Source organism: Protopterus annectens, chromosome 7.part0, assembly GCF_019279795.1.
Source record: "Protopterus annectens isolate FY-2018-M chromosome 7.part0, PAN1.0, whole genome shotgun sequence".
NCBI lineage: Eukaryota > Metazoa > Chordata > Ceratodontiformes > Protopteridae > Protopterus > Protopterus annectens.
Genome location: NC_056739.1, coordinates 1,121,837,620 through 1,121,909,708, shown reverse-complemented (window position 1 = coordinate 1,121,909,708; position 72,089 = coordinate 1,121,837,620).

The following is a 72,089-nucleotide window of genomic DNA, read 5'->3' as shown; positions in this document are numbered from 1 at the left end:
ATTCCCCAGAAAGAATACCTAGGTATGGCCAATAAGCTGTGTGACAGTGCACCATGACAAAGGTGGTACACTTCAGTTACACATCACTGGAAGCCGTGTAGGGAGGTACATGAAGAAGGGTGCATTGTACACAGTTATTAGTGTGATGAAGTCTGGGAACCATGAAGGTATTATGGCATCTGATGTGCATGTTCTTCACATACCCAGTACTTGTGTTACATTCAAGGGAATAGTCAGCACTGTGACCACATGCTGATGAATGTACCACTTGCCCTCTATCCCAGGACACAGGTCACATACCTATAGGTCTGATTATAGGGTGTGATGTCTGCATCATTCTTGAGTGATGTGTCTGTTTCCTGATTTAACAAATCCCTCCATGTGTCTTGTCAATGCAGGTGTTGTCATGCCTGTGGCAGCAGTCTCTGGTATGTGTTGATACTGTCTGTATTATACTAATATCACAGTTGAAGTCAATGGAGTCAACGATTGCAGACAAGCTGTAGTCCTTCAGGCAAGCTGTAGTCCGTCAGGCAGCTTTTTGGACATAGCATATGTATGCCATCTGTGATTGTCCATCACTGAACTAATGGGCAAGAAAGGGCCTATCAGCCACCTCTGATGTACCTGTCTGATCAATGGACCTGAGATATATGTCATGTCACACATTTCAACATAGTGAGATGCCATGTATTTGATACACTGGTCTACCTATTTGATGATAGAGCTGTCTATGGCCATATATGACAATGTTGATGAAAAACCTCAGTGTGGATTTTTGTCAAATGCCTTGACCGGTTCAAGTTCCATACAATGGTGCTGTTGTCATCATGCATGCCCTCAATTACCTCTTTGACGACGTCTATAAGATGTAACAGACCTGATGTAGCAGTAACAATTCACACAGGTCTGTTGCACACAGCTGGAATATTTCTAGTGTACATGTAGAGGAGGTCCATGATGACATGTTGGTCTACCTCACAGTTGAGGAGTGTCAGGATGTCTATATACATGCATGCATCAGTTGTTGTCCCCCTAACTCAGGTGGATGCATGTTGATATACATCCTTGTATGGAAACATAGGCCATGTGGAGGGTGTGTTGAACTGTGTATTCAACTATATCAGGAAGGTGTATGTTGTAGGTCATGCTATAGGTGATCTGTGATGTTGTCACAGCACACTGATTCCAAATGATAGGCCTGGATGAAAGTAAGACAGTGCATACTCTCTATTGTGATGTGGCCTAGGGTTTTGGCACAATCACATATGCAGGTATCATTGAAAAAAAAACCTGTCTGGGGATTAAACCTTACATCAGTTGATGGGTAAACAACTGGCTGACTGACAAAACACATCATGTGAAAGTTGGTGAATTGACCTGTACCAATAGAGCTGTCACCATTGGCAAACCCCAGGGATCTGTGCTTGGCTGTTCACTATCTGAATTGTATTTCTTGACAGTTCAGGCTAAAGTATATGGCCTTTGCCTTACCAAGTTTACTGATTCTTGCATATTGTATTAATCATTGAGTCCACCAATGATAATAACATAGCACAGGAGGAGCTAACACACACACACAACTGAATGGTGACAAAGGCACATGATATACAAATAAATGCAGAAATGTGTGTTTCTAATGTTGTCTGAAAAGTAGAGTTCCATGTTAATCACAGCATTGACAGCAGTCCAGTTATGCAGAAAAGTACAGTTGTGTACATTTACCATAAATGTAGATGTTCAAGTGTATTCACTGTTGTAGTCATCACCTGTGGGTTATCCCTGTTGTGGTAGCCCTCGGCTGGCCTGAATACCAGAGTCAATGTTTTTCTGCGTCAGCTGCTCTCGCTTACTGGCTGGCGTCAGGTCGTCGGTGCTATAAAGGAAGGCAGCCGATGCCATTACATCAGTTTTTCTTGTCCTAACCCATCAAAGGCCCAAGTAAATATAGAGAAGTAGTCCTGGTGGCTAAAAGCCACCATTAGAAATGTATGTCTCCCTAAAGTAAGAAGATATGATATAAGGGGGAAGGAGGGTGGGAAACCAGGACTGCAACAGTGAATACACTCGAACATCTACATTTATGGTAAGTGTACACAACCGTACTATGTTCTTTGTGTTTCACTGTTGCAGTCATCAGCTGTGGGAAGATTGCCAAAGCTGAGGAGAGGGGTGGTAGGATTAGTAAGAGACCTAGGAATGAGTCAGCATACCCTGCAGAACTGCAGAGGCAAACCCTGTCCTAGCCTTAGAAAATAGAGGTAGGTGGTAATGCTTGGTAAAGGTATGGACAAAAGTCCAGGTGGCAGCTTCCAGGATTTCCCTGGTGGGAACTCCTCTAAGAAATGTTGTGGAAGTGGAGACTGCCCTAGTGGAATGGGTTTGGATAGACTTAGGGGGGGTTCCCATGCAAACTGTAGCAGAAATGGATACAGTGTAATATCCATTTGGAAATGGTTTGCTTGGAGACAGGCTTCCCCTCTGCCCCCGCTGATAAGAAGTTGGTCTGTTTCCTGAATGTCTCAGTACGGTCCAGATAGTATCTGAGCTGTCTGTGCACATCTAGTGAGTGCAGTATTCTTTCCCTCTTGTTTTGAGGGTTAGGAAAGAAGGTGGGTAGCTGTATGGCCTGGTTGAGAGTTACATTAGATACCACCTTGGGCATAAAGGAGGGATTAGTCCTCAGGAAGACCCTGTCTGCATGGAAGCTGATGAAGGGCTCAATGGCCATCAAGGCCTGAAGTTCTGAAACCCTTCTGGCTGAGGTGATAGCTAGGAGAAAAGCAGTCTTCCAGGAGAGGTATATCTTAGTTCTGCTGAAGCAGCAGGTTCGAAGAGTGGTACAGTTAGTTTTTCCAAAACATAATTCAGGTCCCAGGCTGGAGTGGGTGGCCTTCAGGAAGGTCTGGTATTAGAAGCCCCTCTGAGGAATTGTTTAATCAAAGGATGGGAAAACAGGAGCTGTTCTGTATCAAAATGAGCTAAAATGGCTGAGGCATGAATTTTGATAGAGGAGAAAGACAGGCCACTATTAAGTAGCTCCGCTAGGGAGTCCAGGATGACAGCAATAGAAGTTGTGAGGGATTGCCCCCTCTGGACTGGCTCCAGAAGCAGAATCTTTTCCATTTTCCTTCATAAGATTTTCTGGTGCTGGGCCTTCTGGCCTCTGTGATAATGTCTAGGACCTGTTTGCTTAACAGAGGCCCTTTGTTTGCCTTTAGAGTATTAGCCATGCTGATAGTTTGAGAGTCTGCAAGTCTGGGTGCAGCATTCCCCCCTCCCTGAGTTAAGAGGTATGAGATCAGGGGAAGCTGCCTGGGAGGCTGTAATGTCAGGCTGTGCAGTAAGGGGTACCAATTTTGTCTGGGCCAATCTGGAGCAACGAGGATGACCATTGTTCTCTCCTCCCTTATTTTGATCAGCGACCTGGGGATAAGGGGCAAAGGAGGGAATCCGTATACAAAAAGGTTGTTCCAGGGAAAGATCAAGACATTCACCTTCCACTCTAGGTGGTGATACTCCCTGGTACAGAATTTTTTCAGCTGATGGTTGGGATGCAAAGCAAAGAGATCCATCTCTGGAGTGCCCCATGCCTGAGTGATTTGTAAAAATATTTTTCTGTGGAGCTGCCATTCATGGGGGTCTAGTAATTTCTGCTTACGTGGTCTGCCAGGGTGTTGTTGATCCCTGGTAGGTATTGTGCTATCAGATGTAGTCTCATGGACAAGGCTGCCAGCCAGAGGTTCATGGCTAGCCTGCACAGAGGATAAGATTGGGTATCTCCCTGTTTGTTGATGTACCACATTACTGTGGTGTTGTCTGTTTTGATAAGGAGAACCCCTGGCTTGAGATGGGGTTTGAAGGATGTTAGAGCCTTTTGTATTGCCATCATTTTCTTCTGGTTGATGTGTAAGGGAAGGTGCTGTGCATCCCAAAGGACTTGAGTGCACCTGCCTTCTAGGTGAGCGCCCCAAGCTATGTCTGAGGTGTCAGTGGTAATGCTCTGCCCAGTTGGGCGGAGCATGAAGGGAAGTCCCTTGTTCTAGGCACAGGCCTCTGCCCACCAGAAAAACTCAGCCCTTATGCAAGGGATCAGAGGTAGAGAGGTCTCTAGAGGCTGAAAGTGCTGACACCAGAGGTTCTTTAGATACCACTGAATTTTTCTAATCTGAAGCCTGGCCAGAGGGATTAGAAGGATGCAAGATGCCATGTACCCTAAGGCTTGCAGGAACTTCCTCGCAGTGAGGTGACTTCTGGAAGCCAGCTGGGTAAAGAAGAGAGGCAGGAAGCTCTGTTTTTCTGGGGACAAGAAGGCCATTTGCGATGCTGTGTCCAGCAGTGCCTCCAAGAAAATGATCTTCCTGGAGGGTGTTTGCCTTGATTTCTTCTCATTAATGGTGTATCCTAAGGAGGTTAGGAGGTCATTGAGGAGCTTTTCTTTGCAATCTGCTTGAATGAGGCAGTCATCCAGATAAGGGTAAATATTTATATTTTTCTGTCTGCAAAAGGCTTTGACCAAGGCTAAGCATTTGATGAATACCCTGGGAGCAGTAGATAAGCCAAAGGGTAGCACAGAGAACTGAAAGTGTTGTGAGCCTGATCTGAAGTGAAGGAATTTCCTGGAGGATTCCCTTATGGGGATGTGGAGGTAGGCATCTTTTAGATCTAGGGTAACTAACCAGGCATGTTTTGTCAACATAAGCAGCAGTTGCTGCAAAGTTAGCATTTTGAATCTGGGGACCACCAGGAAGGTGTTCAGAATGGATAGATCCAGGATGAGGCACCAAGTTCCCTCTTTTCTGGGAACAAGTAATAGTCTGGAATAAAAGCCTTTGTCTGTTTGATCTGAGGGGGCATGTTCTACTGCCCCTTGGGATATGAAAGTTTGGACTTGTTTCAATGCCTGCGCCCACCGATTTGGAGGTAAGTCTGGATAACATCTTGAAAATGGAAGTTCATTGAAGGAGAGTTTGTATCCCTGAAAAATAATTTTTAAGACTCATTGGTCCTTTGTTACAGAAAGTCAATTATCTTTGTAGAGGGAGAGCCTTCCTCCTAGTTTATGGTGAGTGAAAAGAGGGCAAAGGGGGAGAGGGAGTCATTGAGAGTTTTTTCCATAGAGGGATGGCTTAGAACTCCCTGCCTTGGGAGTGGAAGTTGTCCATTGTTTGGTTCTCTGCTATCCCTGGGATAGGGATCTGGGTGGTCTGTCCCTGGGGGCTTACCTTGCCCCTGTCTGCTAGGTGCAGGAAAAGACCAATGTTTTGAGGAACAATTTCTGCTGAACCTAGGAGGTTGTACCTAAAGGAAATATTTTACTGTTTGCACAGATTTTGCTTTGTCTTCCATTTTTTAAGCACCTCTTCTACTTTTGCTCCAAACAAGTGGTCTTTATCCAAGGGTGCATCAAGTAATTTAGATTTGACATGATCAGGGAGAGGTTGTTCCTTCAACCATGCATGTCTCCTAATGACAGATCCTGCCACTGCTGCCCTGCTTGAGGCTTCTAGGGCATCATATCCACAGTGTAAAGAGAGTTTGGTCACTTGGCAAGTAGAGTGCAGTAAATCTGTTAGCTCTTTCGAACTGGCACAGGCAGGAAAGTTAGAAATCTTTTGTTTTAATAGTTCCAAAGTGTGTTGCTGATATTTTAACATGTGGAACTGACAGTTGAGTGCTCTGATAGCTAAAGTTGCAGAGGTATACACTTTTTACCCCATCTGTCCATAGCTCTGGAGTCCTTGTCAGAAAGAGTAGGATTCTTAGTAGAACTAGCCTTAGCTCCTTTTGGTCCCTGTGTAATGACCTCCGGGTCTGCAGCAGGATTTCTGTGCAGGTACTTGTGAGTATCTGGTACTCTGTAATACCTGTCAGGTTTTCTGGGAGCAGGTGGGAGGGCATCAGGAGTTAAGCTGGATTCCTGGAAGACATCATCAACCACTTCTAAGATGGGGGGATGGCCAAGGGTCTGTGCAGGAACAGGTCTAGAAACTCTCTTAATATTTTCTTAGACTGAGGGAAGTCCTGGGATTCCCAGTGGAAATCTTACCTGAGGGTGTGAATGGTTTCTTCAAAAGAAAGATCTTCTGGTGGGGAGGCAGAAGGAATGGAATCCTCTGCATCTGAATCCTCATAAGCAGTAAGAGGTTGTTGTTCCTCTTCAAAATATGAATAATCAGACTCCTCAGAATCCTGTTCTGTCAGTATTTCAGGGGAAAGGTCCCTTTTCCATTTAAAAGGTGCTGCTTGACTACTCCTGATAAGGGTGATAAGATCCTCCACCATTTTAAGCATTTGAGCCTGGGGTGGTGGAGCAGGGGTAAAATGGTGGCTAGAGGTAGTTTTCCTAGGAGTGGCCTTGCCTCTCGGCCTAAGAGTATCTATTGGTTTGAGAGAAATGGTAGTCAGAGGAGAAGATGTTTTTTGTCTAGATTCGGTAGTGCAAAAAACCTCCTTAGAAGCTGATGCCTGCATCGTGGCTCCGGACCCAACCAAGGTAGAGACAACGAAAGGCTCGGAAGATGAAGAAGATTTCTGTGGCATACCAGACTCTGAAAGAGTCTCAGTAGAGGCCTGCAAAGGTATCGAGTCGGGCATCAGGGGCTGTGAAGACACCTCACTGAATTCCGGAGAACTGACGACCTGCTTAGCAGTAGATTCATCGGAAGGCTTAGCCTTGTATGGTCTGTCTCTCTCTTTACATTTTTTCAGAATGTCTATGAATTGTTGGCTGATGGACACCATTTTGGAATGCGAAGACAGAAGATGAAAATATCTGGCTACAAAAAGAGCTCTATGATGAATGGTTCTCGCATTAAAGAGGGTACAGAACCAGCAACAGGGGATGTTGTGGTCTGGGCCTAAACAAGTGATGCAGTATGAATGGAAGTCTCACTGTGGTATTTGCTTTCCACAGGTGAGACAATTGTTAACTTTTTCGGACATCAGTTAGTGCAAGAAAAAAGGATCCCCAACGGAGTACTTAGCTTTAGACATTTTCAGCTGTAATTCAAACTCTGGTAGTGACCGACCTGCACACTTGTGAACTGCCTCTGCTACCGGCTCCATGGCAAGAAAGACTGATATAATGGCGTTGGCTGCCTTCCTTTATAGCAGTGATGACCTGACATCAGCCAGCAAGCGACAGCAGCTGACACAGAAAAATATTGACTCTGGTATTCGGGCCGGCTGAGGGCTAGCACAGCAGGGATAACCTACAGGTGATGACTGCAACAGTGAAATACAAAGAGCATCCTAGTGATGGAAGCACTAGGAACACATTTTAATAGCAATCTGAACTTTGACCATCAACTGTCCACACTGCTATTGAAAACCTATATTGTGCTCATTCTAAGTCACACCATCATATTGATATCTTAGGATTGTATGACAGCACTGTAGTCAGACCTCATTACAGCACTAATAGAGTATAATGCTGTTTTTACACGTACCTCACCAGACGCATGTAGCAGTTGGAGAGATCACAGGGATTTCTCAGCAAGATAACACAGGGCATACACACCATGCCATGATGCATGTGGATAAATTGAAAGCTGCCTCACTGTAAACTTTATTTTATAGGATGAAGTGACTTCTGCCTGACCCTGCTGTGGTGGGAGTACTGCATATAAAAAAATGCAATATAGCTGATGACATCAGCAATGTCTCTGAGGAGAAGATAACAGTGTCCCACATGCTGGTGCAAAATACTCTCTGTAATGTCAAGCAACCGCTCACACACACACAGACATACACAGTTGACTGTACTGAGAATAGAAGCCCTCCCCATCTAAGTACACAGACTGCATAACACAATACTTTACACAAGCACCACAGCTCAAGTCTGAATTGGAGTGTATAACTAGGAACCAAACACAAAACCAGATAAAAATTAAACAATCCAAGTATACACAGCAGGTCCACACCAAAATAAAGTTCTTCCTTTTATTCACCAGTAGATTAAACGCTTTCATCAGCTTATAGCTAAAGACTTCATCAGAATCTACTCAAGCATACAGAAAGGTAACTTAAATAGTTACAAAACACACCACCTGACCAATTAATCAATTGTTACTTAAAAAGACATACTTTAAAAATGTAAACACAATGCAATCCTTCAATGAAACCCCCACCTTTTTTTGGAAAGATATCCTGGAGTTAAAAGAATTACTATGGCAAATTAAGTTACAAGCACACATTTGCCCAGGGTTAAATGATTATTGTAGTATAAGTTGTGTTTTAAAGCTTAGGTCTTATTTGGTTTAGATTTAACTGTGAATTTTTTTATTATGGTGTTCAGTCCATGAGTTTGTCACCAATCATCAGTCTATGTTAGCCCCTACTATAATATGTTACCATCACTGGAGGACTCTATATGAGTGCATCCAGTCAACAATCATCTGCAAACTTGGTAAACTACAGGCCATCTACTGTTGCCTGTGCTTCAGGGAAGTATTTCCCAAACAGTTGAGGGCCCAGAACAGATCCTGGTGAGTTGGCTAGTGGTGAAGGTTCAAGTCCCACAACCTTGAGAGTGTGTGTTCTGTTGTTGAACCAGTTGGCTCTCCATCTAGTACTGTATGACATAATTCCCAGATGGGAGATCTCCACTATGAGACATGAATGGAGGATAGTGTCAAAGGCCTTGGATAATTAAACATAGGCAGTATGTCCTGTTATCCCTCATCCAGGTCTTTGGGGGTCAGTATTAATTGGTTGTTTTGGACCATTTCTAGCTCTTTTGTAGTTCACTGTTTAAAATCCGCCTCTGGGTGTTTTTTTCTGGATATACTGCTTAGACAAGCTCCTCGTGGTTCTGCAGAGTGGTCCTAGCAGCAGGGAACTCAGAAAAGCGACTACTTTCTGGATTTAAGTATATTTGCTTTTTTTTTTTCAATTGGAATAGCTTCTGTAGCTTACCCTGAACTAGCTTGAACTGTTTTTTAACTGTTTGCTGCATTATTTTAAAATCTGCACTTAAAGTTACATTTTAGTCGAATTTGATCAAAAGTTTGTTTGTTTGTTTAACTGTGGAGGCTGCCCACTAAAGTGTGCTAGCCTATGTAACTATTTATCACTGTTTCTGCATTTTCTGTGTGTTTCTACCAAAAAACAAAAAAACAAAAAAATAATCCTTGTTTTACTGCCTCTCCTCGACTAGTTTAGACCAGTTTACAGGCATTGCTGTATTCTGGGCTGTGGTGTAGTTCCTGTGTTGTCCATTACCTTACTTGGATAGAAGGAAGTTTCTTTGCTCACCAGTGGGAGTGGGGAGCCTTGAGCAGCCTACCTGTCCCTGTAGGAAGTGACCTCAGCACAAGAAGCCGTAGTAATTGGTTGTTTTGGACCATTTCTAGCTCTTTTGATGTTCACTGTTTAAAATCCGCGTTTGCACGGCTTTGCGCAGATGTGTGCATAGCGCAGCGCCGGTTAAACAAGGTTAAACTTTTTCTGGCTCCACCAAGTCTGCTCTTCAGATTTTCCCTCAAGGAAGCTCTACTCTTAGTATAACCAGACTACTCACTATATTATAAGCCTAGCACTTGTTCTCAATACTTCTCTACTAAGTAAGCAATCTTGTACTAAGTAAAGCACTACATCTACTTACCACCCCTGTGAATATCCACTTCCCTTAAAGGTACAGCACTCCCTTATACTGTTCTAGTATGTCGAGTGGTAGATTACTGGTGTCGTCTCCAGTTCAGCTGGTCAATCTGGGTATCTTGAGTCAATGCTACAATTGTCTCATGTACACAGACAACCCTCTCCTCCTCCCAACAAACACAAATACATGTGAGAGATGCAACTATATAGCCAAACTGGAGGCTGAACTCTCTCAGGAGACAGGAGGAGATGGCAACCACACACACAACAATCCCAGTCCCACATAGACCTACCACAACTGCAAACCAAACACATAAAAACACAAAGACATACTCGGAGACTCTAATAAAAAACTTACCAAAACAACAGAGGCTCCCAAAGCAGACATCCAAAAATCCACCACCTCAAAACAAAACACATGCAACACATAGTTCAATAAATCAGTGTGTCAATCAATCACAGCCCTTAAGGCCAAACACCTTGCCTGATACACTAGTAATAGGTGACTCTATAGTCAGACACACTGATGTCCCACTGACCAGGCTGAACAAGGAGAAGGTGACTGTGAGCTGTCTATCGGGAGCTAGGATCCGCCACATAACACACACTCAAGTCACTCCAAAGCAAGTACAAATATGACTCCATCATTGTCCTTGCTGGTGTGAATGACCTGAGACATACCTCCCTGGACTACATGAAAAGAGACATAGAGGAGCTCTCCGATTATGTAGCCCAGGCTGGTATGACCCTGACCCTGAGCAGCATCTTGCCCTCACCAAGAATGATACCACAATACAAAGACAAGATGATCAGCTTTAACAATTGGCTCAAGTACTGGTGTCATTCTAAGGAGATCCAATGTCTGTCTGCCTGGGATGACATGTTGGACAAGCCACGCTGCTTCGCAAGGGATGGCTTACACCTGTCACCACTGGGCTTCCAGATATTGGCTAAGGTTCTTGCCACCCCCATAGTGTCTTTTTTTAGGCAAGGCTCAAAAGACAAACCCACCTCCTTAGAAAACAAAAATGGAAAAAAACTAAGGGTAATGCTGCTCAACGCCAGAAATCTAAATCTCAAGATGCAGGCACTTGATGCACTCCTCAGCATGGAGAACATCGACGTCTGTGCAGTAACTGAAACCTGGTTCAAGGCTCCTGAGAGCACCCCAGTGCTACCAGGCTATACCTCGTATCATGCTTTTCGGCCCCAAAACCCAGGCCGAACCACAAAGGGAGGGGGAGTGTCCATATTCATCAAGGACACCCACACCTCCAGGTTAGTAGCAACACATGAAGCATCAGAGACCATACAGGTGCATCTAACCATAGGCAAAACTGCTATACAACTGGTAGCATGTTACAGACCACCCTCCCAATCTCAAGAACCCCACTCAGCCTTCCTGAAGACATTGGAGGATATGAATGTATCACAAAATACCATCATACTGGGAGACTTCAACTACCCAAACATAGATTGGGTACATTATTCTAGCCCTAATACCCTAGCCCAAAGGTTCCTGGAATTCATAAATTCAAATGCACTGGAACAACTAGTCACCTCTCCCACTAGGGAGATAATATACTAGACCTGATCATCACAAACATGGGGACAAAATGCTCCACACGAAGTATACCCCTCACTAGTGAGATCTGACCACAAACTAATCACCCTGGATATACATATCCGACCTCCACCCCAGCACAAAAGACCACAGTGAAAAACTTGTCAAAAGCAGACTTCACTCTTCTTAAGACTGAGATGGTATCCTTTAAGCCCACTGTGCCAGTGGATACCACATCCCACAATGCCGAATCCTTCACAAATGCTTTCTATGGACATCTCCAAGAATGCATGGATCATGCAATCCCAAACAAATCCAAGTCCCTCTCCACCAAAGGTAAGCGTCCTGTCTGGTGGACCTCAGCCATAAACAAATTGTATAACAAAAGAAGGAAGCTACTGCACGTCAGAGCAAAATCCCATGAAGGGAAGACATCTCTGATCAACATTAGCAGAAAACTACATTCTCTCATAAAAACATCCAAGGCCAACTTTGAGAGAAAAATTGCTAAGGACACTAAAGATAACCACAAAGCCTTCTTCAGCTATGTTAGAAACCTGGGCGGAAACCCTCAGATATGCTCAGAGTTGGCTCACAACAACAAAAAATACACTGAACCCACAGATATTGCCAACATTCTGGCTGACAGGTTCAGTGCAAATTTCTAACCTCCTTCACCCCCAAAAGAAGAAATACTTATCCCAGCTGAATGTAATCTTCCTGTCATATCAGAAGTCCAAGTGAGAACCGCCCTAAACAAAGCAAAAAACACAGCATCAATGGGACCTGACAGTATCCCGGGTTGCGTGTTACGCGAAGTCCAAGAGGAGCTAAACCCACACATAAAAATGCTATTTAAGCTTAGCCTTACTTCGGGATATGTACCTGAACACTGGCGTACAGCAACAGTGGTCCCACTCCACAAGGGGGGTGCCTCTACAGACCCTGGAAACTACCGCCCCATAAGCTTAACCAGCCTGGTCTGCAAAGCTATGGAAAGAATCATTATGGAACTCATAAGCAGAGACATAGGGGACCTGCAGACACTTGACCCCACCCAGTTCGGCTTTGTAAAGGGCAGATCCTGCCTTTTAAACCTGGTTGACTTTTTCGAAACAGTCACTAGAGCCATTGATGAGGGCAAAGCATTCCATACAGCATACCTGGACTTGGCTAAGGCCTTCGACACAATACCCCACTCAGGCATCATAGATAAGCTCAACAGCTTAAAAGTAAACCCTTATGTCACTAGATGGGTTGCAAACTGGCTAAAGGACAGAACCCATAAAGTTAAAATCGCTGGAGCAATGTCAGACTCAAAGCCAGTCACAAGTGGTGTCCCACAGGGATCTGTCCTGGGACCCTCTTGTTCGGCATTTATTTCTCAGATGTTAAAGCAAACATGGGAGGGCTGTGGCTGACAAAGTTTGCAGATGACTGCAAACTAGGTGCCATAGTTGATACACCAGCAGACACACACATCCTACAAAAAGGCCTCACAGAAACGGACAACTGGTGCCGGAGTCACGGCCTTAAACTAAATGCCAAAAAATGTATAGTCATCCCCTTTGGGAAAAACAAAGTACCCACAAATTATCACATAGACAGCAATCCACTGAGTATGGAAAAGAAATCAGAGACCTAGGGACCCAAGTCGACAGCGACCTCTCATTTGACACCCACGTTGCCAAAGTGGTTAGAAAAACATTCTACCTTGCACACCTCATCATGAAGGGATTCACATCCAGATCCAAGGATGTCATTGTACCCCTATATTCCTTCCTCATCAGACCCATGATTGAGTACAATGCCCCATTTGGTATGTACCTCACCCGGCATTTGCAACAGCTGGAGAGACCACAAAAGTACCTCACCAAGAGGATCAAGGGTCTCCAACATATGTCTTATTCTGCCAGACTAAAGAAACTTCAGCTCTATACAGTAGCATACCGCCTGCTCAGAGGTGATCTCTGCCTGACGTACAAGGCCATGTCCGATCAGGATCTGATGGACATGCTCCACCTCAAAAAATCCAAATCCATCAGGACCACGAGAGCTAAAGACTTAAACCTTGGCACAAGTATGAATAGGACATGCTGGAGGGATAGATTCATAGCCCAGAGGCTTCCCATGCTTTGGAACAAGATCCCAGTTCGTATTAGGCAGAGCCCCTCACTGACTCTCTTCAAGCGAAATCTTGATGAGTGGATGGGAGATCGTAAGTTTACCCCAGGGGTCACATCTGTGTCACTGCTAGACAGGGGCACAGTAAACTAATTCTGTTATATAAGGGGACCTTCATTGTGTCACTACTAGACAGAGGCACAGTATTCTAAATTTATTCTGTACATTTTTTGTACCATTTCATGGGGTGGCAAAAGCCACATCACTATGGCTAGGCTTACAAATGCCCCAGGGCAGATAGCCTAGTACTATACTATGAAACTATGCTCACAAAGGTCAGTAAGCAAAAATCTGCCCTTGCTAAAGCCAAACTGGGTAGGGTCAAGTGTGTTCAAGGTCACCTCTGTCCCTGTGGATATGGTCTCTCACTTATTTAATTTTTCCAAGTCTTTTGGGTTTCTAATACCATGACAAGAATGGACCCCATTCTTAAGTCAAGGCATAATTAAAGTTCATGAAATTAGTATTGTTTCAGTCTTTGATGTTAGCCAGAAGTTCTCTTCACAGCACCCGCAATGTGCCCAGTAATGACTCCTTCTGCAATTTGTAGAGAGTTATATGTATCGGTAACATATCTAAGTACGATTGTAAATTCTTTTTCATAAGACCCGTTCTTACTACTACTGGAACTGTCTGGGTATCTTTCTTCCATATTACCCTTATTTTTGCCTGCAAATCCTGGTACTTTATGACTTTGTCCCTCTCTGTATGTAAGACACTGTAGTCACTGGTTGTAACGATTTTAATAATCAATGCTACTTATGTCTTCTTTTCATGGACTACTATATCCGGTTTTCTTGCATCTATTTTTGAACTGCTGGTAATGGATGATCCCACGTGATATAAAACTTCATCATTTTCTATGATGCTTTGTGGCTCATGTTTCCACTGTTTTTCAGTTACTTCAGTATTATAGTGTTTGCACAATTCCCAATGTAACAATCTTGCCACACTATTATGCCTTTCAGTACACAGTCATTCTGCCATTAGTATATCACAAACAGCAACAAGATGAGCAACTCTTTCCAATTCTGTTTTACAAAACCTACATTTGTCTGTTTCTCACACATGTTGAATGGACTTTGTAAACCAACATGTACGTAGTCCACTGTCTTGAGCTGTCAATATTAACCTTTTGTCTTTTGGTTTAAATTAACCTCTCTTTAACCATTACTGCATTCAGTGCTGATCAACTTAATCAACATGAGGTTGTTCTAAGAGTTTTCTATACTTGCAACTATATTTATGCATTTTCCACATTTCTTGACTTCTCATCTGATCCTTCACCTTATATTCTTTCTTTTGTTTTTTTGCACATTCAGTTGTTCCCTGATTTTTATCTGCTTCTGGTTAAATTTACATTTCCAATTGATGCCGATATGCTTCTGCTAACCAAAGCAGGGAAGTAATTTTAGACTTTTTTGCCTCATGTTTCAAAACTTTCACTACATTTGGGTCTTGTGTGGTCAGCAGATATGTATGCAGTCTCACTATCCCAGATCTATACATGTAATCAATTTTGAGGAGGCCCATACCTCCTTCAGAATGGAGAATATATAGTTTTGGTATGCACTGATTTATATAAATCATTTGATGAGTATGAAGCATCCTTCTTGTTTTCCTGTCCAAACTATCCAACATCTTTTGGGGTCAGTCGATCAGTCCAAAACTGTAATTTAGGACAAGAACAGCAAATTGGCTTATACCTTGGACTTTTTTCCTAGCTGTCAATGCTGTTTCTAGTATTAATTTAAGCCTTTTAAGATATTCCTTACTGAGTTTTATTCACATTTGTTCATGTTTTATTGCTGATCCTTCATCAATTCACAAACATTTTCACACTCCCTCTTGCTCAAGTTCTTTTATATCACATTCCTGTCCCAAACTGATGTTTTCTTTGTGCTGCAGCTTTCCTGCGTTAAAGGTTGCTTTTGCACATTTATCAAGACGAAATGACATTCTTATATCATCTGAAAAAGTTGTGATTACTTGCAGTTGTACTCTCAGTTCCTCATCTGATGAACTACCACAGTTTTAAATCATCAACAAAAAGAAGAGAAGTCTTTACACTTTGTTGTTTTCTGGCAGCCAAATTATAGCAATGGCCTAATCTGTTACGTAGACAGCTTAATGGGTTAAAGGCAAGACAAAAGAGCAGCAGGGAAAGAGAGTCACCCTGGAATATCCCCCTTTGAATTTTTATCCCTGGAATACTAATTTGTCTTTTTTAATGACTTAATTGCAGAGTGGTTTGCCACTGTTTCATGGTCACTGTAATATAATTGGTTAGTATAGGGTGTATCTTATACATTTTTAAGTACTCTTTTATCCATGAATGCGGGATACGGTCAAATGCTTTTACATAATCTATCCATGCCATACTTTGATTCTTCCCCATTTTACAGTTTTCCATTATGACTTTATTTAACATCAAATGATCCTTTGTTCCATACAACTTTCTTTTATTACCATTTTGTTCTATTGCCATGATTGAGTTTTCTTCAAAATGACTATAGACTCTGTCAGCATCAATTCCAGTGTATAGTTTATGCGCCATCGGAAGGCAAGTTATTGGTCTATAGTTTTTCGGAAAGCTTGTGTGTTTGCTGTTAAGGTGGAGTATTGTTTTCCTGTTGCTAGCCAGGCCTGTGTCTGTTCAGGGTGTGCACGGAAATAGTTCTTACTCATGGAGAATCCTCATGTAAAGATGTTAATACTTTTGAAGTTAGGAACTGCATCTGAGCCTGGGGTTTTCCAGTTAGGAGCTTTTCTTAACTTTGTTTCAATCCCTCTGGCCATTAGTTTATCCCATTGCATATGCTGTACATCTGAATTTCCTATTCTTTCTTTTACTTCTTCTATCTGTTTAGCATCTTTGTTATGTTCCATAGGGTCTTCATAAATATTTCTCCAAAATGTATCTATTTCTTCTTTTTTTTGTGGTACTTTGATTCCTTTTGCCTTATTTCCCAGTTCTCTATAAAGCTTTTTAAGGTCATCAATAAATTGCTTATTTTGTGCATTTCCTTTATATTTATTTCCATATCTTCTAAATTTTTCTGCCTGTGCTATTTTTAGTTTATTGTTTGTGTTAGTGCATGATAGATCCTGATCTGTTCTGATACTGTATATTGTTTTTATCACATCTATCTTTCTGTGTATTTTTGTTGATCTGTTCAATATTCTATACTCTTCTAACAGTGACAGTTCTTGTCTTAATTGCTTTACAGTTTTCTCTATTTGATTCTTCCATGATGGCATTCAATTTCTCACCTTCTTTTCCCTTACTACCCCATATTTTTGTGATAAGACTTTATCTGTTATTAATTTAGCTGCACCGTAATATATCCTATTTACTTCTGTTATATCGCATGTATTTCTGTGGACAGGCAGTCCTAATTACTGTGTTCATTTGTTTTATCAAACTTCTAACTTTTTGGGTTTTATTGACTTTAAATCTGTTTTTTTACTGATCTGTCCATCTCTATTAAATCAAGCTACTCTTCTCTTAGGTTATTTTCTTCTAAACTGAGGGCATATTCTTTGTTCTCCATTTCCTGTGGGCATTCTAGAAAGTTCCACATAATCCTCCTGTGCCACATTCTCTTTGGTTTCATCTTGTGTCATCCATTGCTCTTTCATATGAGAACTCACTGGCCTATCACCCCACAACATTGGCTGTGTCAGAGTTGCCACAGTTTCCTGTTCCTCCCCTTGCTGTGCAACTCCAAATGGATGCTTGCACTGGTTTCCTATGGAAGACTCCAAAGTATCTTCATATGGCAACTGATCAGATCTTTCTCACTCCACTGGTTTTGCCTTAATTTGGGGATCCGTTGCTCTATCCTGCTGTGATGTTTTCTGAGTTAGATTTTTTACACTAAATCCTTCACTTCACAGATAATCCATAACCCCAGTTTCTATTTCTTTAACTTCTCTCTTACTGATCCTCTTTTCTATTTTTCCTCTTTGTTTTCTTATTTTTTGTATTGTAAAATGTTCCATGTCGGGATGCCTTTGCCTATATTTCTCTTCAAATATCTTTGGTGCTACTCTTTTTGTTTTGATTACTTTTAGTTTCTCCTTTGCATAAATAATACACCATATTAAATCTTTTTTTTCCATCTCCATATTTCTTCTTCAGATATCTCCTGATCCTCCTGTTTCTTCTTACTTTGGGGACTCGTTGTTCCATCATGCTGTGATGTAACCTGGGTTAAACTTTCTACACTAAATCTTCTCTTCGCAAGTGTTCCATAATTTCAACTTCTATTTTTTTAACCTCTACTTTACTAATCTTGTGTTCTGCATTCCCACCTTGCGATCTTATTTTTTTATTGTGAAATTTTTCATATCTGGATGCCTTTGCCTGTATTTCTCTTTGAATATCTTTGGGGCTGCCTTTTTTGTGTTGATAGGTCTGACTTTCTCCTTTGCATAAATATTGAACCAAATCAGATCTCTCGTTCTTTCCCATGTCCATATTTCTTTTTTATACCTTTCAAAAGTATCTAGATTTTTGTTATTTATATTTTTACACTTTCTCTGTTGCTTCTTTTTCCAAACTAACCAAGATTTCTTGGTCTATATAATGTTTTTCATAAATCTGTTGTATTAATGAACACAGATTTTTATTTGAAGCATCTGACAGTTTTTCTTGCGGAAGTATTTTCTTTTGTCTAATTTCTGTCTTAATCTTTTTGTATATCTTCTGTCTGAAAGTTCTGGGCTTCTTGCATAACAGTAACAATACATAATTTATTTCTTATCCTCGGTAATCCTATCATCTTTATGGCTCTTTTTTGGCCTATCAGTTTTTGTGATTTTTGTGAACTGCTACTTCCTTCTACAACAGAGGGGCCATCCTCCCTCTGGATCTGGCCCATTGCAGGAATGTTTCCATGTCTTGAGGATTCTATACTGTCATTTTTTCCTTCCTGGCACCAGTGCGCCTACCAGGACTGGGCACTTTTTTATCCTGGGTCTTGTGCACCCAGCTAACATTTAAATTTTTTACCTACTTCTGTCCATGATATATGCTATAAAAATATAGTATGTATATATATATATATATATATATATATATATATATATATATATATATATATATATATATATATATATATATATATATATAAATATATATATATATATATATATACCCCCCAAGCACTACAACCCTATGGTCTCAGTACTTTTTCCACACATATGTCAACCACACTACAAAATGTAATATAAAATGTTGTGTGCTATGTACACACACACACACACACACATATATATATATATATATATATATATATATATATATATATATATATATATATATATATATATATATATATCAGTGTAATCTTGGTGGGATTTTGCAAAAGAAACATATATATCTTCCATACTATGTACTAAGTATATGGTCCATACTGATTCCTGCAGTAGCCGTGCAGATAAGGCTTTTTAGGCATATGGGTCAGTAGTTATAGTTCTGCATGTTACCAGATTGATTTGTGTTGCATAGCACACAGCATTTTATATTACATTTTGTAGTATGGTTGATATATGTGTGGAAAAAGTACTGAGACCATAGGGTTGTAGTGCTTGGGGGGTGCCAACACATGGGTGTATTTTAAATATATGACATACAGTTAGATAGCACCATCAGTTTGTAATGTTTCTACATGTACTTTCATGCCATACAAAGGAAGTGGAGAGGAAACAGCAGAAACACATCATAATATATACATTTCCATAGCGTGAGGAGCAGTGAGTTTCTGTGATGGTTAGCAGAGTGTATAGGCATGTGAGATACACCTGTTTCACATTACTAAGCACTGCACAAACATGAGCAGCATTGCTAAAGTCTAACAGTTAATACTGAGTCTGTGGAATGCACCTGCTACTTAACTGACACTGTGGCAGCCAGTGTTAATGTAGTGATAAGTTCCTTTTTCAGGCCAGATTGTACTGGGTTGGAATACAGCTGTATCTAACACTATTAACTACTTTTGTTTTACCCTTGGTGCACAGTGCGCACCATCATGCAATAATGCATTAAAGAAAAGAAATGGGGAAGATCGGATAGTGGTGAAATGGGGTGCAAGGGGGGGGAGAACAAATGAAAGCAGTACAGGAATGTGCAGGAGGGAGGTAGGAAAGAACCATAGCTATCCATTTCTTCAACATTAAAAAACTGATAATATATGCAGAATATTAGCTAAATTTGGACTGTCACCTCCAGATAGAGGGGTGACCATAACACAATCATGTTCTATAGGCAACTAGACTGAATCAGGTGTGCCAAGAAGACATGTGTGAAATGGAGAACTATGTATGGGACAATTTTTTTTTTTGTGGCTTGGACAGGTGCCCATTTTATTTTTATTTATTTATTTTTTGGGGGAGAGAGAGAGAGATGAATGTTGGAGAAGGGATGTACAGTAGGTATGTCTGGGTCTGGTAAGTTGGGTAGATGAGGAAACAATTGCAGACAGACAAGACAAACAAGACAAGACACATGGATGGTGATGGACACAAGAGGTTGGTAAACATCATGGATGGGGTGAGGGTAGGGGCATCCCGGACCCATGGATGTCAAACTGGTTGATAGTGAGAATCGAGTCCTCACCCACAGGACTGTCATCACTGTCACCTCACTCTGCCACTGGCTAGAACACTCAATGTCTCTTCCTCCTACTAGTCCTACATAAAATGAGGGACAGCGGCCCCTCCATCTGGCATAGGCATGCATCAACAATGTGGCGTACAACCCTACCCACCATCTCTGGCAGTTTAGCTCTGGTGATAAACTCACCATCACTGCCTCTGCTCCCAGAGGAACCACTGGCCAATTCTCTAGGGTAGAACTACCTGAGGGGGCAAGTAGTGCAGCAGCAGCAGAGATGGTGCTGCCAGATTTGCTGCCAGATGTAGTGGGCAATGGTGCTGGGGCCATTGGTTCCTGTGGGGCAGGCCTACCCCATTGTGCTGTGGAGCATTTCATGATGTGGTACACATGGATGACATGGACACATTTTGATGACACATAAAATAAAACAACAAAAAAAAGAGATAAGGGTTGGGGTGAGAGAAAAAAAAGTGGTAAGATTAGTACCTTTATGTGTAACATACAATGCACAACAGATAACTTATTATGTTTAAGACTAGCAGCTCCTAACAGATGCACACTATATTACAGATTGCAAGCACTCCTTTACATGTGCATACATTGCACATATGCATGTTCCACTTACCCAGATTACAGCTTACAGCAGGGCATGTGTGCCACTGGTATAGAGCTTTTACTGTAAACCTTTAAGTTACACATAATTGAAGAATTAACAGTTATTGTATAGTCGAGAAGTATGGTATTTGAACCCACCACCTCTGACTAAAATCTAATATTGTACTCTTGGTTTGTACTACAGATTAATGCATGCATACTTTCTTTTACAATTGGAATATCATGTTCAGCTTGATACAGCTGTATAAGATACCAAACAAGCTATCTTTGTTTGTGTTACAGACTAATGCATGCGCACTTGCTTTTACAGTTGAGATATGAATGTGCAATGTGATACAACTCTATAAAATACCAAAAAAGCTATTTTGACTTTTAATGCTACAATAACACTATTCTTCTGCTACATTCATACCACATGCCTCCCTCATCCTTGTCACTCTAGTGGCATGGATCCTAATATTGCACTCTCTCTCCATGGCAGCTGTGGAAAAAACAGAACAGAAAACCATTATGAATACCAGTCTTACCTATATTCAGCTTTTAAGCCTTACAAGTACTGTCTGCTGTCTGTAGTTGACACTTACACATGTGGGATGCCCTTTGTCCTAAATTCCTCAATCCAAGCATCAAGGGTACCCTTCTTTTTCTAACGTAGGTCACTAAAGTGATGCCTACATTGGTCACTAGTGCAGGGATGCCGGTGGCACTGGTCACAGCCCAGGACAAACTATCCCAAGCCTATAATTTATACTGGGATCCAGAATAGTCCCCATGCAGTAACCTGGCAATGTGGTGATTCATTAGAAGTCCAACAAACATCTTGGACTCCTGGACACCCCATCTCTGAGCCCTAAATCTCACACCCTCTCAAAGAACACCTGCCATGTTTATCACTGATCAAGAGCAATGAAGAATGATGTTTTCCCACCAGTTCCAGTTATAATGTTTACTGGGAATGTGCACACTGTTTGAAAATGTTGTGCACCTCACACCATCATGCAAACATAGTGCTCCAGGGTACACAACAGTAGCAAGCAATGCAATTTCAGGGTTATTTGATGTACAGACACTTGTGCAAGTGTGTTAGTCAAATGTGAAGGCCATGCCAGTCCACAGAGCTGAAATATACTTTCAGGAACATAGTGCACAGTATACCCACAGTCATACATTTGATAATAAATGTGGTAATACATAGATAAATAAAGAAATATCTGACACAATATTAGTGTCTCAGCTCTCTTATGTATAATTAATATCAGCTACACTATGTCAAGTGTTATAAGTGCGAGTGACTATAATGGGAAGTTGAACAACAATAAAAGTATGTGGAATATGCTGTTTTTGAACACAGGATCATGTGTATAGTAGTCCTACACTTACATCTGTTGGTGAAGTCTGACAGTTAGTATTAAGTCTCTGGAATACACCTGCTACTTAACTTAAAAACAAGGTTAAGAAAACACTTGTCTCTGTTGCAGTTCCTGCTATAAACTGCAATGTCACAACAGAAAAAGAAAGGTTGCACATCCTATACTAGAACCTAGGACCATCTGTACTCCAGCACTACATTTACACCTGCTACCACAGGATTAGTTACATGATATCACCTATTTTACTATTCATTCTTAACTCATTAAAGCCGAGTGACGCCTCCAGTGTTTCTGCAGTTACATCCTACTGACTCCTCTAGGCGTCAGATATTGCTTTTTTATATTTGCATTAATTCCAAAACCATGTTGCATACAACGTATTAAGATGTAATCTTAAAGTTTACACAATGGCAATTATAAATGTGTTGATGTCTGACTCCTGTCTAGTGCAGGTAAATAGATATTAATTGTTGTTCGTATAATATTTATTTACATTGTCACAGACTTTATATTTTTTCTAAATATTTCAGCAACCAAATAGCACAGACGGAACTGCTTAGTCTCAAGTGAAAGCACTCAGGTGAACAAAATTATGTTGACAGTATATGTGTATCATGAGTGGTTCTTGAGATATTGTACGTTGTTTACAAAATATTACAAACGTGATCATTTCCGTGTTTATTGTGACTTATACAATCCAGTTTAAAACTTAAAGAAAACTACCACTATAAAAATAGTTTGTGCTAAAGATTTTGCCATTTACACTTCTTTAGTAACAGCTATGGTTTCAGAGATACATACATTTGTTTGAAATGTGAGGACATAATTTGATTCTATCAAAAAGCGTAGGCTCCACCCATTAGAAGTTGCATTGCAAACTTCCAGAACTCCATTGGAGAGAATGAGTTAAGGTTTCACTGTTAACCGTCAAGCAGCATCACTTAGCGGGTTTGCACAATGCCCAATAGTATTAACTGAATGCATCTGGTTTCTATTTTTTGGCTGTCTGGGTCCACCCTGCTCTTGGGCTCCAGTTTACATGCTGCTGCACTTTACGCACACCAGATAAATACAACCAAACCTGACATTCATTTTCCTCCATTTTCTGTGTTTGCGCTGAGCAGCACAGTGCACAAACATGGGAAAAGAAAAAAGAGAGAGAAAGAAAAGGATTTGAACCCAGTACCATCTGGCCTCAAAAAGGAAAGTATCAATGCATTAACACATGCTGCCACAGAGTCAGTTAAGTAGCAGGTGTGTTTCATAGACTCAATAGCAACTGTCAGACTTTAGCAATGCGTACTGTGTTTGCACACTGCTAAGCAGTGCACAAACAGATGTATCTTGCACATAAATACACTTTGCTAATTGTTGAGCAATGGAAAAACTACATATTAAGTGTTACTGCTGTTTATTGTCCATTTCTTGTGCAGCCATGGTGGTGCAATAGTTATCATTGTCACCTCACAGCAAAAGATTCTCCAGTTCAATTCTTGCTTAGGGTGCCTTCTGTGCGGAGTCTGCATGTCCTCCCTGTGGTCTTGTGGCTTTCTTCTGGATGCTCTGGTTTGCTCCCACATTCCAAAGACATGCTGCAGGTGGATTGGACACTCTAAATTGGACCAAGGTGTGAGTGTGTGTATGTACTTTCTCTGAAGGTTAGGCGCCGGGCTGGCAACTCAACACCTTAAAAACTCCACTACCAGTCATTCTGCAGAACGATGATCCAATGTGCCAACCCCTAATGGGAGCAGCCAAAAGACAAAGAAGAAAAATTGTCCATTTCTTGTGTATGACATGACATTACATGTGGAAAATTTAAAAAATGCAGGCCCTATCTCACAGTATGTCACATTTTATTTATTTTACATTTGTTAACCGGGGGTGTCTGACTGAGACAAAAAGGCCCTTTTTCAGCAGAGGCCCAGGGAGAAAAGCTCCACATAGAAAAATTACAGGTACATTGAGATATTTAGACATGTATACACATATTTACAATACAGCCATGTGTTGCCACCCAAGCACTGCATCCCTGGTGTCTCAGTACTTTTCCACACATATGTCACCTACACTACAGACAATAATATCAAATGTTGTGCAATGCACATCAATCTGGTAACATGCAGAACTGGAACTATCAACCCATAAGCCTAACAAGCCTTATCTGCAAAGCTAGGAAAGGGATCAGTGTAGACCTTATCCATAGGGACATAGTTGACCTTCAACACACTTAAGCTGACCCATGTATTTGTCAAGGATAGATCTTGTCTATTAAACATCATGGACTTCTTTGATACTGACCCTGAAGACCTGAATGACAGATAACAGGACATACTGACTATGTTCAGTTATCCAAGGCCTTTGACAATATCCCCCATTCGTGTCTCATAGTGAAAATGTCCCATCTGGGAATTAAGTCATACAGTACTAGCTGGATAGGCAACTGGCTCACTAACAGAACACACACTCTCAAAGTTAGGACTGTACCTCCACCACTCACACACTCACCACTGGAATACCACAAGGATCTGTGCTGGGCCATCAACTGTGTGAAAACTACTTCCCTGAAGTGCAGCCAATGGTAGGTGGCCTGTGGTTTACCATGTTTGCAGATGACTGTAAAATTGGACACATATAGATTCCCCCAAAGATGGTAACATATTACAGAAGGGGCAGACAGAGGCAAATGATTGGTGCCAAACTCAGAGACTGAACATTACAGCAAACAATGCCTCACTGTCCCCTTTGGCAATGAAGTATCCCTGTTAATTATGATATACATAGCACCCCTGTCAGCTCAAACACAGTGTTTTGAGACTTGTGAACACATGTTTATAGCAATCTACCCTTTCATCACAATGTGTCCATAGTGGTGAGACACACATTCTGCATTGTGCACATGATACATATGGACATCACATCCAAGACCAGGCAGTTTGTAGCTCTGTTGTACTCTACCCTTATCAGACCACTAATTGAGTACAAGGCTCCCTTCTGTCTGTACCTCACCAGACAATTGCAGTAATTGGAGAAAAAATAGAGGTTTGCGACTGGGAGAATGCAGGTTCTCCAAACTTCTCATACATGAAAAGACTACAAGACCTGTCACTGCATTCTGTTTCCAGCAAGCTGCTAAGATGTGATCTATGCCTGACCTATAGTGAAGTATCAGACCAAATGTTGGACATTTGCAAATCAAATGGGACAGGAATAACTTGGGCCAGAGTTCTCATCCTAGCCTGTGACATAAACAGAACATGCAGGGGCGACAGATATATCCCCCAGCAACTCACACTCCTCTGTTATAGGCTCCTACTGTGTGTGAAGTAGTGCTCTTCAGTGGCCCTGTTCAAGCACAACCTTCACTACTGGTTGAGTGACTGCAAAGTCACCTCTGGGCTGGCACTTATGTGTCTCAGAGGCAGGCTCAGTTGTTGCTGCTCATAGAATTGCTCTACTAACAATGACCATCTAAATATGCTTAATAAGGGTACTTGTGTTTTAGAAAGCCAGGCTTCTATCACCTTATGTATAATGACAACCATGTACTCATAACAATTACAAATGCAATATGTGAGAAAAATAGCTATACAATGAATCTAGAATAAATGCTCTCTTCCTCTCTCTCTCAAGTAGCAACAAACCATATATCAAACAGGTTGTCAACATACACACTTCACCTCCTCAACAGACCAAGTGCACAACACATAACCCCACATACACAGAGGTAGTCATTAGAAGCTTACCAAAAGAGCAAAGACCTCACAAGTGCAAACCTTCTGCACACATTACAGTCCCAACGGAACCCACTACATATAAAAAAACTATTTATCAGTGTGTCAGCTATTAGTCTGTTAAGGCAAAACACCTGAAAACCAATGTCTTGGTCATAGGCGAATCCATAGTGAGACACACAGATGTCCCCCTTACCAGGTTGTACAAGGAGAAAGTCATGGTCAGCTGCCTGTCAGTTGTCAGGATCCGCAAAATCATGTACCCACTCAAGTCTCTCAACAATAAGCACAGTTACACCTCTGTCATACTCCATGTTTCACCTAATGACTTGAAACATACCTCACTGGACTATATGAACAGAGATATGACTGATCTCTCAGATTATCCATCCAGACAGGTATGTCCATAGCCCTAAATAGCATTCTACCTTGATGCCGCAATACAAACAAAATAATTATTGACTTCACCAATTGGCTTAGCTGCTGGTGTCATTCCAGGGAGATTCAGTATTTATCAGCCTGGGATGATATGGTCGACAGACTACTCTGCTTTGCCAGGGATGATCTTCATCTACCACCCTTTGCCTTTCAGTTACTGGCCAAGGTACTTGCCTCCCCCATGGTGGCTTTTTTAGGCAATATCATAAGAACAAAATTCCTGACATAAAAATATCCTCAAAAGACAAACTCAAGGTTGTGCTGCTTAATGCTAGGAGTGCGACTCAGAAGCTACCCTGACTGGAGGCACCTACTTATTTGGGAAGATGTTGATGTCTGTGCAGTCACACAGACATGGTTTAGGGCCACAGAGAGTTCTCTGGTCATGAAAGGCTATAATGCCTTCCCCACATTCAGGCCACAAAATGAATGTGAAAAAAACAAAGGAGGAGATGTATCCCTCTTCATGAATGACAAACACACTTCAAGAATGATTAAACAGTAAGACTCCCTAGAGTTACTCCAAGTCCAACTAACTGTAGGAAAGACCCCCCCCCTCCACATCACTGTTAGCTACAGGTCCACCAGCATGAGCCATGAAAACTACACAGTGCCTTCCTGGACCTACTTGTGTCAGTCATAATACAGCGAATTACCAGGCATGGGTGACTTTAACTATCTTTCCATTTATTGGGATACATACATGAGCTCAAACACACTCTCCCTAAGGTTCCTGCACTTTGTAAGTACAAATGATCTGGAACAGTTAGTCCACAACCCCACAAGGGGATGGAATGTCCTTGATCTAGTACTCACCAATATGGGAGATTGCTGCACCACCCCATGTGTGAGACTCTCCCTGGTAAGGTCTGACCATAAATCAGACATGTTCAATGTGACAGTCATACATACAAACCAATTACAAATTACCAGACTTCCGAAAAAACAAGTGCAGCTTCACAAATCCACAGACCACTCCAGCTAGTAGTATAAAGTGTTCTTAACGCAAAATTTATTTATTCTTCCACAATGTAAAAAAACTTCTGGAATGACCAGAGTAGATCTGGAGCATACTTTGACTCAGATTAATGAAGAGACACAGAGTTATTCTTGTAGTTTCATTACAACATACAACACAGATTCGAAAGAAATCTGTTCTATTCTTTACAAAAAACTGGTTTTTCATCTCTAGTAACAGATTATTACTAGAGAAATTAGGGACGAAACCTATTATTGTATATAGGAAGGGGAGAAACTTAAAAACCTTATTGGAAAGAAATACAAACACTGATTCCTTTTCAAAACAAAAAGGGACATTTATTTGTGGGCATTGTAATTGGTGCAGTAGTTTGAAAACAGGGAGGTCCTTTCAAATCAATGGTAAAAAATATTTTATTGGTCACAAGATAAACTGTGAAACTAAGTCCATTGTATATCTTGCTACTTGTGATAGCTGTCCTGCATACTATGTTGGAAAAACAGACCATAAGTTTAGGGAGAGGATTTACCAACATATGTATGCAATTAGGAAACAAAAAAATGACAACGCCTTAGCAAAACATATTGACCAACATATAGGGCATAAATTTTACTTTACAGCTATTGATCATATCCCTCATAATAGCAGAGGAGGACCTACATCAATTATTTTGGAAACCAGAGAGTTGGAATGGCAAATAAAATTAAATGCTTTCAACTCTCCTGGGTTGAATGATAATTGTAATATTTCCTGCCTACTTAAATTGAAAAGTTACCTTAGATAACTTATTTGAATGGAGGTAATTATTGGGTAGTAGTCAGTGTTATACCAATGGAATTATGGTACATATGCATATGCACTCCCACAGGAAGTACATTGAGTATAAAACTGTTCAAGTGTATATTTATGCATATACTTACATATATTATTTTACTCTTATAAGGTTATTTAAGTAACAGTACCCTAGACAACACAATTGATGAAGTACACAAGTGTGGTGATAGCACTATATTAATGAGAGGTTTACTTAGTTATAACATATTATACATATAAGGGGATGGGATAAACAAATGGAATAAGTATAAAATGTATTTTACATTTGGTTATAAGTTAAGAATTTTTCTATGCCCATACATTTTATTAGTACAATATTAATTACAGTAACAATAGGTAAACATGTGAATGCACATGGTCCATATGCATTTATATGGAACGAAGTTTCAAGTGTAATTTGTTAACATATGTTTCATGTTTATTCTTATATTTTATATTAAATACGAGCTAATTGTATAGAAGTTCATGTTGATTGACATACAATAACTAATGAGGTTTAAGTACAATACTATACACTACCTTGCAAAGTAATATTTTTAAATATTTTTACGTATATGGTAGGTACAATTTTAGGTTTTTATTTCACATGTACCACTTTTACATGTCTTTTTGAATTCAGGAGGGAGTTGGAAGAACTTTAGAGAAGTTCGTTTTAATGCGTTTGCTTATGACATTCTAGGAGCATTTATATGTATATAAAAGCTTCAGGAGGAAGGAAATGACGTGTATTATACACGGAGTACGTAAATTTATGTTGTATAAAAGGCGTTAATTTTTAAAAAAAGTTTTAACTGTTCTCTGAAGAAGCCATTGTATTTTGAGTGGCGAAAATGCGTTTTTTTACATTGTGGAAGAATAAATAAATTTTGCGTTAAGAACACTTTATACTACTAGCTGGAGTGGTCTGTGGATTTGTGAAGCTGCACTTGTTTTTTTGACAGTCATACATAACCCACCCTCAGGATCAAAAAGGTTGAAAAGTTTCTCCAAAGCATACTATAGCCTCCTAAGTGGTGGCATACAGAGTTTCAAACCTCCTGCCACCACTGACAGTAAAGACTCCTATATGGAGGTGTACACAAATGCCCTGTATAAACAGCTTTACAAGTGTATAGACTTAGCCATACCAGAAAGGATCAAAACTTGCTCACAAAAAAATAAGCCACCCTAAGATTATACAATATGAGAAATAAACTGATGTCCAGGAATTAGAAGGAACAGCCTTAGCAAAATAACACCCTCCATAGCTTGAAAATGCAAATTAGGCATCTTGCAAAGTCATCTAAAGCTAATTACAAAACTAAATTAGCATCTATAGCTAATAATGATCACAAGGCATTCTTTAGCTATGTCTGTAATATAAAAGGGAAGGCCCAGCTTTGCACTGAATTCTTAGTCGACGGTATCAGTCATAGTGACCCTGAGGATATTGCAAACCTGTTAGCAGACAGGCTTGGCAAAAATTCCACACCCCTGTCTCCAGCAATCATACCCAAAGTATACCTGTCACCAGTTATCTACCTATTATCTCCAAAGAACAGGACATAACCACACTCGCCAAGGCCAAAAACACAGCCTCTATGGGACCGGATAACATCCCAGGCTGCTTACTAAATGGTGTAAAGCAAGAGCTAGCAGAACTACTGGGTACTGTCTTCAACCACAATCTAAGTAGTGGCTTTGTCCTGCCAGGGTGGAAAACAGCAACCATACTCCCCTTGCACAGAGAGGGTCCCTCAATTGACCCGGGGAACTATCGACACATACGCCTGACTAGCCTTGTCTGTAAGGCCACGGAGAGAATCATCTTGGACCTTATTGACAAGGACAGTGGTGACCTTCAAACTTTTGACCTGACCAAGACTGGCTTTGATAAGAGCAGATCATGCCTATTAAACCAATTGGAATTCTTCAAGAGTGTCACCAAAGCCCTGGATGAAGGCAAATAAGTACATACTGCCTATCTTGACTTGGCCAATGGTTCTGACACAGTTGCTCAATCAAGCATCCATGGGAAACACACCCAGCTAGGGATTTACCCATGCGTCATTACAAAGGTAACCAACTGGCTCACCAACAGAACGCATACAGTCATACTTGGGGATTCCCCCTGTACAAGCAGACCTGTTACCAATGGTGTTCCACAAGGGTCTATGCTGGGCCTCCTACTGTCTGGAATCTATTACTCAAAATTCAGGTGATAACAGAAGGCCTGTGGCTCACCAAGTTTGCTGATGACTGCAAACTCTGTGTAATCATTGAATCTCCAAACAATGTGGGCTTACACACATCAATGATTGTTGCCAAAGACATAGACTTAAACTTAACCCAAAAAACATGCACTATTATCCCTTTTGGCAAAGGAGAAGTACCTGTATATTACACTATTAATAATAACCCTCCTAGGTTCTAACACAATGGTGAAAAATTTGGGAATACAGGCTGATAGCAACGTCAGCTTTGATCACTATGTGCCCACAGTGGTAAGGAAGGGCTTTTATGTTGCACACATCATAAGTAAGGGCATAGCATCCAAGACTAAGGATGCTATCAATTCACTGTATTCATCCCTCATCAGACCAATAATAGAGTACAATGCTCCCTTTTGCATGTACTTCACCAAACACCTGCAGCAACTGGAGAGGCCTAAGAGGTTCTCACCAAGAAAATCCAGGGACTTCAACACATGACCTACATGGACAGATTGAAGGCCCTATCACTGTACTGTGTATCATATAGGCTGCTGAGAGGCAACTTGTGCCTGCCCTACAGAGCAGTCTTGAACCCTGTCTTAATGGAAATGTTGCACCTCCACAAATCAAATGGGACAAGACTTCCTCACTGTAGGGACCTTAACTTAGCCTGTGACATCAACAGGACATGCTGGAAAGACAGCTATGTCTCCCAGAGATTGCCACAGCTATGGAAAAAACTTCCAATTCACGTGAAACTGAGCTCATCAATAAGCTTATTTAAGCACAATTTGGACAATTTGATGGGAAATTGAACTTATGAAGTTATGAACCTATGCAGGCCTGCCAGCATCTTGTCTCACACATGTCCTGCTGATGTCATGTACTATGTTCAGCTGCAGTCTTGCAAAAGTTAGACTTCTGCCATGATGTTTGCTTTATTTATTTATTGTCATTTGTTAACTGGGTTAGTCCAACTGAGCCAAGGCCCATTTTCAGTGGAGACCCGCGGAGAAAAGCTCCAGATTACAATTACAATCAGTTGAGAAAACAGTTTACATTTCAGAAGTCATAAGTACTTTAAGTACTGTGTTCTGTAGTCTGTGTACTTAGATAGGTAGGAGTTCTATTGTCAGTGCTGTCAAGTGTGTGTGTGTGTGTGTGTGTGTGTGTGTGTGTGTGTGTGTGTGTGTGTGTGTGCTCTTGCTTGACATTATAGAGAGCTTTTTACCACAGCATGTGAGGCACTGTTATTGCTGTACTCTCAAAAGATACTGCTGATGTCATCAGCTATATCAGATATTTGAATATGCAACCATCCCACCAGGGCATGGTCAGACACTGGCCTGGAGAATAGGCAGACATCACCTCATCCTATACAAGACATATTACAGTGACAGGGCTTTTAATCTATCCACATATATCATGGCATGGTTTGCAGACCCTGTGTTCTCTTGCTGAGAAAGCACTGTGGTCTCACAAGCTGCTGCATATGTCTGTTAAGGTACATGCAAAAGAGAACATTATATTGTACGGTTTGACTACAATGCTGTCATATAATTCTAAGATCTGAATATGATGATGTGACTTATGATGTGCACCATACCTTTATCCTGGAAAATCATTAAAGAGAGAAGTTAGAAAGTAATTATACACATTGCATTTTCTGACTTAGCGACCCTTACAAGAGCATTCACTATACAATTGTAAAATTTTGATGCCATCAACTGTCTAACTTTCCAAGGCCAATATAAGTCAAAGGTACAACAAGCAGTTCAACAACAGGAAAGTAGATATACTAACCATTAAAAGTTAGGTATGCTTACACACCCTGAGCATCAGACATAGCTTTTGTATCCCTGAATTCAAAACATAGAAAACAGGCATATGGCACAGTTATCAGCACTTGCACAGGGTGTTGTGTGGGGGAGAGGGGGCTGGAAGCCTAGGCTGACACAAAAGGTCGATGAATGTGTGTAAGTGATTAAGAAGGAGAAGAAGGTAGACACTGGGATAAAACAAGAAATGGGCAGTGAGACAAAATGAGTAACTGTTGTTTGTCTCTCTCTCTGTGTGTGTGTGTGTGTGTGTGTGTGTGTGTGTGTGTGTGTGTGTGTGTGTGTGTGTGTGTGTGTGTCTGTATGGGTCCTCCAGCTGAAATTGGTATGTGAGTGTCTGCATGAACACAGCCAAGCTCTGTACTACCTCTACATCTTGGTCTATCGAACAGGTGTGAGCCATGCATGGTAGAAGTGGCACTTCATTGTTGTCATCCTTACCACAAGTACTGACTCTGCCAGGAGTTGCACTGGCACCTCCATGCCCAAGGCAGTGCTACTACTGGAACATTACCAATGTCTGCTGGATGAGTTCTCTTCATGGGGAAGCCCATTACCATGACCCCATGGCCTGCCACATCTGGGTGTGGACAGCACAATCACTGATGGAGCAGTGGAAGTTCTGCCATTATGAGCGTGATCAGACACAACCATGTTGGCTGACAGCAGATGATGTGGCTGACCTATGCCCACAAGGATGCTGTTCCCCTTCTAGCAGAAGTTCCATCACAGGCACTGCTCGCTCTTTGACAGACATGCCTTGGTCCATCACAGACACCCCTCGTTCCAACATGTCATTCATTCAATTCAGTTAATCAGCAACACAGTGCAGGCAGTCATGCATGTCAGACTGTGCCACGTTCACAACCCTGAGCATTTGTCTGAAGCACCTATGAGAAGATGCATGTGCCTCTATGATGGCAATAAACATATGCTGAGTGGCATGGGAAGCTACACCTGCACTAAGTGAAGGAGGGATAGCAGACCCCCTCCAAGCACCCCTATCAGTCCTCCTGTGTGGCACCTTAACCACACTTTGGCTATGGCCAGACTCAACAGGCACTGAAGCTGCAGTAGCCATGTTTCCCTGATCAATGTCCTCACCCTCCACCTGTCCAATATCTGTGGGCTCATTGGACTGGGTAGGCGTAGGGCTACTGGCAGTGTCTGATGGAAATGCAGGGGATGGCTGTGTGTCAACCTTAATGACAGATTCAACCTCTGAACCCCCCCCCTGACTGTGCCTCATTTTAGCTACCACCATCATTAGAATCGGCTAATACATTGGCAACAGTTGGCACACGGCCCACATTCCCACTGTCATGATCATCTGTGATAAAAAGTAAGAAACATAGGAATAAATTAATACCTGCACTACTATAGTGCAATATATACTAACAAACCAACAGTGTTGCCAGTTATTACAGACAATACAGCAATACAAACAACAAGCCTGACTACAACATCACACACTACAATACTTCTTTAAATTGCTAAGCAGTGCTAACATAAAAATGTTTGCCTTACCATCTGCAGATGAGATACTCCTCTGTAATCCAGATGGTCCTGGAAGAAGTTAAGCAAGTTAAACAAGAGGTAAGGGCAACATCATCACAATTAACAGTAACACAGGGAGTAATACATTTATCCCTTTATATGTGCATTAAGTCTACTTTCAACAAGAACATGCCTGACAACTCCAACCTAAGCTTATAACTGTAGCAATTTTCAACCCCCCCCAAAAAAAAGACGTGACACAGAATTAACTTATTCATTTCAATTGTTTAACTATACAAAAGTATTGAACTGTTCAGATAACAAAGCCTACTTAGAAGCTCCTCCTGGGATGTGCTTGCTGTCTTGTGAGCTGTTGCACACACATCCAGTACATGCTGTCCTGCACTCTTCTAGAAGCTGTCTGGATCTCTTATATTGGCCAGAAACTGTTCAGTGGAGGTTCCCTAGCAGGCTCTTTCTCTGTAACCATTTGGTCACAGCCCACTGCAGCTGCTCATCTTCATGCAGTAGTGATCATGTCAGTGGCCCTGTGGTGCACCTGTTCATATGTTCTGCAGTGGCCACCCATGGCATTCACATTCTGCACAATTTGCTGCTGTATTTGCATCCAGCATGCCATATCTCCCAGTCCCCTTTCTAGGAGAAAAGCACCATGTTGATGAAACCCAGCCACAATTACTTGATTTTCCCCATCAGTGAAGGGGGTTCTACATGGATTGACACTCCTGAGTGGCATACCTGTAGGTGTCCCAAAAGACAATAGAAGTAGAATACGTGTAAATATCACATAGCTACAAAATAACAGTTTCCGTATAAAACAGAAAAGGTAACCAGTCAGTATTACCCACTGGAGAAACATAAAAGAGTCTACAGATGTGAAATACTAACAAGAGGCAGGATGAGAAACAAGGAGAGTAACAAGAGCAACATATCCTTGTTTGTGCCATAACAGTAACTCACCTTTGCTCCACCCACAAAAGAACAGGCAAATGACTGATTTTGCTAACAAAACACAAAACCCAACAAATTAACTAAATTCTACTCAAAATTCAATCTCTATGTCTATTCCTACAAACACAAATTTGTGGTGATATACACCCCAATCCAGGCCCAGCAACTGATACTACCAACCTCACTTGTCCAAACATCCAACATGCAATTAACTGTAAAAAAACCCTGTGATCTACTTATATTTACTATGAACACTAGAAGTATCCTGAACAAAACTGACGAAGTGCACGCCACACTCTCCGCTTACACCCCAGACATTGCACTCATTACTGAGACCTGGCTCAAACCTCACATTAAGGACAATGAGATACTTCTCCAAGGTTATAATATAATCAGGGCTGATAGAATTATCAAAAAAGGTGGGAGCATTGCCATGATATACTAGACTGTCCTCAAAGTAGACCTTAAACATAAAGAAATCCTAACATTTAACAATGCAGAAACCCTATTCACCAAAATTCAAATCAATCAACAGAAGCAACTAAACCTAGTGGGTATTTACATACCCCCAGGTGACAACATACCTACCCTCAAGTATATACTAAACTGGACATCTGCAAACCTCCCACAGAAGACACTCCTCCTAGGGGACTTTAACATTGACTTGAAATCCATTAACACAACCATCCCCTCTAATCACATCAACCTGTATTCCTGTACTCAATGTATCCAAACACCCACCCGCATTGACAAAAATGCAAACAAAGTATCCATACTAGACTGGATCCTTACAAACAACCCATCTACTGCCTAATATTATGGTACAGTACCAAATGGCCTTAGTGACCATTTACCCACATTTATATTAAGACAACACCTCAAAACCACTAAAACAACCACCCTGCATGAAATCTGTAATTCAAAAAATTTCATACCTGAGCATTTCATTAATGCACTAAGGTATTGCAACTGGGCACCTCTTACAACCCTCAGACTAGACAATGCATTGGGACTACTTCCGTTCCACCTTTTTAAACATATTAAATCAGATGTCCCCTCTATGGACAATTTGAATAAAAACCAATCCAGCCCCATGGCTCTCTAAAAACACAAGAACCCTTCTAAAACTTAGGGAAAAATCTTGGAATATATGGTATCACAATAAGACCGATCACAACAGGCAGATCTTCCTAGAACTACATAATAAAGCAAAAAAACAGATAAGGCAAAATAAGAAAAATCACTACAGAGAGCTACAAGTAAAATATACCACTAAACCTCAAAAATTCTGGGCAGCTGTCAACTAAGTATTACAACCAGGCAAACCCACTACCCCTCCTCCCAATGTCAGAGGAGATGATATTGAGATAGCTTCCCAGTTTAACAACTACTTCACTTCCTCCATCTTTAACCTAACTAATAGCCAAACCTGCATTCTCCCACAACCAATCAACAACCCAAACTCATACCCTCCATTCACTCTCAAAACATTTCCTACCAACACAATATACAAGCACCTCACTAAACTAAAACCCACCACCTTGGCAATCAACAAACTCCTTGCAGAGTACCTCAAAATTGCCACTTGTGCTATAGCTTACCCCATCTCAATACTCATCAACTGGTCTGTCAATGAGCATACAATTCCACCCCTTTGAAAAACCTCCTACATAATACCCTTGCACAAAGGAGGTCCCTTAATGAACTTACCAACTACCGCCCCATAGCAATCTTCTCCTCCTATCAAAAATCATAGAAAAATGTATCCATTCTCAGCTGATGAAACATTTACTTACAAATAACCTCCTCACCAACACCCAACAAGGCTTTTGCCCATCCCATAGCACCCCCACAGCACTCATATCCTTCACCAACACTGTCAATCAATATAGAAACCTAGGAAACCTAGTGTCTGCCACCTACCTCAATCTGTCCAAAGCATTCAACACAGTATCCTACAGCAAACTACTTATTATCCTAGCCGAGCTCAACCTAAACAACCCTTCCTTGCTCTGGTTTCAAAGCTACTTATCCATCCATCCACCAATAAGCAGTTAAGTGGCATAATTCCCTCTCCTCCCTTCTCCCAATAACAGTAGGTGTACCACAGGGATCCATTCTGGGGCCCCTATTATTTAATATCTTTACAAACACCTTGCACTCTGCCACCCAGCAAGCTACAATAGTTCAATATGCAGATGATACTACTCTGATTTGCTCTGCCCCCATCCTCCAGATACTCCAGACTATAACCCAAGAGGCCTTCTCCAATATCAAAAACTGGTTAAAAACCTCACAACTAATATTTAACCCTAAAAAGACCCAACTTATGCTTTTCCACCCCACCAAAACTATTGATTCTACTGCTCTTTTCTCTATCAGTTTTGCCAATAGCACCCAAATCTCCCCAGCAGCACAAACTAAACGTCTTGATGTAATACTTGACCAAAACCTAATGTTTGACAAACACATAGCACAAACCATATCCAAAGTCCGTAAAAAACTTGGAACCCTATACCGCTGTAAAAATTATCTAACCAAAAAAAACAAAATTACTATATCCAGAACTCACCTTCTCTCTACATTGCTTTATGGATCCCCTGTATTAACAAACCTTAACAAGACAGACCTACATTAATTGTATTGTCCATGTGTTATAATAAAATAGCTATGTTCGCAACCAATTCTAATTTCCGCTCCCACCACTGTCACTCACTAAAAAAAACTAGGTTGGCTAGAACTTTCCAACTTACTAAACTATAGCCAACTCACCATGCCTCATTACTTGCTGTACCACCCAAACAAGATTCCTGATCTCTCAGGCTTACTCAACTTTCACAATTCTGCTCACCAACTAAGATCCACAAATAAAGGCCTTCTTGAAGTAACTAAGTGTAAACACAGTGCTGCGGATCCCTCTACTCCTACACAGTTGCTAAAGTCTGGAATTCTCTTCCACCAGATATCAGATTGCAAAACAGCAGTCCCACCTTTAAAACCCAATTAAAAGCCCACCTCAATCTGATCTGACAATGTACCTGTACTGAACATGGCTAGCCCTACCACCACCATTCAGATAAATCTTCCTCTGGCACTACTAAAAGGTTAAACAAAAAAAAAACTACCAGAATGAACTGCATTATTAAATGAATGTATATAACTGTATATAGTATTGCTGTGCTTTCTTACTATACACTATATAATGTACAATTTTGTAACTTCTCATCATACTGTGTCATGATATACTGCTGTTTGCTCTTTTGCTTGTTTGCTCTATGAATTTGTACTTATCTCTGACTTTTGTATTTTTGCCATGTTATGCGGAGCTTTTGTACTTTGTATTTTTTGATTGTCACGTATATGGAACTTTTCTCCCCAGGTCTCTGCTTGATTGCCCAGTCAGACCAACCTGGTAGTCAAATATAAAATAAATAAATAAATAAAACATCTTAGAAATGCTAAAAGCGCTATCAAAGGACCTGCCCCTGAAACATTTGTACATATTTATCACAGAGCTCCCCACAAAAGAACAGGCAACTGTCCATTTTCATGTATTGTCAATCATGTGTGTGACTGCCTCTCTACCCTAGGCCAGTAATTAAGGAGACTTAGTCCTCACCACTGACACCAAGGTACACACATCTATTGGCATTTAGTAGCAATGTTACATTATGACAAGTCCCTGTACCACAGCTAGGTAGCCACTCACAGAGGTGCCCACACATACTGACTGGCATTTAGTACCAATGCTACATTATGACAAACTCCTGCACTACAGCAAGGTAGCCACTCAGAGGTGCACGTTCACTGGCTGCATACTCCTCAACTGCCCAGATTTTCACAGACTGTCCAGATTTGACTAATTTTTTGTCTGTTCCTCAAAATTTGTACTTTTCTGGATTTTTTGTGGCAAATCAATGAGGGCTGAATTCACTAAATAATGACAGGCATTTGAGTTCGACTTCATATCCTTCAGAAAACGCATAGTAACACAAGATCTTGTATTCTAGCAAAAGTTTATAAGAGCAATATTTAAAATTTGTCCCGAATTTTGGGGCTGTCCCCCATTATCTTTGGCTTTGTTCAGATTTTTTTGTGCCAAGAGATTGAGAGCTATGACTGACTGGCATTAAGTAGCAATTTTGTTATATTACAATAAGCCTCTGTACTGCATCAAGGTAGCCAGTCCCACAGAGGCAAGGGAGCCCGCAGGATTTTTTGCAGGGGGGTGCAAACTCAAACCCTGCCCACACAGCCCCACCCCCTCTGCTGCCCCCACCCACTCAGCCCCACCCCCACCCCTGCCCATGCAGCCATTCCAGTGTCCCAATACTTGGCTATTTTTCCTCATTTGTCATAGACACTGTTCAAATCTCTCAGTGTGCATACTGTTTTATGCTTTACTTCTACAATGATTACAGATATTTGGATTTCATTTACAACTTTTATTTCAAATTTTATAGCACAAACACTGATAGACATTTACTAAACCTAAACAAAGCAATAGTCTTACAATGAAAAGAGACTTAGCATTAAAACTTCTCTACCTGAACTGAAACCCACACTCACCGAAACAACATTGAAACCCGCATTCAAAGAAAATGCATCTGGCCAGTGGCAGGGTAAGTTTACTTTTGGGCTGTTTTCAAATCATAGACTCCTTGCACAAATTTTTAGAACCATGTAAAAGTTATTTTATTTACCTTCCTGACTGTATTAATTATACTATATAATAATTGAATTATATCCCTTGTATAATACAGCACCACTTGTTAGAGTGTGTTTTAAATTTATAGTTCTGAACATTTTTCCTTTAAACAATGAAACAAATCATATGAACCAATAATGACAACCTGCCCAATTCAGAACATTTCAACCATAAAGGGCCACTCTACTCAAACTTCTGTCATACAATCCACCAATATCAATCAATATGCAGAATCTTTGCAGAAGTAAAACTCATCTGAATAATTCCACATTAAAGAGATCTGAAACCAGTGAAGAGGTTGTTGCTAGAAAACAACTTTATATTTAAGTGTTTCATCTACAAATTCACTGCCTGCTGCCCTTCAAAAATAAATTGCCTTTGTTATATTAAAAAAATGGTAAGCTGGTATATTGCAATATGGAATGGATGGCAAGCTGAAAAACAAGTTAATAGTTATTAGGCATCTCATCCAAAGGAGGACATACACCCCCTTAAAATACAAATCTACGTGTTGTGGGAGTAGAAGCTACTGCCCTCTGTATCAAGATGCAAGTATGCTACCTGCTGTGCTGCTTTAAAAATTCTATACCACAATAGTGATACTATTTGCTAAACAAAACAGTTGCACATTTTAAGCAGGCTTAGCACGAACAGCAGTAAAACTCTCTTCCCTTGAAGCTCACAATTCCTTGAAAATGCACTTGAAAATAAATTCCACCTGCTAACTCTAGGGCATTTCACTCTCTTTAACACACACCTCAACTTCTAAGTGCAAGAAATCTGGACAAAGCCTAAAGTAAATAGGAGCAGATTATAAATATTGCACTCATGAACTTAGAACATTGCTAGAATAACATGATTTATGTTAGTATGCATTTTTCTAAAGGATATGACATCTAAAACTCAAATGTCTGTCATTATTTAGCAACTTCAATGCTTTTTAGGAGGAATATGGGGCAAAATCTGGACATTCTCCAAAAACCTGGACAGCTGAGGGGTATGCTTCCTCCTTCTTATACATACATACATACAGACACACATACACACCATACCTCTCAATCTGTTAACACAAGAAATCTGGACAAAGCCTGTTATAATGTTGGGGATAAAGGCCCAAAACTAAGGACACATTAGAATGTTGCTAGAATAAAAGGATTTATGTTAGAATTAAATTTTCTGAATAATATGAAGTCCGAAACTGAAATGCATGTCATTATTTATTAACAACTATATTCAGATATAGTTGGTTGTCTCAGTACTCACCATGGCTTGCATTTTCTCCTCTCTTGAAAGGCCCACTCTGCTTAACTTGTGTATTATTTCCTCAGTCACTTCACCATGGGATGCAAGGCAGCTTCATCACTAGTGTGTGCGCAAAATATAATACCTTCAATGAGTCTTGCAAGAAATCACATGCAATCATCATGGCACAAAGGTTCTACTGAAGATGCTTCCAATTTTTCTTATACACAAACACAACAGAAGCCAGAAACAGCTGTTATTCCGCAGCTAGATGCAGCAGTAGCAAAACAAATTGCAAAGAACCAAAATAAATTGGAACCAATTGTATCTACCATTATTTACTGTGCAACCCATGACATTCCTCTCTGTGGAAAAGAAGGCTCTGGTGGAAATTTGTGTTACTTGTTAGATTTTCGTATTGAAGCTGGTGACACAATACTGAAACAGCACAGTGAAACAGCTGCAGGAAATGCTTGGTACACATCCTATAGGGTGCAAAATGAGCTGTTGGCAGAATACAAACACATACTTCAAAAGGAGATTGTTTGTGCAGCAAACAGGGCAGTTGGATTTAGTGTATTGGCAGATGAAACTGCAGATATCTCAGACATTGAGCAGTTGTCATTGGGCATTTGGTTTGTTGATGATTGTATTCGAGAAGAGTTTGTGGTTTTTGTTCCCATTGATGTGAGAGATGCACAGTCTGTATCAAATGTCATTGTCAATGAATGCATAAAGTGTGATCTAGACCTGGAAAAATTACTCAGACAGGCTATGATGGCTGCTCCATAATGGCAAGCATCCAGAATGGTGATCAGGCAAAGTTTCGTGAAAAGTATCCAAAAACAGCCTTTATCCACTGCGCATCTCACAGACTAAACCTTGTAGTCAATGATCTGAATGATGTTCCTGAAATACATAGTGCTGTTGGTGTTATCAAGAAGATTATTAATTTTGTCCATGACAGTCCAAAACGACGAGCAATGGCACCAAATATACCTCTTCTGTGTGAGACATGATGGACTGAGAAATATAAATCCATTTGTGTGTTTAGTTAGAACTTTGAGAAAATATTTGACTGGATGATCTTCAGAAGAGCACTGCTGGTGAAACCAGACAAAATGCACATATGTTACTCAGCACTTGCTCTTCGTGTATGTTTCTTATTTTTCTCTTCATTATTGCAAATTACTCATCAGTTCTTGAGCCTGTTGCCCAGATGTTTCAGTCTGTTCAACTTGATATAGTAGAGGCTCAACAACACATCAACAGACTCACTGAAATATTCAAGGAGCACTGCAACCATGTTGAAGAGCACTTTAGGAATGACATTCTCAGTAAGGCAAGATCACTAGCAGATAAATTTAGTATTGAGTTAATGTTGCCAAGGATTTGCAGTCAACACACCGAGCAAACACAGTAGGCGTGGATTTTGAGAGTTATTACAGAACAAGTATTTATATTCCCTATCTTGACTCATTAGTTTCTTCACTGACGTCTTGCTTTTCCACCATTAACACTGCTCAGTTCAACTTATTTTATCTGCATCTTAAAATGATGCAAAACCTACAACGTGAAGAATTCTGAAAACGAATTGCCGTCATTAATTAACTATATCATATTGCTACTATATCTGAATGATCGCTTCTTGTCTGATGCATTGACTTTTAAGTTATAAGACAACCTAAAGAATTCAATGGGCTACTACTAACTTTGTAGTCAATATCTTGCAGATCTTCTATCAATGACGTTACTGAACAAAAACAAACAAAAACAGGTGTCAGGTATGGGATTAAAAAAAAAAAAAAACATTTTCTGATGTGTTTCAGCTACACTAATGATTAACAGTGCATCATGCTAACCTGGACAACAGCAAAAAATAAATACATAACATTAGCTGATTTTTGCTTTTGTACATGTTTATGCAAAGAAAACTTAATACTGCAGTAAGCACCATTATACCTCTCAACTGAACAGATTTTCGCAGAATGTCCAGATTTTTGCCTCATATTTTTTTGTATTCTTCCTAAAATCTGTACTTTTCTGGCAAATAGTTGAGGATTGAAGTCATTAAATAATGATAAACATTTGAGTTGAAGAGTCCACATCCTTCAGAAATTTCATGGTAATGCAAAACCTATTACTCTATCAACTTTCTAAGCTTGTAAGAGCAATATTTAAAATCTGTCCCTACTTGTTCCCCCATCATTTTAGACTTTGTCCAGATTTTTTGCTCTAAGAGGTTGAGACTGAGGTATGAATTATGGATAGGAATATATGTTTTATGCACAGTCTTCACAGTTTCCCTTAAAATGACAATGAACCTCACATGAACTTGTTTATATTCTCCTGCTTTGACAATCTGGCTAGTGTTTTTTTAGTTTTTCCTTTCTTGTTTTATCTTTCGTACATCTTCAACATTATCTCTACTAAACATACTGTATGAACAATCATATGTTACTACCTACTATACTTTTAATTGTATGTCTAAACCATTATGCTTATGTAAATATCTTATGCAATCATATATCTGCTATATTTTATAACTGTGTAAACCACAATGCTCACGTAAATATCTTATGTATAGTATGTTAGCAATTGTTCTGGAGCTTTTCTCCCTGGGCCTCTGCTGAAAATGGACAGCTTTGTCCAGTCGGACCTCCCCGGTAAACAAATGTAAAAAAAAAAAAAAAAATCTGACCTTTATGTGGATTCAAAAAAAAAGAAAAGTACATCATATAAAAGAAACCAAACAATGGCTCTCTGTGAATTTATTATACTATTCTGTAACTGAATGCACATTACTTAATGTTAACTGATAAAACAATTAAATAAAAATACAGTATGACAGGGGAAGAAGATAATGGTTTATGATTTGTAAACTGCTCATAACTTGTCACAATCCTTGAAGTGTATAAAACACCTCTTTCTAACCTTTAGAGTCTGGAAAACAGCTTTTCTCGATAAGCAGCAATAAAGACTCCAGCATATAATAAAAATGCATACACACCAGAACATAACAGTTAAACATACTGTGCATGTCTCTCTGCATATCTGTAAATTAGTAAGCCATGTCTTTTTAAACCTGTAGTAAATGTTATGTTCTCCATGATAACGTTATATATGTAGTTCTTTGCATACTCTCACCTTAGTAAACATCCTGTAGAGACAAGAGCACGGTCTCTTTGGGAGTTACTTTGCAATATCAAAACTACTTGCAGAAGACAATGTTAATCCATCCTGAATGCGACCAATACAACACTTCATTAAAATATCTATTAATCTACTAAGAAAACAGATTTCTGCCTCAAAGTAAGAAGTAATTAAAAACAGGTAATAACAACAACTCATCCCCCTCTTTGGTCTGATGTCCTGTGATTTGTAATGCTAGCCACTCTCCAAAAAATATTTGTTTGGGACTTCCTTATCAATTAAGGTAGATCACCAGCAAAAATCAGCACTCCTTGAAGATGTGACAACAACGCAAACAGCACAACATAATTCTCCTGATAAGTACTACAAAAATATTCTATTTGCCACTTCCTATTTAACCAACTGCATATGGGCAGAAGCTGGAACACAGAGGTGAAGCAATCAATACCTTTATTTGGCCAAGATGGGTTTTACAATGCACTTACTGGAGCTTCACCTTCAACAGGGTCAGGCAACAACTACTAAATAAACAAAACCCTGTTTAATAAAATAAACAGATCTAACATCACCACATTTCATATTTTGAAAGTTTACTATTACAAATACTAACCCATCTCTAAACTTGAGTGCAGCGTGGTATTCTAATAAAATAAAATCTAAAATATATTTATTCAGAAAGAGTAACAAATTATAAAACTTAACCAGCAGCCAATGTCTTGTCACATCAGGACAAAGTCCAATAAAAAGTGTTCCAAATTTCAAACCAAATTATTTATACGTAGCACAATTGAAGTTACAGAAACTCCCAATCCCACAGTGTCTGAAAACTTTTGAACTTAGGGTGCATACATACTTTAAATAAAAATACTAATAACTACATGTAAACATTTGAAATATGCACAGATAGAAAACAGTAGCACAACTCAATCTGGTGCAGGCTTGTATTTCAGCAGACCGCAAAAAGTTCAGGTGTACATCATAACACTCCAGCTGGAACTAATTGTTAACAGTTGCTGTGGTATAGCTCTCTAACAAGGGGTGGACACAGGAGCAGAGCAGAAGTACTACATACTACAGAAATAATGGGTGACGTCTGACAGGCCAACATTAATTCAGACAGCAGTTATACCTTCGGGAAGGCCACTACCAGGCAGGCAATAGTTAACATGGATGCAGATGCCAGTCTATCCCTAATGGGTGATAGCAGCCCCATAAAAAAAAAGTAAAACTGACAGTATCGTTCTCTCACAACATGCAACAAAAATGTGCAACAGGCAACTAGGACACAACTATGTTCTAGTGTCAATTGTTAAAACATATACATTTACACAATTACAATAGTTTATATACATTTCTATTCTAAGCTGGCAGGGCATGCTGTGTTACATTTTTGCCCAGTACTTTACACCTTAACACACACACTTCTGTATGAATCATATCAATATTCACAAATGACATAAAATTATTTACAAAATTCCAGATATCTGGGCTGTCAGTATTTCCTTTTGTAACAGCATATTTTCCCCTTTGTCCAATTTTATGCAAACTGAGTTAGTATACATAACAGATTTACATCAGGGTGTGGGGGAGGGGTTCCTCTTCAAACTACTTATGTATTCTGTTTGCCATTTTTTATAGACATTATTTTGGAGAACAATTTTGATATTGTCAGATGTTTCAGTTACTGCATTTCTGCAATGTTTTTTGTTTGTGGAGCTTTTTTTTTTAAACAGGCTTTCACCAAAAATTGATGACAAATCTGGGCATTCTGCAATAACCTATACAATTGAGAGTATGGCCAAGTTTTGAACCCCCAACTGTAGATGTGAATGTCACGGAAAGAGTGCATGACTGTGCAAAACACTGTGTGCTCACAGAAGCAGTTAAGTTCCTCCTCATCGTCATTCAAGTTCAAGGGGTGGGTGAATAGGACAGAAAGAACCAAAGCTCTGTTCAACCTGGATTCTAGTACTACATTGGTTATTGTGCTGTGGGAAGCTGCAGAAATTTAGACAGACTTCCACACATTTCTAGTTGGTGTATAGTTTCATTGTGCTTACTGATTTGCATCCTTTCCTTATGGGTCACGCTGCTCAACACCCAGTGACAAATCCTACTGCCGCATACTTTGGTTCTTAACTTCATACTGCATAGACAGCTCTAATGGTCCAGCAATAATTCTTGTGTTCTTTGGGCCTTTTCCATTGTGCTGGAGGTTTCTTACAACTGTGTAAAATGTATAGTACTATCAGTTTTAGAAACTATGTTATTCTTAAAGTGTGAAACATAACAGTAATTAGACCAAGTACAAAATTCAAATTGTGTTAATGACCCCTCACTATGGGTGAAACTAAATTTTTGGGATGGGTACAAAGCCATTATACAAAATGGTTACAGTTATTAGAAGACTGACTTTCACTGGCAGATTCAATATCTTAAATTGCAAATTGTTTTTTACAGATGCTAGAGGAGAAAAATTTAACTTTTAAAGCTGACATTAAGAATTAGGGTTCTTATTAAACCCACAATATGCTGGTAGAAGAGACAGAGGGCTGTGTTTTATACTTGGTCATGATAAAGCAGTAAAATGAGTCAATATATTACACAAATGATTCCAATATTATGGAATAGGCTGACTGAAAAAGGTAAATACTCCACATCTATAAATATGTTCAAAACTTAGAATAACCATGAGGGTGACAAGAATACACTTCAAAATTAAAAACATCTACATTACTTAAGGTCCAACGGGCCACTTGCAAAGTACAGTGAACTATGACTACATATGTCAACATTGCTGTCACTGACCGCATCCTCTTCTTCCTGCTGACGGGTCTGCAACGATGTATCCCCGTGTAGTTGCAGTAACAGATGCCTCCTTTTACATGCTCTTACTTATGATGTGGTGATTTTTCTTTTACCACAGATATACCTCAGTGGGCAGTACTCTATATTTATAGAGCAGCTCCAGTCACTTTTTTTTTGTAATTCAACACGTTTCTATGCCATAACATGAAATCAGCCCTAAGATTTTCTATATTAGGCTGAATGTACCTTCTTTGATTTTGCCCAAAAAATATAAAAAATAGTGTGAGGGTGTGAGTCCTTAATTAGTGCTGGGAATTACAATTATACATTTCTTATTCTTCAGAAAATGAATGCAAATAGTGTTTAAAAGGTCTCAATGATATAGAGCCTCTTTGTCAATGGTTACTCTAGTCCCCTAGTTAGTTAGTAGTTCCCTCATGCTGGAGATAACAGTTGAGAGCTATTGCTTGCCCACAAGAGATTCATTAAAAGGAAAGTTAGTTGTGAATCACAGGCTGTAAGTGTGACACAGCTGTTATTACTGCAACTCCTTGTTATAATAGTTTGTTCTCTGTACTTTTTTTGTGCCTTTTAAGTTGTAAAATTGAAGTCACATCAACTTAATTTCAAAGCAATGCAGTAAGACATCTAGCTGTCACTTTGAAACTTTAATCCTAATGGCTATGTAATTCCTCACAGAATTATTTTAACCAATTGTTATTATAGAAAAAAAGCATTAAAATAAAGTGTTCACATGACCAGTGAAATAACAAGAAAGACTCATTTTTCCATCATCATAGCACTGGCAGCTTTCTGCAATTTATGTTGATAGTAACTGCTTTATTATACTTTCATTTCAGTGAATGCTTTGTTATATTAGCTAAACAAAATTGGAAGATTCTTCATTGAATTGCTGATCTAGGGAAAAAGAAACACAGTAGAAAGGATATAAAAAGAAGCCTGCATAATGGGATGGTAATAAATGTTGTCTACCAAGAAATATTAAACTCTGAATTAAAATGGATGCCCTGTGGCATACACTGAACTTACAATATTGCTTATTTTAAGAAAATCAATCTTGATAGCTTTGCTAGAATTAGGCATGCTACTACTTCCTATATACAGGATTAGTATTATAGGGTGCATCTTTTCCGTAAAGCAAATGAGCATTTAATTGATATGGTACCTGGGTTTCATGGCAGATTGGATGCAAGCTGTTAAACATGACACCTTGTACAAATTAACACGAAATAAATTGAACTATGGGATTATTAACTCAAAAGAAAAAAAAATGTATTTGGCAAGACCCAACAGTTTTAAAAATGATATCTAGACTTAGGAAGGTATATCACAACTTTTCTTCACCACTCACCAGGTTGTAGATTTACCTGGGGTGTTGTGGGGAACTGGTTGCATATGCTTTGGGATTGTTGTTTATTTTATGGTTTTTCAAAAGTTGTTGCAAAATATATGCTATCAAATCTGGCTAAATCTGACTCCAATTACTAGGTCTTAGCTTTGTTGTTGGATTAACCATACTTAATGTCCTTGAATCTGCCTTCCAGTAGTTTGTTGATATTGTTGCTAGCAATAACAAAAAAAAAAAAAAAAATGCATTGCCAAAATGTGGAAACCTAACACTATTAATTTCTAATGCCTCTGTCTGTAATATCATGTGGCATAACACACCTACCTTTCACTTCTACATTCATCGGCGCAGTCCGAACGTCCTCTTGAATTCAAATCTCCAGTAGGCGCGAAAGAAAAGGATGTAAACCATCAGTCGCACACAGACACAGAAGACGAAAACAGGTTGCAAACACCTGTTGCGTCTGTGCGACTGGACGTGATGCAAAGGGCATTCTTAAAGAGGAACGCCCTTTAAAAAAAACTTTTTTTATTTAAATGAATTTCTCGGCCAGCTGGTTCCAGGGGGGTGCAAGTGCACCCCCTTGCACCTGCCTGTGGGCACCCTTGCACAGCGGTACACAAAGACACCCACACTGACTCCCACACACAACACAGACACACAAGACAAATACAGCTGTAACATTTTCACAGATCCTAACCATGCTCCCAATCTCTCAACAAAATAACTACAGACAAAGCAAAAAATCATAGAACAAAGTCACAGCAGCAGGGATAGTTATAAACATTGCCAGTGTACACAGGGCTAGCATAACAGGGTTTGTATTAGTATACATTAAACATCCATACATTCTGCAACATTCTCACAGCTGCTAATTCCCCCTCCCAATAATAGACATTTTAAACAATATACTTTTAAATTAACAAAAATGGTAGAACATATTTTGCATTAGCATGCATTGTGTGAACCAATATTTTTGATAAGGAACAGAACAAAAATACCAGGCAAACATCTACTTGTGCATAAGCATGCATTAAGACACAAGTACATTCTGTAGAATGCTCACAGCCTCTAACCCCTAATGTCTGGATAAAGTGAAAAAAATAAAAACAAGACAAAAGCATAACAGTAACAAGTTTTACTATCAAAATTTTGCACTTGACAAGTGCAAGTGTTCATGTTTCCAACCCGAAATGTCAGAAATCAAATAAGTGAGCATGCACATAACCAAACAAGGTATTTAAGGAAAGTTGGCAACTCAGGAATGTCAACTTTACCAAAAATACCACACTTCTGGTCATGACCTACAAATGTTTTGCAGGGGGGCAAGCCCCCTGCACCCCCATGTGGAGGGCTATGCCCCCACACCTCCTGCTACTTATATATACAAACTCCGAGATCACACTACAGTGAGGGAAAAGGTACATTTCCCAACCCCCGCTATAGTGCGATCTGCATTCAAAATGTTGAATCCACAACAGTAACTGCTAGTGTGCATTCGCTGTTGTGACTTCAGCATTTTTTTTTTTTTTTTTTGCTCAATTGAAATGCTGAATGCATGCTTTCGGGATTACATGTTCGCACATTGCAGGTGCGAGATTTTGATAGTAATCCCATTAACAACATATTTATACCTTGTGTGACCTCAGTTTTATGAAAGAAACAAAAAACAAACAAACATTTAAAAACTGTGCAACATTCTCACAGCTTCCAACCTCACCCCCAACCTCTCAACACAATAACTACAGACAAAGCAAAACATTATCATAAATCAAAGTCATACCATCAGGAATAGTTATAAACATTATTGGTATACACAGTACTATCATAACACAGTTTGTATTAGTTACATTAAACAAGCTATACATTCTACAACATTCTCACAACTGCTAACCCCCCCCCCCCAATATTAGGCATTTTAAAAGATGTACTTATGAAACAATTAAAATGGTAGAACATACTTTGCAGTAGCACACATTGCATGAACCCACATTTTTGATGAGAAACATTCCAAAAACACAAGGCAAATATCTAATTGTGTATTAGCATGCATCAAGACAGCAGCACATTCTGTAGAATGCTCACAGCTCTTAACCCCCAATGTCTCAGCACAATAATTCTGGATGAAGTGGAAAAATAAAAACAAGACAATGGCGTAACATTAACAACGTGTTTATACATTGCATGGCCTCAGTTTAAGAAAATACCAGGCAAACACTGTGCAACATTCTCACAGCCCCCAACGATGCTCCCCAACTCTCAACACAATAACTACAGACAAAACAAAAAGCATCATAAAACAAAGTCGCAGCATCAGGTATAGTTATAGACATTACTTGTACACAGTACTAGCATAACAGGGTTTGCATTAGTATACATTAAAACATCTATGCATTCTACAACATTCTCACAGCTGCTACACCCTCCCAAACCTCTCAACACAATAATTCAGGACAAAGCAAAAAGTTATAAAACAAAGCTGTAGCATCAGGGATAGTTGAAACATTACTGGTATACACAATAAATACGAGCTTAACAGGGTTTGTACTGGCATACATTAAAACAACATATGTACATTCTGTTGCATTCTCATGGCTACTATCCCCAACTTCAAATCTTTCAGCAGAATTATAGACAAAACAAAATTATATACAAAACAAAAATAAATTATTCTTATGCAAGCCTGACTAAAAAGACTATATCAAATCTGGACATTAATTATTACAGACAAACCTCCCTTTCTCAATCTCTGCGCAGAAGAATTCTGAACAAAAATAATATAAAACTGTTACAACCACAGCCCCTCACCCCCCATTCCTCTTAGCACAAGAGCTCTGCCCCAAAAAGTAAAGCAATCATCTCCCTAGGTTACCTCACCCCCCCACAAAAAAAAAGTTTAAAAAAAACCCAAAACTTACCTTTTATGCAGTTGATAAAAGGTTGCTACTAATTCTATAAAAGGCTGCTGCTAATCCTCTGTTCCCTCTTCATGACTGTAGACAGACCTGCTGCTTACTTCTCCTCCACAAAGCTCAGACCCGCTCAGTCCTTTTAAATTGCCCTTAAAAGGACAGTTGTTCAGACCTTTTAGAAACTGCCCTTACAAGGACAGTTAAAAATAGCTTGGCTTGTCCAATGACCATGATCACTCCTGGAAAGCTTGAATCTGCTGTCTGTCCAACCCACTCCCAACTAGAAGTCTCATGTGCTCACAAACAACCATTTATCACCCTAGATATGCACCCTACATACCCAGTCATAGGTGTGAGAAGTAGAGGTATACCACAAGGTCCCATTGGAGACAATAAAAGAAGTCACCATGGGTTACGTATCAATTCTAATCTGTACAGAAAAGGGGGAATTAGTTCAGGAGTCTTTCCAGAAGACCACAAATGTGAATGGAAATAATATGAAAACAAAAATGGTATGGAAAACAATAGCAGACAGTGCCACAAGTTTTTTATAATCAAATCCTACTTTTTTCATAAAAGTGTAGTTTTCTGGCAAATTAGTGGCAAATAGTTAAAGACTAAAGTTAGACAATAATGACAGACATTTCAGTTTCAGACTTCATACCCTTCAAAAATTCTGTCTAATGCACAACCTGTTATTCTATCAACTTTCTAAGTTTGTAAGAACAATATATAAAATTTGTCCCTATTTTGGGGCCGTTGTCCCACTTTTATTTATGGCTTTGTCCAGATTTTTTACTCTAAGAGGTTGAGAGGTATGGCTGCCACAAGTACCAAGCTACAGTCATAACTCAGTAAGACTTTTTAAAGCAAATCTCATTGCTTCCTTGTTAAAAAAAAAGAAAGACAACTTGCTTGTCTGAATGCTGCAGCCAATCAGATCCTTTGCTTCACTGAAGCAGACTGGATTGAGTGCAGCTTACTGACAAATAAAAAAAAAAAACAGAAAAAAGTTTGCAATAGCTAGGTGACGAGGAATATACAGACAATAACGGAATGCCGCAGATGCAAATTTTGTAAGTATGCTGTATCACGTTTTTATTTTTTTTACAAGTTGAACTAAAAGAGGAGATGGAGAAATCCATGGCTGCTGCATGGGGGCCCTCATTTGCAGGGAGATAATCAGGGAACCCCTGCCACTGCGGGTTCCACAGGTACCTAACACCGGCTGTGATTGCGCCTGTCTGTGTGTTTCATAGATGCTAATTACAGCATAAGCAACTGAATAGCGTGCTAATCAACCAATCCAACATGGTGGAGCTATTCAACAAGCTATAAAGTATCCAGGTAAACTCTATTCTGTTTTTTCCTGCAGATGTCAAAACATTTGGAGTAAAGTCACGGAAAGTCTATACAGACAGAATGTTAGGGGCTGCTGTTACTTTAATCCATTTGTATGTGCTAGAGGCAGAAGCCAATGCTGCTGCTGCTGCCAATAGGCCTAGGCTAAGAAGGAGAAGAGTTTTCAGGGCATGTTTAAATTATCACAACCTACATGATGTGAAAATTGTAAAGGGCTACTAGGTGGACAGGAACACACTGCAGGAACTCTGCGATCTCTGCCACCCTCAACTCAGAGCCAGAGCCAACTGACGGGAACCCATCCCAGTGGAAACTAAGGTATGTGTAGCCCTTAGAATCTTAGCTATAGGTACCTTTCAGAGACCAACAGGGGGCAGGCTGGAGGTGTCACAGCATCAGCATCCGGGATCCTCCACTAATTCCTAGATGCTAAACTCCAACATGCCAAAGAGCACATATATTTTCCCCATATCTCTGAGGAGAGGGCCATAAATATGCAATAGTGTTACTGGGTAGTGCACTACTTTGAGGTACTGGGTGCCATAGATTGCACTCATGTAGAAATTAAGGCACCACCTGGGAAACAGGGTAGGGTCTATGTTAGCAGAAAGAGCTACCACTCTATCAACTGCCAAGTCATGTGTAATGCCAAGGGAATTGTCTTGAACATGTGTGCTAGCAACCCTGGCAGTTACCATGACTCACATATCTGGCACACCTCCCAACTGTACCAGATGTTTGCTAGGGGGGATATCCCACAGGGTCCTTTACTGGGGGATGCAGGCTATACATTGGAACAGTAGCTGATGAAACCCATCAGAAATGCACCCACACTCACAGAAGAACACCATAATGTGGCACACGCTCAAACCATAAATGTCATAGAATGTGTGTTTGGGTTGCTGAAGTCACAGTTCTGGTGCTTCGATACATCTGGGGGAGCCCTGCAGTACAATCCATTGACATGTACAGAAAACTTCACAGTAAGTGCCAAGCTACACAACATAATCCTGAGGAAGCAGCTGCAGCAGGATCAGCAAGGGGAAGCGGCACACATCCCACCACCAATGGCAAGGTCACCACAGTCACAGGCAGATGAGAAGTCAAAGGAGGAACCACCTCTGTGGGTGTAGACAGACAAAGGCATGCTCTGTATGCCCTTGCATTGGCTAAGAGACAATGCATAGCACACTCACTCACCACCTAGGGCCTAAAACCTTCCTTCTGTTCATATACATATATCAACATTGATGCCAGGCAACTCACACAACCTTTACCTCCCCATGTATTGGCTGTGTACTGCTTGCATCAGACAGAGTCATCTCTGAAGTAACACTCTGGCAACTGCGGCATTTACAAGGTAAGCCCTGAACCTGGGGTGTATTATTTAATAATAATATCCTCGTATTTCATCACTTGGTACAGTAAGCAAGTAAAAGGTGAGAGATCTGTATAGAAATTACCTTAACATGTGACACCAGAGACTTATTTGACTTATATGTGTCCATTATTAAGTAGTAGGCCTCAGGCATCAAATACTCACACAGTCATACCTCTCAAAAGTACTGATGATCACTTCATGCCCTCAGTTTAGCACCATACATTTGTACCGGAAAATCATTAAAGAGAGGATTAAAAAGTAATGATACACATTGCAGTTTCTGACTTCACAACCCTCACAAGATCAAACAAAAGGCAGGATACAAAACAAGGAGAGTAACAAGAGCAACATATCCTTGTTTGTGCCATAACAGTAACTCACCTTTGTCCCCCCTCAAAAAAACAGTGTACCTTTGTATGTGCCATAACAGTAACTCAGCTTTGTCCCCCCTCAAAAGAACAGTGTACCTTTGTATGTGCCATAACAGTAACTCACCTTTGCCCCCCTCAAAAGAGCATTCTGTGCTTGTTCGTGCCATCCAAACTGCCCTTCAGTTGTTGGCAACTGCATATCATATTATTCCCGGTCAATATCCTCACACATTTTAAGGCCGATGATATAGAATGGCTTACATACTGCATGTGTGAGAGTATTGGTCAGATAACTGATGAATGACCAAGAAACATAGAAAGGTAAGACAGAGCTGTATATTTTCAAGCAATAATCATAACAGGTTGTGTGATCACTAAGTGCACTATGTCCAAATATCATAAATTTAGCAAATGTACAAATAACAGTTTATGGTTTGATATCAGTGTACATTCTGTTGCAGTTGGGTTATGTGAAGAATGACTTTGGTTCTTTGCTGCAAAGCTGTTTGTGTGACAAAGAGGGATAAGGCACCCATCCTGTTTTCTGAAAGTGCATTGGAGTGAGAGTTGAAATCCAGACCAGTATAGAAATAGACATTTATGCTGTGTATGTCCTAAATTGCTTTTCCTCATTTCAAGTATTTCTCCCTTTTTTTACTGGATAAGTAGACCGCCCAGAAAGTAGACAGCCAAAAATAGAAACCAGATACATTCAATCAATGCTATCACCTGTGGCAGCAAGTATAAGTTCAGGGCTGGAATACAGATGGTCCTGGGTTCTAGTAATGCATTTGCAACCTTTGTTTTACTGCTGTAACATTGCAGTTTATAGCAATGAACTGAAACATGAATAGCTGTTATTTCAACTCTCTTGCAGCAACAGGTGTTAGTGTAGAACTGTCATGCACATGCTACTGATTCACATACAGCATATTCCATAGACTTTTACTGTTGTTCCACTTCCCATTATAGTCACTTTCACTTATAACACTTGACATAGTGTAGGTGATAATTATATGTATAAGGCGAGACACTAATATTCTGTCAGTTATTTCTTTATTTATTTATCTATGTATTATCACATTTATTATCGAATGTACGACTGTGGGTATACTGTGTACTACATTCATGTAAGGATGTTTCAGCTCTCTGGACTGCCATGATCTTCACATTTGTCAAACAAACATACACAGCTACCTGTACATCAAATTACCTTGAAATTGCATTGCTTGCCACTATTGCGCACCGCTTACCATCGTGCACCCTGGAGCACTATGTTTGTGCGATGGTGAACAGTGAGCAACATTTTCAGACAGTGTGCACATTTCCAATAAATGCGATAACTGGAATTGGTAGGAAACCATCATTCTCAACTGCTCTTGATCCATGATAGACATGATGGATATTCGTGGAGAGAGTGTGAGATTTAGGGCTCAGAGATGGTGTGTCCAGGAGTCCAAGATTTTTGTTGGACTCCTAGGGAAACATCATAAAGCCAGGTTGCTGCAGGGGGACTATTCTGGGTCACAGTATAAGTCACAGGCTTGGGATAGTTTGGCCCAGACTGTGACCAGTGCCACCAGTATCCCCTGCAGGCAGCAATACAACGTCCTCCAAAGCAGGAAGATGGGTATGCTCGATGCTTGGATCAAGGAATTTTGGACAGAGGACATCTCACATATGTGTAAGCATTGAATACAGAGAGTACATGTAAGGCTTAAAAGCTAAATATAGGCAAGACCTGTATTCATAATGGCATTCTGTTCTGTTCTGTTTTTTCCACAGCTGCCATGGAGAGGGAGCGCAATGTCAGGACCCATGCTACTAGACTGGCGAGGATGAGGGAGGCATGTGGTATGTATGCAGCAGAAGAGTAGTTTTATTGTAATATTAAAATTAAAGATAGATTTTTTGGGTATTTTATACAGGTGTATCAAATTGAGCATGCATATCCCATCTGTAAAAGCAAGTATTTATGTATTAGTCTGTAGCACAAAGATAACTTGTTTGGCATTTTGTATAGCTGTATCAAATTTAACATGCATATTCCAACTGTAAAAGCAAGTATGCATGCTTTAGTCTGTAGCACAAACCAAGAGTACAATATTAGACTTTAGTCAGAGGTGGTGGATTCAAATACCACACTTCCCAACTAGTACACAGTATACCCACAGTATACAATAACTGTTAATGCTTCAATTATGTGTAACTTAAAAGTTTAAAGTAAAAGCTCTATACCAGTGGTACACACACTGTACTGTAAACTGTAATCTGGATAACTGGAACATGCATATGTGCAATATATGCACACGTAAAGGAGTACTTGCTGCAATCTGTAGTATAGTGTGCATCTGTTAGGAGGTGCTAGTCTTAAAAGTAGTAAGTTATCTGTTATGGGGTGGTATTCTTAAGAGTAAAGGTTAAAGATAATAGAGTCAAATCATTGTATAATGCATTGTATGTTACATATGAAGGTACTAATCTTATCTCTTTTTTCCTCTCATCCCAACCCTTATCTCTCTCTCTCTCTCTTTTTTTTTATTATGTGTCACCAAAATGTGTCCATGTCATCCATGTGTACCACATCTCAAAATGGTCCAAAAAGAGCAGGGTAGGCCTGCCCCACAGGATCCACCTGCCCCCACTCAAATGGCCCCAGCATTGTGGCCCAGCATATCTGGGACCCGCCCTGGCAGCACTACCTTTGCTGCCCCTACACTACCTACCCCCTCAGGTAGTTCTTCCCCAGAGGATAGGCTAGTGGTTCCCTCCAGGAGCAGAGGCAGAGGTGGTGAGTTTATCACCTATGCTGAACTACTAGAGATGGTGCCTAGAGTTATGCGCTGCACTGTTGGTAAACACCTAATGCTGGATGGAGGGGGCTGCTTGCCCTCATTTTACATAGGACTAGTAGGAGAAGAAGGAGAATTTGAGTGCTTCAGTCAGTGCCAGAGTGAGGTGACAGTGATGACAGTCCTGTGGGTGAGGATACTTGATTCTCACCATCAACCAGCTTGATGTCCATGAGTCTTATATGTCCCCACCCTTACCCCATCCATGGTGTCCACCAACTTCTTCTGTCCATCACAGTCCATGTGTCTTGTCTTGTTTGTCTTGTCTGTCTGTCATTGTTTCTTCACCTACCAAACTTACCAAACATAGACATACCTATATCCCTTCCTCAACATTCCACTCTGTCTCCAAAAAAAAAAAAAAAAAAAAATGGGCACCTGTTCCACAAAAAAAAAAAAAAATCGTCTGAGACATAGCTTTTCATTTCACACATGTGTCTTCTTGATGCACACAATTCAGTCCAATTGGCTATACAACATGATTTTGTTGTGGTCACTCCTCTCTCTGGATGTGACAGTCCAAATTCAGCTAATATTCTGCATATATTATCATTTTTTTACTGTTGAAGAAATGGATAACTATGGTTCTTTCCTACCTCCCTCTTTCATATTCCTGCATTGCTTTCCCTTTGTTCTTCCCCCTGCTTGCTCCCCATTTAATCACTGTTCTATCTTCCCCATTTCTTTTCTGAAATGCATTATTGCACAGTGGTGTGCATCACACCCAACAGTAAAGCAAAAGTAGTTAAAAGTATCAAATACAGCTGTATTCCCACCCGTTACCATCTGGCGCCAAAAAGGAATGTATCACTGCATTAACACCTGCTGCCACAGAATCAGTTAAGTAGCAGGTGTATTCCACAGATGCAATACCGTCATACTTTAACAATGCTGCCACTAGAAGAGTTACATGGCATTCCCTTGTGTACTAGTCATTCTTAAGGTCTCCCTTTTGCCTGTCACACAACACCTTACAAACAAGATAAGCATAACCAAACCTTCCATTATTACTCTGTTGCCCATGATTGTTCTAAGCACTGTATTATGCAAACAATGGCCAAAAATAATAAAATAATAATAAAAAGCTGACAGAAAACATAATTTGCACACAAATTAAGAGGCAGTTGGATGTTAATGAAACAGAACTTGTGAATTGTGCGCTCCTTACTTGCATTTTCAAACTTGACAGACGTACATGTAACACTTTGTAAGGCTAACCTGACACACCCACCTGATTTAAGCATTCACAGTTATCATCCATTAAACACAAACACTGAGGGAGTGCCTGCAGTATGCTTTACATGGATCCAGTTTTTTGGGGATTCAACAATTCTAATGAGTTCAGACCTCATTTGCATCTTCACAGTGCTGACAGCCCTCAATCTACACCAGAAGGCAACTGTGTAGCTAGGGAAACTGAATGGGAGCTGAACTGTTTTTTGTTGAACGCAGAGAAGTACTGATTTTTAGATGATATGCCTGCATTTTGTCAACTACATATTGCATGTGATGACATGTAACTTTGAATAATCTGTTTAATGATTTTTATAATTATTTTGATTAGCACACACTGTACACTTTTATCTGTCTGCAGTACTTACAAGTGTACTGTTCATTTGGTGGTGGTGGAGCAAAGCTGCATTTGTGTTACTACACAAAAAGGATTTATGTTGCTATTGTTATTCTCCTTTTGTTGCATCCAGCCTACTGTCATGTGTTAAGGTCAGTTCTGTACAAATCTCACACATTTTACTTTTTATTCTGTCCATTTAGACTCCTTTCTGTGGCTGTATTCCAAAAGTTTTGGAATTCACGAGGAACACCAGCATGGAGTCTACACGATTGCTTTATAGCTTGTTGAATAGCTTCAACATGTTGTGTTGGTTGATTAGCATGCAATTCAGATGCTTATGCAGTAATTACCTTTACATGGCACTTACTGAATTTGGAAGTTTCCACGACCATGCACACATCGAACAGCAATGCACACACATGGTGGAAAACCACCGTGTAGGCTTTATTAAATCCCACTGATAGAATGTTTCACTGAAAAATGATGAACACTCAAAAATTTTATGTAAATAGAAAACATGTTTTTTTCATGTATTGTTGCTCTGTCTAAATGTTATTTAATATGTTTTATTTGTTTATGTTTGGAACCTAGACATTCAAAGACAGGTTTTACTTTTCTGTGTGACAGTCTGCATAAAATGGGACTGGAGAGTCAGTTACTAACAAATTGGATTTTGATCACATATAAGGAAGCCAAATTTGACACACTTATTTCTCAATTATAGATCAAGGTATATTACATTTACACTTAGAGGATATTTTTTAACTTTTGCACTGATAGCTTTAAAAACAGTTTGCTGTAAGTCATCAAAGAAATTATAGACATATGTTACTATAGTACATACCTACAATTTAAAATTCAGTTCTGTCCCTTGGGGTGGACCATATAATTTATACTGTCATTTATGCTCTTCACATTATGTAGTTCCACACACATTAAACAACCTTCTTTCATTTCTGCAACACTCTTATGTTGTGCACCCTTGCCCCTCCTATCTTTCATCCTAATACCCCAATTTCTCTGTGCCCCCCCACCAGCTTGTGTACTCCTATCATATTCCTTTTCATTTCTCTCATGCAGCTTATCTATGCCCTCTATTGACTTTTTCCTTCTCATAGGCCTCCTTTGTAGCCCATCTACCAGTGTTAACTTTTCTCTCTCAATGATTTTCAGTACAACACAAAGTACTCCAGGTGAAGTCTCACATCTCACCGCAACCCAGTAAAGAGGAATAATAGTTTCCTTATCCATTTGGTCCACCCGTCTATATATCTCATAATTCTGTTGACTCTGGTATATGCTTGCATGCAGTGTTCTTGGTGTTTCATTTTAGTCATTGCCAACACTCCCAGGTCCTTTTATTGGCCTATATTTTTAGGTAATCTCTATTCTATTCATGTTTACCCCCCCCAGATTATTGTACCCAGAATGCACAATATTGCATTTGCCAGCATTAATTCACAGCTGCTACTTTCTAGCTTGCTCCTTGATCATCATTTTTCATGAGACACCACTGCCTAATCTTTCTGCCATCTGCAAACAGGTTTGTCCTGTTTTCATTCCCTGGTATGAAGTATGACACAAATGCAATGAGTAGTGCAAACGTTAGTACTTATCCCTGAGTTACATCACTGATTACTTTTCTCTTCTCTGACCATTCCTTAATAACCATTACTCTCTGTTTGTTCCCCTAAAGCTAGTTTTTTTACACATTTTGTCATCCTGAGGCCTGCCCCAACCTCTGGTATTTTGGCTATCACCATCTTGTAGGGAACTAATGAAATGCTCCATTCATTTCTAGATGGAATACATCTCCCATTTCCTTCCAAATAATATTCACTTTACTGCACTTGACTCAGGCAATACTCACTGCAAAACACCTGACCCAAGCAACTTTTAAGGTGTTTTAAGGTACATGTAAAACTTGGTCTAGATTTTACAGTACACTTGTACCAACAACCTGCTTGAACAGTGTATGTCTGTTTTTTTTTATCTAGTTAATGTGTGGTGCAGTTTCTATTGCTGGCTTAAATAAAGTAATAGATGGTTTTAGATTTTCTTGAAACACAACATTTTATGGAATAAAAGTAATAATTTTTTTTTCCTCTTTAGATTGTTTTCAGTCCTAAGCAAATCTTGATGTTTAGCTACAACCAAGCAAAAGCTGTTGGAACCAACCAGTATCTCAGCTTTGCACAGCAACAAGCACTGAATATGATCCTTACATCCTGGCAGGACAAACTCATTGATTTCCGAGGTATGACAGTAGGATCTTTTCCCTTTTTTAACAGCAATACATATTGATACCTGAAACACATTTCCTGGGATTCAGAAATGTTACAGTGAGTGTTAAGGCCTACCATGAGCTGCCATCTCTTACCAGTCACCCTTTCTGAGTCAGAGACTGGTGCATCATGCTGATTTTCCATGGCTGGCAGAATCATTGTGGTGAGCCGTCTTGCTGGCTACACTGTAGGATAGTAAGGCATTCTGGGGAAACAATTAATGCTGATTAGACACATGTCCCCCAACAGAAATGCCTATTATAAGGGATTTACGCTGATGAGTAACTCAAGGAATCACTAATCTGTGTAAATTGGTGTGACTGACCATTAGTAACATGGCCAAATGACAGCAGTCACCCATTTGAGTCAGTTGAAGAGAATGTGTTGCAGGTAAGTTTAACAAAGTTCACTGGAGAAGTACCGGTGGAGAGTGCTTCAGTGTGTGGATGTATGTGGCAATAAGTGTGTATGTTTGCAACGGTATGAATGGACTGGGATAAGTGTGTGTGTGTGTGTGTGTGTGTGTGTGTGTGTGTGTGTGTGTGTGTGTGTGTGTGTGTCTGCGTGTACATGAGTGAATGGGGGAGTGGGTCCATATGTGAATTTGAGGGTGTGAAGAAGTGTTTGATGTTGAGTAATTGTCTGTGTCTGGGGAGGGGGGGTCTATGAGTGTGCCTATTTATAAGTGTATGAGTATGATGTTTTACTATGTATTTGATGATAGGTGGTGGATTTTGCTAGATAGGGTTGACTTCTGATTAAATAGGTTGCTGAGTGGTCACTCAGACTGTCTGGGAGAAAGCCTGAGTTACTAATTTTGTGTGGTCTGTTTGACAATATCCAGTCAAGGATTGATTCTCTCTTTGTTGTTTTATTGACTCTAGTTGGGGCTTGGATAAGTTGAGGAAACCTGTGGAGGTTGTTGAAATTTGTAGGTTTGGAGGAATTGCATGTTAGCCAATCAATATTGAAATCTCCTAGTATTATGGTTTCATGAGGTAATGAGTTAGAGGCCCAGTGAAGCAGATTTTCTATGGTGTCTGTATTGTTACCTGGTGGAAGGTAGCAGCCAATTAGGTTTATATATATATTTTTTTTAGTATTCAAATGTAGTTTAGTAATTATAACTTCCACTGCTGCTAATGCAGTTAATGGAAGGTTTACTAGTCAATGTTTAGTTGGTTCTTATATAAAATAGCAACGCCTCCACCTTTTTTGTTAGTTCTGTCTTTACACACCAGGTTATAGCCTGGATCATTTATTTTGTTGTTAGTTGTATCAGGTTTTAGCCATGTTTCAGTGAACAAAACAATATCAGGAGAGTAGAGGAAAAGATGTGCATGTAGTTCTGAGATCTTGTTTGTGATGCTTCTAATGTTTATGTTAAGCAGAAGCAGGTCAGAGGCTTTTTTGGGGTGGTGTGAAAGGGTGTGAGTGGAGTTTTGTGTTGTTTGGTGGTTGATTGATTTGTTAGGGCCAGGCTTAGGGTGTACATCTCCACAAAGGGCTAGTTTGGAAGCAATTTGCACTTTGATGTGGAAAATATTAGTAATATGTAAGTGGTATGTTATGAATGGTTTGTTAGTTTGGTATGTTGGCAGTGGGATCAATGGGATATGGTGAAAGAGAGCGTTGAGAAAGATAGAGGGTTAAATGTGAAGGTTTAAAGGTATTGCGTCAATAATGTTAGTGTTAGTAGTAGCATGATGAGGTGGAGGTATGGGATTAATGTGATAGTATCATGTAATATGTGCAAGTAGTACAAGGGTTAAGAATGTTAAGATGTTAAAGTCATAGTTAACTTGAAATAAGCTGGGCTTTGTGTACTGAAGATAAGGTGGCACTTTAGAGATGTGTGTGATGGTGTTAGTGATAGTGTGTGAGATTAAGTCTTAGGTAGTAGAAGGAAGAATGGGGGATGTGAGTAGCAGTAGTTAGGTTGATTATGTGTTTATGTACAGGCTAAGAGTGTTAGTTGAAGGTGTTATGGAATATGTGTTGAGGTGATAGGTGGGAGTGGTTAAAAGGTATTTAACTGTTGGTTTGTGCTGATTTGTCTATATGCAGTGGTAGGAGTAGTCAGGGTATATAAATTCATTAGGGAAGGTGGTTGGGAATGGGGGTAGGGTAAGGGAGCAGAGTGAGCCCGAGCATAGTGAGGGTGAATGGAGTGTGTTGAGCCTCAACTCAATTATGTGCAAGAAAAGCAAACAATCAATGAAGCCAAATTGGGTAAGTATACACACTGTAAATATAAATTATAACAGGCCAGAGAAGCGGAAACCAAGAGTAACAAAGAAAGAGATAGAGGGAGCAAGAGAATATAGAATACATGGTAACAGTGAAGCCTGTGAATTTAAAGTTAATACAGATAGAGGTGGCCTTGGGTAGGCAGTAGGATATTTAAAATAGCAGAGGATGAGGGGTAGGGGGAGTATGGTAGCTGGAGCAAGAAGTATGGTGAATATGGTGCAGTTGGCATGGGTCAGTGATGGACAGGACTCTTATTACTTAGCTATAGATCTGGTACAGAGTAACTTAGGGTGAACATACACATTTGTAAGGTTAACTGTTGCTGGAAAGGCTGTTATGGCCAGGTGGATTTAGATGCTCAGGTCTTTGAAGAGGATACTACAGCACTTGAAATATAGTCCTTTTAGCCAGGAGTGGAGGGGGAGAGTTAAGTTTGTGAATGGAGCTAAAGCAGGTTTTCAATCATACAGAATAGGCAAAGATGGGGTGAGTGGAGAGAGTGAGGTAGAAACATCTAGTGTGTAGAGGTTAGGTATTTCTATGAGTTAAACAATTTACAGTATAGGTAGGTGGAGGAGGTAGAGAAGAGAAGGCAGAAGTGAGGCAAAAATGGAGAAGGAAGGTACCACCACTGTTAGCAATGTTAGAGGAAGGTATGGGAGCAAAAAGAGCGGCACATGCAGTAAGAAAATGATAGTATGCAAGATAAAATACAACAGTGCAAGCAGAATTTCAGCAAGAAGTGATGTACAGTACTGCACAAGGTCCTACTACAGTTTTTATGAGTTAGACATTATTAACAGCAGTTAAACATGTTTGCATAGTCTTGGCGACCAGTGTACATAACAATAAAGTTCTAATAACTGCAGTGTAATTGACTATAGGCTTCTAAAACAGTGGTGTGAGCTAGATTAATAGTCCACAACAGCAGGTTTACAGCCTTTGCAATACAAATGCAATACAGCTGGAATGTAGTTTAGTTTAGCAATTAAGTGATGGAGGGGAGCGATAAACACTTTTACGGCAGAAACATACAATAATAATATTGGAATCTTTGAAATACAGAGAGATTTGAGCTTGCCAAGCTTGACGTGCAAATAAATCAAACTATAAAACCTGGGGTAGAGCAGCCAAATTCAAGCTAGCAGTATCAGACCGCTAATGGAGTTGGAGGTGGCTCATAATACATGGAACTGGGTCTGTGATATAGCCAGGTGGCCCCTTGCTGCAGTTATAGATATTATCAAAGTCGGGAGGCTCAAGAGGTAACAGGACCACATGGAACATACAACTCTAGAGTAGCCACTCTTATACATGTATTACCGGCACTGATTATCCAGAATTCAAATGTAGTTTAAAGAAAGAGCATACCATGTACAATTCTAGAGCAGCTGCTCTCATAAAGGTATTACCGACATTGATTATCCAATATTCAAAAGTAATTTAAAGACAGAGCATAGAATGTGCAACACTAGAGCAGCCACTTTCATTCAGGTATTACCTGCACTCTTTACCTAAATTTTAAATGTAATTTAAAGAAGAGCGGGTAGTTGACATTACCGGAAAACATAGGCAGATTCCAACTGGAGCTATCAAACAAACAAACTAGGCAGGGCTGTATATACTGTTTAAAGCAATTCTACCTGAGTGAAACATGCATACTATTGTCACAGCCACTAGAGTAGATTAAAAAAAACATAAACTGTGAGGTTGAAATAATAATAGAATAACAGCAAAAGATATAGTTTTAGCTGCTGCTGTGCATCACAAACTAGGCAGTGCTGCTTGTACAGTTAAAAGCAGTCTAACTAGGCAAACATGCATATTCTTGTCGCAATTATTACAGTAGATTAAAACAAACCATGAACAGTTAGGTTGGAGAACAGTGGGATAACAGAAAAACAATTACAGTTTAGTTGCTGCTGTGCATCACCAAGCTGACTAAGCATCAAGTATATCTTTCTGGGTAAAACAGTTGTAGGAACAGATATAAACAGTTATTGTTAACTTCCTCAAGGGACTCAGACATTCAAGGTTATAATTGGTATAGTAATCATGAAAAGTTGGATTTATTTGCAGATGATATAATTGTGTACCTGAAAAAAAACAGAAAAGGATATATCAGTAGTGTTGTGAAACATTCTAAGACAGTTTCATGTTTTTTTCAGGATATAAAATGAATGAAGACAAAACAAAGACTATAACTGTAAACTATGTACCTCTACATGAATTGGTTCAACAATACCCATATTTATGACAACATGATAAAAGAAAGTTGTGATTGCCTCTGTTTACCCCAGGCCAGCAATCAAGGAGGCTCAATCCTCACCACTGACACTGGTGAGAGACTGTCACTAAGACCAAGAATGAACTTACACAGTATTTTAAATGCAGCTCTCTGCATCAAGCATAATTCCCCCAAGAATACACAGGGAACCTGCCCCAGACCTGGGATAGGACTTTCTGTCTCTCCAGATCCCAAACAAGACTCACTTTGGAGTGCTGTGCCCCAGTTCCAAGTAGCTAACACATCCACACCTGAGTATTTGATTTTCACATACATACACACACACACACACACACACACACACACACACACACACACACACACACACACACCCATGCACACACACACACACACACACACACACACACACACACACACACACACACACACACACACACACACACACACACACACAGTCCTGGGAAAGTCTGGTACAGATTTACTAGCTGGACCCCTTCTGCCCAGACAATAAGGTAACCTCGCTGCCACCAGTCAACCACTGTCAGGCTCTTACAAGAGTATCCAATTATACTGAGTAAAATCAATAATAACATAAATGACAGAGTGTAACCAAAGCAACCAGACATTTTGGAGTGGCCAAGGCCTCAGTAAAATAAACACAAGTACTCTCAAGATTTTAAAAGTACTTTCCGGAAGACCAGCTACAATGAAAGGTATAAAAATATTTCATAATAAGTAATAAAATAGAAAACATGAGAATCCTAAATATTTAAGTACAATAAACATCAGAGTTTTAATCACAGGAGAAGTAAAAATAACACAGTTGGACAGATACAAACAGATGCAGAAAAACACTACTTAACTGATCTCACTGTATTTCCTGACTGTCTAAAGAATAACTGTTCCCTAGCTAACTTAATTAATACAGCAAGGCAAGATTAGATGCTGAGATGCTTCCTTTCACAAGGCAAGGCGATAAACTTCTAACAGAACTCAACCCAAATGAACTCAACTAACTGTGATAACTGTCATAGATTTTTATATCAGGTACCAAAGAAAACAAAACAAGCTGTTGTGTGAGTTCCATCCTGTCAGTGCTGGTTATAGAATGATATCACATTTGATCATCTGACTCTAATACAATATACATTTAGAGCTTTGCTAAGATCTGTTGCAGTATTTGAAAATTATAGAAGAATATGAAAAACCTCTACACTTCCCTTCCAGAATTCTTTGTTTAAACATAAACATTTAATCAGTTATAATAACACTGTTGATACATTTTTAACACAAGCATCACAAGTCAGTGTGATAGTCAAATGACACACAATTATTTACAATACGCCAGCTAACTATGCTGGCATATGTTACACATGCATGGCCTTATTCTCCCTGGCACAGATTGCAGCACCTCACATCATCACAGAAGTATTTAGGAGTATGGGTAAGTATAATTCTGTTATGGCAACTAAGGATGTGTTGAAGGGGACTAAACAAAAAATAATATAAAAACTGAGAAACTGGACACTCTTGTTTAGGGATATGGATAGTAAGATACAAACAGTGAAATGTTTTAGCCCCTTTACTTTTAAGTACATCAGGAATAGTTTTATCAGCCAGAGGGGAAGTTGTGGACAGTAATTAAAGAGTTGAAGGATTTTATCTGGGAGGAGAAGTGGGCAAAAGTTGGGTGGGATAAGTGGATCCTTCCGAGAGAACAAGGTGGTTTAAGATTACCTGATTTGAAAGGATGTTTTAGAGCCACACAATTAAGGCTCATATACATAACACAAGCAGAAAGCTATGATTCAAAGTGGAAATGAATGATGATGAAGCAGGGGGAATTCAAGACATAAGGAGAGATTGGGGAAGTTGGATGCAGATCTTTAAGGAGAATAACAACAGCCATACAGAATATTATATTCATAAACTAGCAGAAAATATTCTAAGAACTAAGCCAACAAAAGAATGCAGAAAGGAGATTCCGCCAATAGGGATGACTGCAATTAGTGGTACAGAGAATAGGCAAGAGGGGGCTGAAATTTACTGGAGAAAAATGGCAAAGGAACCAAGGTATTTGGGAGGAAAGAACTAGAGAGGGAAAGGTGATAGAATGGGAAGAGGCCAAAAAGACATTTTGGCTGCAGGCTGGAGACTGCCTTCTCTAGCAGGGAATGTATCAGATTATAGGAAAAAAGAAAGGGACAGGGGAGTCCTAAGTGAAAGACCTGTTCTGGTTGAGTTTTAAGTTGAATCTGGAGCAGACATTTGCTGTTAAAAATGGGTAATTAGTTGGGCATATAAATATTGCTCAATAACTATAGGAATCAATTAGAGGAGGTTAGAAAAGATTGGGAAGAGAAAATGGATAGGCAATTCACAAGGAAACAATGGGAGGACATGTGTACAGCTCCCAAATATGCAACAAGGTCTAGAAAATTTAGGATTTTTGTGTGTAAGTGTTTACATAGGTATTTTATACCCCAGGAAGACTCCAAAGAGTTTTTCCTCAGGTAGATGGCAAATGTTGGAGGTGTGATGGGGAAGAAACAGGTAACTGGGAACATATGATTTGGGAGTGTAATAAGTTTTCAGTTTTAAAAATTCCCTGCAGGGTACTCTGTCAAAAATATTGGGTGAACAAAGGGGGTGTAACTAAGGAAATTATATTTTTGAGCTGGGATACAGTATCTGAATAGCCTAGACATAATAAGACCTTGTTAAGTTTAATTCTGGTGGCTGCCAAAAAAAATTACTAGAAAATGGATATCAAAGTCTAAACCAACTGTACCTGAAGTAGTGAATATTGTAACAGAGATAAAAGAAACAGAGGTGGGATCTTTAGAAAGAGTAGGAGCAAATTACATAGAATAAAAAATGGAAATTGTGGGAACAGTTCATGTAGAATGTTTTGGAGGAGGAGTGGGGTCATACCTCCCAACTGTACCAAATTACGTGGGTTTTGGGTCCAAATAATGGGGTGCCATGATTCCTGAGTGGCACCCCTTCATTTCCAATTTTTTACATTTTTTTTCTTTTTGATCTGACGTCATCACGTGTGTGATGACATCGGCTCCACCAGCCTGTTGGAACTGAGCTCAAGGGCTCACATGCATGCATTTCTGGCTGGTTGCTTGAGCGCAGAAACAAATAGAGTTGGATGGTGCTGCTGGTAGAGTTATCCATATTTCAAGTAATGGAATGGTGGAGTTATGGAGTTTTATAGTTATCCAGAGCATGGAGTTGTTTTAATTTTGTGTGTGTGTGTATGTGTGTGTGAAAATGCCCCCAACAGAATAGAGGTACTCAGGCTTAAACCCTGTACCTTGGATACAGGTAAAAAGAGCCTAATGTCCCTAGCTACCACCACTTCTGAATCTATGCCTCATATTTGTGTTCTATTCCACATTAAATCTGTGGTTTTTCAAGATGTTTGTGGCAAATCACTGGAGTGAATTGACTAAATAATGACAGGCATTTGAATTTCAGACTTCATATTCTTCAGAAAATAAATGGTAACACAAAACCTTTTATTCTAGCAATTTTCTAAGTTTATAAGATCAGTATTTGAAATTTGTCCCTATTTTAGGACTGTTTTCTCCCATTATTGGCTTTGTCCAGGTTTTTTGTGCTAAGACATTGAGAGCTATGGTGAGAGGCGAGAACTGAATCCTGTATTCTCCCATTATTGGCTTTGTCCAGGTTTTTTGTGCTAACAGGTTGAGAGCTATGGTGAGAAGTGAGAACTGAATTCAGTAAACGATAGCCATTTAAGTTTTCTTCCTGTCTTTCAGGAAACTGCTGATTTGGCATAGTGGTATGTTGCTCTGACTGTAGTGCACAGAGTCCTGGGTTCAAGACCTGGCCGTGAAGTACATGGTGGTAACACATTTTATTCTAGCAACTTTCTAAAATTATACAAGCAATGTTTAAAAATGTGTCCCTGATTTTTGGCCTTTTGCCCCCCCCCCAAAAAAAAACTGAAATTAAAAATAAGTGCAAGAAGCTGTGCAAGATGCCTATGGTTTACACTGCTGTCATTCTATTTTATATATATATATATATATATATATATATATATATATATATATATGTATATGTATGTATAGTGTGTGGAAGTAGACTTTTATGATGGAAATGTTTTGAATTGGGCAGTTTTGTCATTATTGGTTCATGGATTTTGTTTCATTGTCTACTGGAAAAATGTTCAAACAATAAGTTTGAAATGTGCTCTAACTTAAGTCTAACAAGTATGCTGTATTATACAAGGAATATAATTTAATAAAGTCAGGAAGGTGTATCAAAGAACGCATGTATGTTTCTTGTTTTGTGTGCAAGGGGCCTATGATTTGAAAACAGCCCAAAGGTAGTCTTTATCCACCACTGGCCAGATGCATTTTCTTTGGATGTGATGTGGGTTTCAATGCTGTTTCAATGAATGTGAGTTTCAAGGGCAGAGAAATGTTAATGCCAAGTCTAGTTTCATTGTAAGACAGTATTGCTTTGTTTATCAGTTATCTATTAGTGTTTGTGCATTGTTCTATAAAATGTAAAAATAAAATCCAAATAACCATTGTAGAAGTAAAGCAGTATTCACACATTAGTGTTTATGGTAAATGGAGCAAAATAGCCAGGTAATGGGACATTGGAATGGCTGCAGGGGGACTCTAGTGTCATGCTTTAGTTGTCTGTTCTTCAGTTTGCATTTGAAAGTTGGTATCCCACAATTCCATTGGAGTGGGTGGGGTTATGTAATTATGTATGCAAAATTTACGTTAATCAGCATACAGATTTGTACCTATTTTTAATGGGCCTTGCCCAGATTTTTGATGTTTCCAGGTTGAGAGGTATGAGTGGGGTTTAAGGGAAGCCAGGAACTGAGCAATTTATGTAATATTGGATTGATAAGTATATAAAATAATATGTGATGTATAATGTTTGTAACTGTGAACATGTTAAAATAGTTTGTTTTCTTTTATAGAAATGTATGTTTGCCTATGTCTTAAGTGATAATTCAGTTAAGATGTTAAAAAATGTTATTGTTAACTGACTCAGTGTTATGTCACAAGTGCATGTGCTATATTGTCATTGGGCCAGGATTACAGCCCAATGTCAAAGAATCCAGGGATGACTCTACCCACCCCTTTTACAAATATAAGTAAATAAACAAATGATAGCAAAGTTTGATTAACAGATGGCTAAGCCAAATTAACAAAGTGAGGTATTATATTCTATAATAAAAAGGATAAAGGTATGGCATTCATTGTGCCACATGTGTACTTTATCATGAAGTGTTACTCACTATTCCATATACTATATGTCTTTTAGTGGATTAACAAACCATTTTAACATGTTCACAGTTACAAACACTATACATCACATATATTATTTTATATACTTATCAATCCAATATTACATAAATTGCTCAGTTCCTGGCTTCCCTTAAACCCCAATCATACCTCTCAACCTGGAAACATCAAAAATCTGGGCAAAGTTAACATATAATTACAAAAGATCAAGACCAGCTTCAGAAATGCTTTGTGTAGTGTACAGGAAAGATCACAAAAATTGACATACATTTGAATACCTAAGAACTAGCCAAGTAGGTAGTCCAGTGGGCATTCCTCATGCAAATGATATAGGAAATATGTTATGTACATGACCTAAGTGGTTCAGACAGCTCTGCCCATGTAGAGACAGCAGATGTGTCAGAAAGCTGCTGTGCATGCACATGCCACTAATGTCTAGCAGTTATCTTTTTTCCCTATGAAACAAATTTCAAATGTTGGTGCATGAATAACAATGTAAGCATTTATTACACAAATCTATGCTAATTTGTGTCCATACTCAGATGTATCCATTTGTAATTGTAATAAATATAATAGTTCTGAGCTGCTGCATGTGATGGCCCGGTTTTATGACTGGGATGTGGGATGTTCAGACAGTTGTTAATGATGTATATCTCTGAATCACATTAACACATTCTCTCCAGTTCTTTTGACTGTGTACTTTTAACTCCCAGTGGGTGTGTCTTGAGCCTTTAAAAAATGAAGTTATCACCTTACAGTTCAAACTAATATTCGTATCTCTGGATCCATAAATGTTACTTGAAATTGTAAATGGCAAATTATTCAGGATAAATTAATATTTACATTAGCAGCATTTATTCAGTTTAATGCTTTATAATGGATTTTATAAGCCAAAATAAAGGCAGAGAATATTACTTTTGTAATGTTGTATAAACAGATTACAATATTTCAGTAACAATTCAAGCAAGACACACATTGCTAGCAGGATTTTCGTCATACAGCTGTGAGCTTTCATATGAGACCATGCATATCTGTCTGTGTTACCTGAATGTTGAGATATTTGGAGAAATATGAAAATTATTATAATACAAATAAACAGTATACAAATAGTATTAAATATATCTTTAACTGCATTAGGCAGAGATCAAATATCAATACAATTGTGTTTGCCATCATGTGTGCTTTCAGATGAAATCTTCTGATACCTTGTATGTAGCATGGTCTTGGCATTATTAATGCAAATATGAACAAGCAATATTTGACACCTAGAGGTGTCGGTAGGAGGTAACTGCAAAAACTCCTGAAGGTGCACTCATCTGTAATGCTGTAATGACTTAAATTAGTATCATGGAACTCAGCCATCTCAGTGCAGCATGAATGGTATGAATTCAGGGCTGCTTCTTTTTAGAAACCATTTCATTAAAGTTTTCAAAATATAATTTACATATAATAACAATGGAGAAGTTAAACTGTTATAAGAAATAAGAAAAAAAAATTCTAAAACTGAATAGATTTCAATAATTAAGAAAAGATGTCCAACAAAATTAATCATGATTCTTTTTGGTTATGAACATTTCTTAAAACTGATCTTAAATGTTTGTAAGAATTTCTTAGTAAAGTTTAACAAAATGAACTTATGGTAATCATGAAAGGACATCTGCATAGCTGAATTATAATATTTGACTTGTGTTGATGCAGTCCAAATCAAATAAGAGGTCTTTGGATCAAACATTCTGTCCGGATGCTCTAAAAGTAATTAAGACCAATGCAGGCTTTCTCAATAAAAGATTTTTAGCACAAGAACATTCCAAAGAGGGGGAA